Source organism: Anas acuta, chromosome Z, assembly GCF_963932015.1.
Source record: "Anas acuta chromosome Z, bAnaAcu1.1, whole genome shotgun sequence".
Taxonomy (NCBI): domain Eukaryota; kingdom Metazoa; phylum Chordata; class Aves; order Anseriformes; family Anatidae; genus Anas; species Anas acuta.
This window is the reverse complement of record NC_089017.1, coordinates 39,857,173-39,927,835: the sequence shown is the minus strand read 5'-3', so window position 1 is coordinate 39,927,835 and position 70,663 is coordinate 39,857,173. Positions and strand designations below refer to the sequence as shown.

General features: G+C 40.9%; 4 protein-coding genes across 7 annotated transcripts in view; 3 read left to right on the top strand and 1 right to left on the bottom strand.

Annotated features, from left to right (window-relative positions):
• HABP4 (hyaluronan binding protein 4) overlaps nt 1–5,514 on the bottom strand; it is a 22,234-nt gene extending 16,720 nt beyond the window's left edge. For both annotated transcript variants that reach the window (XM_068667917.1, XM_068667918.1), the window contains exon 1: nt 5,144–5,514. In XM_068667917.1, the coding sequence (XP_068524018.1) occupies nt 5,144–5,414 (271 nt within the window). In that variant the 5' untranslated portion in view covers nt 5,415–5,514. The remainder of the gene's footprint in view (nt 1–5,143) is intronic.
• Nucleotides 5,515–14,175: 8,661 nt separating this feature from the next.
• Nucleotides 14,176–20,780, top strand: ZNF367 (zinc finger protein 367). Its single transcript, XM_068667040.1, has 5 exons — nt 14,176–14,912; nt 15,206–15,356; nt 16,858–16,977; nt 17,376–17,514; nt 18,122–20,780. The coding sequence occupies exons 1-5, from the start codon at nt 14,502–14,504 to the stop codon at nt 18,360–18,362; spliced, it is 1,062 nt and encodes a 353-aa protein (XP_068523141.1). The 5' UTR covers nt 14,176–14,501; the 3' UTR covers nt 18,363–20,780.
• Nucleotides 20,781–21,025: 245 nt separating this feature from the next.
• Nucleotides 21,026–44,123, top strand: SLC35D2 (solute carrier family 35 member D2). The gene is made up of 13 exons (XM_068666678.1): nt 21,026–21,302; nt 23,283–23,316; nt 25,267–25,353; nt 28,170–28,237; nt 30,373–30,444; nt 32,027–32,095; nt 33,168–33,270; nt 34,607–34,699; nt 35,739–35,806; nt 36,663–36,741; nt 38,623–38,705; nt 39,355–40,967; nt 42,444–44,123. Exons 1-12 carry the CDS (start codon nt 21,139–21,141, stop codon nt 39,455–39,457), a joined length of 1,023 nt encoding a protein of 340 aa, XP_068522779.1. The 5' UTR covers nt 21,026–21,138; the 3' UTR covers nt 39,458–40,967; nt 42,444–44,123.
• Nucleotides 44,124–44,272: 149 nt separating this feature from the next.
• Nucleotides 44,273–69,008, top strand: HSD17B3 (hydroxysteroid 17-beta dehydrogenase 3). Of its 3 annotated transcripts, none has more exons than XM_068666680.1 (12): nt 44,412–46,368; nt 46,694–46,740; nt 51,776–51,859; nt 52,600–52,675; nt 58,801–58,908; nt 59,630–59,697; nt 60,829–60,864; nt 63,585–63,619; nt 64,644–64,725; nt 66,383–66,448; nt 66,753–66,902; nt 67,273–69,008. In XM_068666680.1, the coding sequence occupies exons 3-12, from the start codon at nt 51,800–51,802 to the stop codon at nt 67,381–67,383; spliced, it is 792 nt and encodes a 263-aa protein (XP_068522781.1). In that variant the 5' UTR covers nt 44,412–46,368; nt 46,694–46,740; nt 51,776–51,799; the 3' UTR covers nt 67,384–69,008. The 3 variants fall into 3 exon arrangements, with proteins under 3 accessions (XP_068522780.1, XP_068522781.1, XP_068522782.1); XM_068666681.1 differs by having other exon boundaries at nt 44,471–44,555; XM_068666679.1 differs by lacking the exon at nt 51,776–51,859 and having other exon boundaries at nt 44,273–44,555.
• Nucleotides 69,009–70,663: the final 1,655 nt, after the last annotated feature.

Sequence of the window (70,663 nt, the reverse complement as noted above, 5' to 3'; positions counted from 1 at the left end):
ACCTCAGTTGCCTGTCACTTTATTTTCTAAATTGATAAAACAGAAGAAAAAAATTCTGATTAAACTGTTTCTAAACCAGGTTTTTTCAGTAAATACACCCAAACCATTATTAGAGGTAAAGACGTCTGTAAATAGTAACATTACCAGGTATAAGACCTAGGCATAGATAAAGAAGAAAAACACACCAAACAACAGTGGGGTTTATAAACTGCAGATTAAGCCAAATAATACAGATCTAACATATTAAACTATCTTTCACTTTGCCACCACAGCTATGAGTATTAGTTTTGCTTATGCAGCAGCATTTACATAGGAAGACTTTCTAGAAAGTGTATTTAATAAACACGTTTCGCAGAACCCTGAACTGGGAAAGCAGAAATTATGTTTTCAGGAACTGCAGCATCTCACTCCCTGCCACTGAACATCGGTGTTAACAGAAGGATTTAAAACAACTCAGAGAAATCTAGCTGCCGTTGCAGTGTTGTGTCTAGCTCCTATCCAAAGTTTCTCTATTCATACATGTATCATCTGCCCTCAAACAAGCAAAACTTTTGCCTGAGAAGAGATGGTTCTCTAGTTTATGAAGGGGCAGGCTCTTCACCGGCCTGTTGCTGATGCAGAACATTCTTACTCTTTTTCCCTTAAAAAATAAAGTAAGCGTTTGGGAGGCAGACCTCGTTTTCCATTTAGACACACACCTTGAATTTCCCAGCTTGCAACCAGATCCAGTCACTGCAGGCGACAGCAGAAATCCTGTCCTGGCCCTGGCACTTCGAGAAGCCAGGCAGCCAAGGGCGGCAGCTGCCACACAGCTCCCGGGCAGAGGGATGGAGGCTGCTGATGCTCAGCTCGCCTTGCATTGCCTTGCATTCAGGCCTAAAATCCGGACCCAAACGCTGCATCGCAGCACTTTATAAATTCTCATAAGGCTGAGACCAACTCATCCCACTAACACAGACGGTGCTCAAACCCACTGAAAAGATGGCATCCATGCTCTGTTTCTGCAAACGTGGCCCAGAGGTCCCAAACAGGAATTACCTATCTTTGGCCCCAGCAGGCACGCACTGGAACAGAACAGAGGGAAAGTGAGAGCTGCTTTCATTCAGGTAGAATAAACATTAGAGCAGCCACTGTAGTTACATGAAAGATTTATGCATCTTACAGCATGTAATTGATGGAAAAAGCAACGACAAAACGCTTTCTGTCTGACAGCCTACACTCAGTTTTCTGAATGAATCAAGGGCAGCAAGCATAAGTAACAAGCAACGAACGTTTTTGCCTTCTCTGTCTCTCACCTTCAGTTCCACATACATTGTATGCTTAGATACCTCTGCTCAGAGCGAAAAAAAAACACTTAGTTTTGGTCTTCCCAATACATAAATTATTCCGTAGGTTTGGCCATGGTTGTCGCTCCTGCTTTTTTTTAGTTTTCCTACCCCCGAGGTGAAGAAAAGAGCAGACACTTTAATAACTGGGAAAGTGAGATTCTTTCAAGAACACAGCAGTTATTTTTCTGGTTTTCTCGCTACTGGTATCTCAGTTATTCCTGACACTGTTTCTCTCAGGCTGCAGCTGGAAAGAAGCCTGCTGTTTTAATAGTATCAGACCTAGTGACCCTCTGCTCTTTCCTAAGCTACAATAGTTTGAATCAGAGAAATCATTCATGATGCAGCACAGCTAGCAATGCTGCCCTCCACCTCTAACCCATGTTCTCCCACGCATACTGCTCCGTGCTTAATGTAAGTGAGCTTCCTTTGTCATTTTGTAGTTCATTTAGAGTATGTATTGCTATTGCTCTGCAACTCTACCGTTTTAATTTAATGGGCTAAATAACCTTGTATCAGCAAACTTGAGCTATTTATCCCTCCCACAGTTCTTCCAGCAGACTTGCCACCCACCTACATACACACAAAATGAAGAAAAACTTTATTCAAAAAATTCTCTTTTGGAGGACTTTTGATTGCCTTGTAAGATGTTAGAACAAAGCTAACAACAGCAGTTACTAGTCCTAAATTTAAATTGCCCTTTCCACTTTTTTTTTTTCCCCCTAAGAGACACTTCTTCCCTCAGCTTTCAGATTAGCAACTCATTTTTGAACAAGAATGTCTGAGCCACAAGACACAATTTAGTGGCAGCTCAGAAAAGATGAAGTGACAAAAAACAAGAAGAATACTGCTCTGATTGGTCTGGAATGAGGGCGAGTGGAGAAGTTATGCTATAATTCAAGGATCTCTGCAATTAATTATGGCTCCATGCAGAGACACTACTTTATTACCATCCCAGTAAAACAGCACCTCACACAAATGGACAGCTGGTCTTCCTTTAAAATAAAGCTGCGTCATTGGAAATACTGAAAGACAGCTCCCACTCTCAGGGACTTATTTTCATATATCTCCGAGTAAAAGCAGAATTAGGAATGCATGAACAACCAAATTTCACTCCTTTGCATACATGTGTGCCCATGTGACTTTAATTCCAAAGCTTCAAGCATTTACTTTTGTGAATTAAAGCAGGACTAACTACATGATCTGCAGAATAACACTCCCAAAGCACAAAAACAGGCTTCAGCTATTGCATGCAACGCTGCAAAGAAAAATAAGCGGAGCTAAGACTCTATTCTGTGATACTTTCTTTTCTTGCGTGCCAGTACCCAATTACAGAATTGCCTACCACAGCTACCCTCTGGACAGTCCTTATGACTTTGTATCTGAAAGAATGATACTGGAATTAATTATTTAAAAATATGAGAGCTACTGCCAGCATAAGATAAAATTCCCCAGAAACATTCCATGACCTATTAGCTTAAATAAGTAGCTAAAAATTCAGACAAATACTAAGTATTCAGGAGCTACATCTAAATGTTACACGGGTCATCAAATGCATACGAAAGAAGAAAACCTTCTGGAGGTATCAGCAACAAAGGTTTAGAGATTTCAATTGAACAGAGCTTATTACTGCATGATCAACAGATTTAATTTGCCTGGACTGCTGAAGAATGCAAGCTCTGCAACAAGGCCTTTTGAATAAAGAGCTGGCAAATGCAGTTTGGCCACTGTGCTAAGAATGAACTGAGTTAACATTAAGTGGTGCAACTGCAGGAGCTGTAATACCTACAAAGAGCCCTTACCCAAAGCCTCAGCACTCTGTTGAAGAATAACAACAAAAAAACAATAATATTAGTTTAAGAAGCCACAACCACATCAGTATAGCCAAAAAAAATATAATAATAATAATAATAATAACGTAGGTTTTGATAGGCTATGAAATAGCAGTTTACTTTCTCTGTAACAAAATAAATAAATAAATAAAGACAGACTCCTTATAATTGTGTCAACTCGTAACAAACAGTTTGGATTCTAAAGATCACTCAATTATCAATCAGGCAAAGACCTCTTACAGGAGGTTGTTTCAAATTGAAAACATCTCCAGAAACTATGTTACAACTCCTCTGGAAAAGGCAGCCAAGAGCTAAGCAAAGCAAAAATGCTGATTTGCAGCAATACCGTGAGTAAACCTTCCACTCTAACATCAAAACCTAACACCAAAAACAGGCTCTCAGGCATATGTAAAACTTTCTATGTATTGCAAGTTTGAAGTCATACAGAAGGACGAGGCTTGCTTCAAGTCTTTCTTAAGATAAAGACTATTTTCAGATTTAAAATTTTCAAGAAATAACACAATAAAACAAGTTGTGAAGCTTAACAACACTTCTTGTAACCCAAACGAGCAATACACTCCAATAAATCGATAAAACTTGTACAGTGAAGACTTAATTTTGTAACTTCAGTCATAATATCAGAACCTGATTCAGCTGTTCACATGGGTCTACAAACTCCTTTATGGTATTTATTTCCTAACCAGTGGAATGAAATTAGAGGGAATTGTTCCCCAAACCTGATAGCTTAAAAATAAATAAATAAATAAGACTGGAAACATTTTTTACATCAATTTTAAGAGAAAAAAAAAAAAACAAAAAACAGAAGTTTAGTCATTAGTTCCATAATTCCGTCATTTTAGCCAGTATTGTGTGTGATTGCTTATTTGCCAAACAAGGGTGTATTCTTCTAGAAACGCAGCCATCATTAGAGGCTTTATGCAAAATTCAGCTGGTAAGAGCAACTTCCCGAGCAGTTACTCATTCTCACCCATTAAGCCAATAGTCCCAACAATCTTCTACAGTGTCCAGAAGTTTTCTGGCTGAATTCTGTATGCCAGATGCACATGTATTTGTAGGGCCCAGATAAAAAGCCTGTGGCAGAAGTGCAAAAGCAGGCCCAAGTCTCACCTCCCTCACTCGTTTTGCATGCTGAGCACTATGCATTTACAGTCCTTGCTCACAACAAGCCCAAGACATGCACATACGAGCATACAAAACCCAGGATACCCACTTGCTTTTACAAAGAAAGTTATGTTTTTTTTCCTGAGAGAAAAACTCTTAAGCTATTCAACTTTCCTAAAGCCTGCTATAAGCCAGCAGTCTTTTCCCATTTTAAATCAGCAGGAAAGTAAAACAAGGCACACGGCTGATGTCTCTACACGGGGAAAGTGGGCTCCCTAGCACCAAGGTAGCAGCAGATACTCGGGCAGCCCACCAGGTCACTGTGCATTGCCACTGCAGTACACGCAGAGCCTGCTGAAGACACCTTACGGGGAAGCAGGATGCTCTTCACCCACTTCACGGTCCTGGTAGACTACTGACAACTACCAGCACTTGTGCACAAACTTTTCCACCAAAATTTGATTTTGCCGTTCAGCGAACAGGGTCCTCCGCCTCCCGTTGATAACCACAGCAACGCACCCGTAAAGCGAAGCCTGGCAGTAACGTGAGCGCTGGTCCTTCGGGCAGGGTTCCCTGACAGCCGCACGCCCACGTCACCCCCGAGGAATCCCAGAAGACAACTTCTGGACAACTCTCTAAAGCGGCAGCCCGTGCCCTCGCCCCCTCCAGAGCCTCCCGCTGACGAGCAGGGACCCGGCACCGGGAGGCTCCCAGCCCCACGAGGGCGCGGAGCTGCGGCCGGGGCGGTGTCAGACGAGCCGGGAGGGGCAGCGGAGGGGCAGGCTGACGGCGCGACGACCCCAGCCCCCTGCCAGGCAGCCCGGCCTCCAGCACCCCCCGGGACGCGCCTCCCCCGCCCCGTACCGGGCTGCGGCGCGGCGCTGCCGAGGCCGCCCTGCTGCTTGCGCTCCTTCTGGGACTCCCTCCTGACGGCGCCCCCGCGGCCGCCAACGCCAACGCCGCCGCCGCCCCTCTTGGCCGCCGCCGCCGCCGCCTCCCCGCGCTGCTTGCGCTGCTGCCGGCGGCGCTCGGCCTCGCGGAGGATGTCGAAGGGGTCGGAGTCGTCGTCCAGCAGCTGGCAGAAGCGGTTGGCCACGGCGCAGCCGAAGCTCTCCTGCATCACGGCGCCCTTCATCGCCGCCACGCCACGACCGCCCAGCCCAGCCCCGCCGACGCCAGGCGCTGCGACGCTGCCGGCGCCGCCGCCGCCACCGCTCCGCTCCGCTCCGCGGGGTGGGCGGGGCCGCGCCTGGCCACGCCCCTCTCTCCCCCCCCCCCGCCCGGCCCCGCCAGCCAATCGCGTGGCGGGGCCGCCGGCGGCGCGCCGGCTCCGCCTATCGGCGCGGCCCGGCCCCGCCCGCCGGCGGCACGCGCGGGCGCGGCGGAACAATGGCACGAGCCGAGCGGCAGGGCGCGGCCACGCCCCCCCCGCCACGCCCCCTGCCGGCAGCGCCCGCAGCGCCGCAGCGCCAGCGGGCAGGGCGGAGACACGCACCCGGGCGGGGCCGGGGCGGGCCGGGGCGGGGCGGGGCGGGGCGGAAACCCCCCAGAAGCTGCGCTGTGTGGGAAACGCTATAAAATAAAGCACGATGAAATAAAGCGCTATAAAATAAAGCATTGCAAAATGAACCATTAGAAAATAAAGCATTATAAAATAAAACATTGGAAAATAAAGCATTATAAAATAAAACATTAGAACATGAAGCATTACAAAATGAACCGTTACAAAATAAGCCATTATAAAATGAACCATTACAAAATAAAGCATTATAAAATAAAACATCATAAAATAAACCGTGACAAAACGAGCCATTACAAAAACAAGCCATTACAAAATAAACCATTTCAAAACAAACCATTACAAAATCGCACAGCCCGAGGTCCCTTTCTGGGGCACAACACCTGTAAAGCCATGCCCTGTACTGGGTCCAGCTGCCGCACACGCGATCAGTGATGTGATCGGACAGAATTCAGCTGAATACACGAAGGTTTATGCTGAGCAGCACGGGGCTGCATCACCAGAGATGGGCCTGCTCGCAGTAGGCGCATTCATCAACTGCAGGGGACGAAATGCCAGTTCATCTGCAGTGTGGGTGTGCTTACCTCATTCTGCTTCCTTCCCCGGGGAACACTCGGTAGCTGGCCTCGAGTAGGCTATAAGAAACTCTACTGTCTTAAAAGCGTATTTGATTTGATATAAAGCAGAACTGGGAAAACACAATCATGAACAGGTAACTAAGAGGTATTACAACTAGTGCTACGTTACTCTGTGAGTCCTTATTACAACGGGCAATAAAGTCACTTGCACTATTGTTAAGTATTTGCTTCTATCTGCCTAAAGACCATCGCTGTCTCCAAGTATTCAGGTCAGAACTTTGGAGTATCACTAGAAATGTTTGAGGCATGCGTTAGACAGGTAAAGTACCTTCTTTCCTCTTCATTTATCATGTATATGCATTCAGTTTCACTATTAGAAGCGCTATAAATGAAGTCTCAACTCAATACGAATTTAGTAATTTTTATAAAAGAAATATTTATAAAAGGTATAAAAGGCAAGTAAACAGCGCTGGGTGTACACGGAGTCTACGCTCCACCAACACACACACACGAACATCAAACTTTCTAAATATACAGAACATTGCTTGACATACTAAACCCAAGTACACCTATACATATGTGCAATCAGAAAAGGTTACTAACAACCCTTTAAGTTCCATGACTTAACAGTCTCCATTTTCCATTCCTTTTGAGCAATATGTCTTGCTTTAAGTTGTCAAGCAACTCGGCCTTCGGGCCTTACGTATCCGGTTCTTCCCAGATGGAAGCAAAGCGTATCCATCTCCTTTTCAAGGCCAATGAGGCCTGGGTCACAAGGCACGTCCAGGTCAGCAGGGGGCGGAACAGCAAAGGCCTGCGATGGCTGTAGCAGCAGAGGGCCCATGGCGTAGCAGTGGGATCAGGAAAGGAGCCCGCAGCTCCCTCACTGCCTGGCAAACCACACGTTTGTGGTTGTGGCCCCACACGGCTCTTTAAGGCCTCAGAGACTGCTCGCCAGGTGCCGAGCAATCCCACTGCAACCTTGTCATTTTTAGTTGCAGAGTCCCACACCTTGACCTCAGTTTGGTCCCATATTTCAGGCTCATAAACTGTCCGATTGTTCATAAGGAGAGTAAGCTGTAAGGTTACCAGGACAGTCTTTGTTCCTAAGGACGTATGATTCCCCATAATGCGCAGCTGCTTACCAGCGAGGGGCAGTTGTGTGCACGGCTCCACTTCTCTCAGCTCGAGCTTCTCTCCAACTCCGGTGCGCCCATTTCCAGCGACTTTCTGTACAAGCTTCTCTGAGCTGTTTGCTGAGTCTGGCCGAGCCTATTTTCATGAGGCAATCAAAGTGCCTGCTCCTGTCCTGGTCTCTGTTCTGCCAGCCTGTTCCTCTTCACTCCTTTTTCCTGCTTCTTTATTGATGACGTAACTTCATCATATTTTGTTGCCTTTATTTTTAATTGAGGGCAGGCTCCCCTCTTATAATACCCTTCACCCCACAGCGGTTCTTTTCAAAACAACTTTTCATTGGTCAAACAACTTTGCATATAACAGCAACAGCAAACACCCAGCAACTTCCATGCCTTAATGGCTGTAGAGCAAGCAACCCAAGACATGCATGGAATCTCCTGAATCACCCTTCTTTGTTCCCTCTAAACTCTTTCACATTCCTGATGGCCTCATCTTTAAGAGTCTAATATTATCACCAACGATGGGGCTTGCCAACCCCCATGGCCACACTCCCACATCTACCCCTTCATTATTAATATCAACCATTTTCTCGACATGAATTACCACTCCATATATAACAGAAGTACATCAGTTACCATCCTAGGGGAGGTAGATGTTTCATTTTTGTTTCTGAGAGAGTTTCACATCCTCACACTCCTGAATCGTGATGCTCTTCTCAAGTCCAACTAGAAGGACAGAACATAGGTACTTTTTATTGTTTTCTTTTGAGTGCTTGCTCCCTATCTTTTCACTGTGTTTCTCTGTTACATTGTAATAAAAGGTATACTTTGTTGTAATGTTAAACAGGATCCGATCTCACAGAATCGCCTAGGTTGGAAGAGACCTTCAAGATCACCTAGTCCAACCTCTGACCTAACACTAACAAGTTTTTCCCATAAACGATATCACTAAGCTCCACATCTAAACGTTTTTAGGGATGGTGACTCCACCACTTCCCTGGGCAGCCCGTTCCAATGCCTAACAACCCTTTCGGTAAAGAAATTCTTCCTAACATCCAACCTAAACCTCACCTGGCGCAACTTTAGCCCATTCCCCCTCGTCCTGTCACCAGGCACGTGGGAGAACAGGCCAACCCCCACCTCGCTACAGCCTCCTTTAAGGTATCTGTAGAGAGCAATAAGGTCACCCCTGAGCCTCCTTTTCTCCAGGCTGAACAAACACAGCTCCCGCAGCCTCTCCTCGTAGGACTTGTTCTCCAGACCCCTCACCAGCTTCGTCGCCCTTCTCTGGACTCACTCGAGCACCTCCATGTCCTTCTTGTAGCGAGGGGCCCAAAACCAAACACAGTACTCGAGGTGCGGCCTCGCCAGAGCCAAGTACAGGGGGACGATCACCTCCCTAGCCCTGCTGGTCACACTGTTTCTGATACAAGCCAGGATGCCGTTGGCCTTCTTGGCCACCTGAGCACACTGCTGGCTCATATTCAGCCGACTGTCCACCATCACTCCCAGGTCCTTCTCTGCCTGGCAGCTCTCCAACCACTCATCTCCCAGCCTGGAGCTCTGCTTGGGGTTGTTGTGCCCCAGGTGCAGGACCCGGCACTTGGCCTTGTTGAACTTCATGCAGTTGACCTCACTCCATCGGTCCAGCCTGTCCAGATCCTCCTGCAGAGCCTTCCTACCCTCGAGCAGATCAACACACGCACCTAACTTGGTGTCATCTGCAAACTTGCTGAGGGTGCACTCGATCCCCTTGTCCAGATCACTGATGAAGATATTAAAGAGGACCGGCCCCAGCACCGAGCCCTTGGGGACACCACTAGTGACCGGCCTCCAACTGGACTTGACTCCATTTACCATGACTCTTTGGGCCCAGCTATCCAGCCAGTTTCTAACCCAACGAAGCGTGCGCCAGTCCAAGCCAAGAGCAGCCAGTTTCTTGAGGAGAATGCTGTGGGAGACGGTGTCAAAAGCCTTGCTGAAGTCAAGGTAGACCACATCCACAGCCTTTCCCTCATCCACCCAGCGCGTCACTTTGTCATAGGAGATCAGGTTCGTCAAGCAGGACCTGCCTTTCATAAACCCATGCTGACTGGGCCTGGTCGCCTGTTTGCCCTGCAAATGCCGCATGATGACTCTCAAGATAATCTGCTCCATGAGCTTCCCTGGCAAAACTAACAGGTCAAAATGACAGGACTATAGTTCCCTGGGTCTGTCCTCCGGCCCTTCTTGTAGATGGGCAGCTAGCCACCAGTCGACTGGGACCTCCCCTGATAGCCAGGACTGTTGATAAATGATGGATAGTGGCTTGGCCAGCTCCTCTGCCAGTTCTCTCAGTACCCTTGGCTGGATCCCATCCTGCCCCCATCGACTTGCACACATCCAAGTGCTGTAGCAGGTCGCCAAACATTTCCTCATGGATAGTGAGGGCCACATTCTGCTCCCCATCCCCTTCTGCCAGCTCAGGGTACTGGGTATCCAGAGAACAACTGGTATTGCCGCTAAAGACTGAGGCAAAGAAGGCATTAAGCACCTCCACCTTTTCCTCATCTCTTGTAACTAAGTTCCCCCTCACATCCAGTAAAGGCTGGAGATTCTCCTTAGTCTTCCATTTTGCACTGATGTATTTGTAAAAATTTTTTTGTCATCTTTAACAGCAGTAGCCAGATTGAGCTCCAGATGAGCTTTGGCCTTTCTAATTTTTTTCCTGCACAGCCTCACAACATCCTCATAGTCCTCCCAAGTGGCCCGCCCTCTTTTCCAAAGATCATAAACCCTCTTTTTTCTCCTGAGCTCAAGCCACAATTCTCTGCTGAGCCAGGCCGGTCTTCTTCCATGTTGGCTCGTCTCTGGGCACGTGGAGACAGACCGCTCCTGTGCCATTAAGATTTCCCTCTTGAAGAGCGCCCAGCCTTCCTGGACTTCTCTGCCCTTCAGAACTGCCTCCCAAGGGACTCTACCAACCAGTGTCCTGAGCAGCTCAAAGTCAGCCCTACGGAAGTCCAAGACTGTGGTTTTACGGATCCCCCTCCTGGCTTCTCCAATAATAGAGAAGTCCACCATTTCGTGGTCACTCTGCCCAAGACAGCTCCCAACCACCACATCTCCCACCAGTCCTTCTCTGTTTGTGAAGAGAAGGTCTAGCGGGGCACCACCCCTGGTAGGCTCACTAACCAGCTGCATCAGGAAGCTATCTTCCACGCTCTCCAGAAACCTCCTAGACTGCTTTCTCTGGGCTGTGTTGTGCTTCCAGGATATGTCTGGGAAGTTGAAGTCCCCCACGAGAGCAAGCGCTGATGATTTTGCAACTTCTGTCCGCTGCCTGTAGAACTCCTCATCCATCTCCTCATCCTGGTTCGGCAGTCTATAACAGACCCCCACTGGGTTGTTTGCCTTGTTGGCCTTCCTGCTGATCCTAATGCATAGGGACTCAACCTTATCATTCCCAGCCTCAAGTCCCACGACATCAAAACTTTCTCTGATATAGAGAGCCACACCACCACCCATTCTGTGCTGCCTGTCCCTTCTGAAGAGCTTATAGCCAGGCATTGCAGCACTCCAGTCACGAGAGTGGTCCCACCACATCTCCGTGATGGCAACCAAGTCGTAGCCTGCCTGCTGCACGATGGCTTCCAGCTCCTCCTGTTTGTTACCCATGCTGTGTGCATTGGTGTAGATGCACTTCAGCTGGGCCATTGCCTTCTCCGCCGGCCTTGTCATTGTTCCCTCTGGCACAGCTCCAACAAGCCTTGTTTCAGCCCCAACCCCCTTCTTACCTAGTTTAAAACCCTCTCAATGAGCCCTGCCAGCTCCTGGCCTAGGATCTGTTTTGCCCTTACAGATAGGGACCCGTCTGTGGCCATCAGGCCAGGTGCCAAGTAAAGCACCCAATGGTGAAAAAAAAAATAAAAATAAATAAAAATAAATAAATAAAATAAAATAAAATAAAATAAAATAAAATAAAATAAAATAAAATAAAATAATCCTGTGTTGGCACCAGCCTCTGAGCCACGTGTTTATCAGGTGGGCTTTCCGTGTCCTCTCTGTACCCCTCCCTGCCACCATAGGGATGGATGAAAACACCACCTGTACTCCTGCTCCATCCACTAATCATCCCAGCCCCCTAAAGTCCCGTTTGGTAGACTTGAGGCTTCTCTCTTCAATGTCATCACTGCCAGCCTGGACTATTTAAAGAGGATAATAGTCAGAGGGGCGAACCAGTTTGGGAAGCTTTCTGGCACTGTCCCTGATCCTGGCCCCAGGGAGGCAGCAGACTTCCCTATGGGTAGGGCCAGGCCAACAAATAGGGCCCTCTGTTCCCCTGAGAAGAGAGTCACTCACAACAATCACCCTTCTTTCTGTCCTGGTGGAGGCAGTCCTGAGCCATGGAGTCACTTCCTCGCCCTAAGCATCCTCCTGGGTGCTTTCTACCTCTTCCTCACCTACCCGTCTCTCAAGCTCCAGGGCCTCAGCTCTGTTGCGTAAGGGCACCTGGGAAAGTGGGGCTGGTAGGGGAGGGCATCTCTTGCGATGTCGAGCAGGGACCTGTCTCCATTCCTCCTCAACTCCCAGGTCCCCTAACTCTGCCTAACGGCGACAGGGCAGGGGGTCCACCCCCATTTGGGGTGACTCACCTGGTACCTCTCCTTGAGGCTCTGCAGGGAGTTGCTCCACCAGTCTATCTCCTGCTTGCACTCCCTGATAGCCCTCAACCTCTCCACCTCCTCCTTGAGCTCTGCCACCAGGTGGACCAGGTCGTCCACCTGCTCGCACCTCACACACACGGTATCTCTGCCGCCCTCTGAGGGCAGCAGCAGGCTCTGACACTCCCTGCATCCAGAAACCTGAACTGCCTCATTTTTGAGCGGGCAGTCAGTCTGGGTGGATACAGACTTCCTAGGGAGAGCTCTCTGTGCAGAGTCTGATGGTAGACTGTGTAATGGCTCATTATTCTGGTAATTTACCTCTGAGAGAGCACACTCTCTTGTTTTTACACTAACTAAACCACTAAAATATCAGTGCTTTTATCTATTAAGTTGATGGAACATCATCAAAATATTACATAAAACAAACACATTTAGTATTGTTCAATTAAGATACTGTAGCTCGGATTATTATTTTTTTTTTAGAACTGTCTTTACACAGTGTGACCTTAACCATTAGTTTTATATGTATGGCTGTGTGTAATGAAAAGCAGTGAGTCCTTTAGGCTGTGCACGCTGTGCATGTGTTTCCCATCGCAGCAGCAGGATCTGGACAATGAAGTCACTTCTCTCCTCTTGGTCATCGTCATTGCACGAAACTTTAATTTTCAGACCAGCTAATATATCAGAAACGGCATCAGTTCACTTTTGCACTTTTTGCACTCTTTTGCACTGCTTCCTAATGAGCATAACAAAGATCTATTATTTCAGACTAGATAAATTAACAAAATATGTGTAAAGAAGTTGATCTGCAGCTAGGGCCTTGGGAATCGTCTCAAAATTTCTCACCTGCCTTGAGTTAGCACAGGATAATTACGGAGATATTTAGTTGCTTGCTTCTATCTTACTGCATGATACCAACTCACAGTATCTACTAATCTATGTACCGAACTGTAACATTAATTCTACCCCTCACTGGAGTTTCTGGGTAGCTACCTGTAACACTTGCAGCATCAGCTACACAGTTCTGGAAAATTGTAAAAGCTATTCACCGTTTGTTTGCAGGACGCAATTACTTTAATACATCACTCTTTATTTATTTATTTATTTATTATTTTTTTTTCCCCAAGCGTACGTTGTTCTCGCACAGGAACTTTCTCCTCCGGGTTATTTTTAGGGCTGAAGTTTCAAGTGGCACAGATCCAAGCGTGTGCAAACCTGTTCACTCATTTTGGAAACGGTGTTTAGTTAAAGGCTGTTGTGTTTTCTTCTCAGAGCTGGTAAGTGCGTGGGCAGGGCTTTGGCTCGTAGCAGCAAGCCTGAGAAGCTGGAGTGTCAGTCGCGTGAAGACGATTTTATTTAAACAAACGCTTGGGAACCTGTTTTCGTTACGTTAGGGAAGGTAGCCGTGACGAGGTGAACCGCAAGGCGTAACGAAGGGGCGCCTGGCATTAACCTCACAAATTAACCAATAATGTACCAATTACTTATTTCACAGCCTCTAATCGGGACAGCAGCGATGGAGCGATAGCGAGGCGGAACTAGCCCGCGAGCTGACCCGCCCTGGCTACTGAGCCGCGCTGGCTCTGACGGGAGGCGCTGACGAGCCCCCGGGCCTGCCAACGGCCGCCGCAACCGCCATAACGGCCGCCCCCCCGCTCAGCGCCGCGCCCCCACGCGGAGGGCACCGTCCCCGCCCCTCCCCCCCCGCCACGCGCCTCTTCCCCGCTCCCACCCGCGGCGGCCCCTTTAAAGGCAGCGCGCGCCGCGCTGCCATTGGCGCGGGGGCCGCGCAACAACAACAGCGTGCGCCTCGCATCCGGCGGCGGGGCCAATCAGCGGCCGAGCTCGGCGCGCGGGGGCCGCGCCCCGTCCAATGGGGAGGCGGGACGGCGGCCTCCTCCCGCCCGGGCCCATCTCCCGGGGAGCGGGGCGGGGCTCCGCCTGCTGCCGGCCCGCCGATTGGCCGCGGGGAGCTGCCACTCCGTGACGTGGCGGGGGCGTTCGCTGATTGGTGACGCCCAGGCGCGAAATGTAACGCGGGAAAACCCAGGGTGCGGATCGCGCTGCGGGCCGGCGGCACCGGGACCGGCAGCGGCACCGGCAGCGGCGCGGGGGCCGCCGGGCAGAGGCGCGCGGGGCGCTATGGCCGCCGCCTGCTGCTGGTGGCGGTGACCTCGCGGCTCCAGCTCCAGCAGCGAGGAGGTCGCGCGCGCGCGGGGCAGGCAGCGGGACCCCCCCCCCCCACCCCCACCCGGGCGATGAGCAGCGGCTGAGGCGCGCCCGGTGCGACCGCAGCAGCCGCCCCCCAGCGCGCCCTCGCCGCCGGTTCCGCCGCCCGCCCCGATGGCGGAGCGCCCTCCTCTCCCTCCTCCTCCTGCAGCAGCAGCGGCGGCCCCGCCGGTGATCTTCTGCCAGGACTCCCCGCAGCGCGTGCTGGTGTCCGTCATCAGGACCGCCCCCGTCAAGCCGTCCCCGCGGCGGGGCGGTGGCGGCGAGGAGCCGGCGCCCGCCCCGCCCGTGCCCACCAGCCCCGGCTTCAGCGACTTCATGGTCTACCCCTGGCGCTGGGGCGAGAACGCGCACAACGTCACCCTCAGCCCCGGCACCGCCACCGACACCACCGCCTGCTCCTCCTCCGCCTCCTCCTCCTCCTCCTCCACCGCAGCCGCCGAGCCCGCGCAGCAGCCCCGCGGCGGGGACGAGGAGGAGGCCGGCAGCACGGACGGGGGGGGCGGCGGCCACCGGCACCTCAAGGTGAGGGGCGGGGGGGGGGGGTGAGGGGGGGCCGCGCCGCCGCCGCCGCCCCCGCGCGGTGAGGTCACTTCCGCGCGCGCCCGCGGAGGGAGGGGGGGGGGGGGAAGGGGGGGGGGGAACGGGTGGGGGGCGCGCCCCCCCCCGCAACGGTCGCGGGTGGCGGTTAACGGCCGCGCTGCTGCCGCCGCCTGGTGACTGCCCGCCGCGGCCCCGGGCAGGGTGAGGGGGGTGTAAGGGGGGTGTGGGGGGTGTGGGGGCGGCTCCCCCTCAGCGCTGTCCCTGCCCCGCCGCAGGACAGGTCCCGTCGCGGGCGGCCCCGCGCGGACACGGTGCGGGACCTGATCAGCGAAGGGGAGCACTCGTCCAGCAGGATCCGCTGCAACGTCTGCAACAGGGTGTTCCCGCGGGAGAAGTCGCTGCAGGCGCACAAGCGGACACACACCGGTAAGCGGGGGGCGTCCCGCGGCCGCCTCACCCCCACCGCCCCTGCTCCTGCCCGTCCTTCCCAGCCGCAGTTAAAGTGTAGCCGTGGGAGGAGAAGGTATCTTGTAAAGCCCTTCCTGGCCCGCACAGCGCGATACTGTGTGGCTGGAGTGCTGGGTGAAAAGTTGAGATGCTCTCCGAGTCGCTGTCCGCCTCTCCCTCCTGCCGGCTGCTTGCTTAGAGTCTGCTTTCTGCCGTGGAGGTGTCACGCTAACTTAGCTCACGCTAACTTAGCGACACGCACACACAAAGCAGCTCCAGAAGTAACATACAGTGAAACGGAGATCCAGCGCCAACTCATTCAATACCCTTGTGAACTAGAAATTAAAGGGAAATGCTGTTTTTCATTCCAATCAAATACATTTTCCTTCAAGCTTGTGTGTTTTGTTGTTTTGTTTTGTTTTTTTAATATGCTGTGAGCTATCGTGGTTCACAATACCACACAACAAAGTGAAAAGCTGGCTCCCACAGTCTCTTTTTCTGACTCTAAGGCAAATCTTGTTACTAACACTAAGCACAAGTTTCCTCATGCTCTTTGGTCAAAAGATGTTTTCATTTCACTTGCTTATGTTAGGTGTCAAACTTCCATGTTAGATATGGATTGCTTAGTTGAGCAGAACTTAGCCTGATGTTACTCCAGTAAGTCATGGTTACCCTCACTTTGTCATCCTTTCTGAGCGGTGGTGGCGTGGCACACCTGTGATTCTCTTGAGACAGAGAGAAGATATCTGAATTCTTCAGATTCTTCATCTGAATTCTTCACATTGAAGTTTGCATGGAGCAGTCGTTTTTGAAAGCTGGTTGGAGAATGCTTTTTTGGCTGGCATAAGCTTATTTTGATACTTTCACTTTTCCAACTTTTTCCAAATAATTTACTGAAACTATAGTGAGATAACCTGCAACTTCATACATTGCTACATTGTTGACCTTGGTTATTTTACTCCAATGTAACCTATGGTAATGATAATATATATACATATATATAATGATATCATAATATTATATCATTTATATCCATTATGCTATATCATAATATTAGATATATCATATATACTATGATATAATATTATTTTATGTATAATATATATATATATGGTTACAACCTGAATTACATTACTTTAATTATTTCACTTTGTATGTTTCCTGCTCTGTAGGTGCATAGTTTCATGGGACAAAGGTTGTGTAGTACTCTGCAAGGGTCTTAAAAAAAAAAGCACATGGAAAACATATAACTTCATTTCTATGGAGGAAAAAGAGTTATCCAGTAGCATTGAATATCTCTGTGGGGTGAGAGTGGATCTTGGCTGTCTGGTACACTAATGCTTTCTGAGTAGACAAGAGTGCCTGAGTGGGTAAATGAAGAGCTTGCTTGTGCAAATATCAAGCCAAGGATGACTAGTGGATACTATGACTCCTCTTTTATACACAGCTTTCACAAATCTGTTCTGTTATTATTTTTAAGGTGAAAGGCCTTATTTGTGTGACTACCCAGACTGCGGGAAAGCCTTTGTTCAGAGTGGGCAGCTCAAAACTCACCAGCGTCTTCACACAGGGGAGAAGCCTTTCATCTGCTCAGAGAATGGTGAGCCAGAGAATGACCCGCGGCTTTCAGAGTTAGGGTCAGCCTACTGCTGTAAATGTGTGCGCATCAGCAATCTATCAAAGCTTTGGCTCTTAACTTTGGAAGAGCTGCTAGAGATGAGAGTAGCTAGACAATCTGCATCAGCATCCAAGTGTGAATTGAAGGTCTGCATATGTTACTATATAATGTCACTAGTGATGTCTGTTGATACTGATGTATAAAATGACTGGGCGTGTTACAAACCTTGCCAAGTAGAACTTGTTTTCAACTGTATCTAGGCTCTTCTAGAGTGAGGAAAGGCTGGATTTGGCAGCCTCTTCATCCCACAGATATTATGGTTGCTCAGCAGTTGACTGCTTTCCTTACCGTGTCTTTCATTGGCATTTTCTGTTTTTAAGGCTGTCTGAGCAGATTCACTCATGCAAACCGTCACTGCCCCAACCATCCATATGCCCGCCTGAAGAGGGAAGAACTCACTGACAGCCTGAGTAAAAACCAAACAGCTGACAATAAAGACGTGGCTGAGTGGCTAGCAAAGTAAGTTCCCATACGGTGTGATCTTTGTCTAGATAGTCATAAAAGTGGCCTGAGAAAACGCTTTATTCTTAGGAGGAGAAAAACAAAAGAAAACAAACCAGAATCAGCTGTGCCTCTAGCATTACTTGTTCCAGCCTTGCCTGTCCTTTAAGAACTATTGACTCTAAGTTATGACAAAGTTCCTCATGAGAAATGTCTTCTTTTTTTTTTAAATTTTATTTTCTCTGCTTAAATGTGTGTTTTTGCTTGAATAACACTTGATAATAACTTGTTAGTACTGCAGCCTTCCATCTGAATTTGCATTTATATGAGGGACATGGATTGTGTGTGCACACAGGTAGACTGTTGGGGGATACCATGGAGCAGAATGGTCTGTCACAGATGTTTGCTTGGGCACTTCCCTTTTTGGCATTTTAAATGTAGGTTTCTGACAGCTTAAATACTACCATATAAGGGCTGAAAGATAAAACAAAGTGCAGTGCTCAGTCGTGTGCCAAGTTTAAAAAAAAAAAAAAAAAAAGCCCTTGAGTCTTTCTTGCTAGCTTTGAATGGGTTGGCACATGAGTTGTATGTATTTCAAAAACGTTCATCACGTTTGATTTTCTAGATACTGGGAGACTAGAGAACAGCGTGCTCCTGCTTTGAAAAGTAAAGTAATCCAGAAAACCGATCAGGAACAGCAGGACCCAATGGAATATTTTCAGTCTGATGAAGAGGATGGCGAAGAGAAAAATAGTGCTCGCTCAGCTGCTCGCCGCCGCCGCCTCCAGGAACAGCGTGAACGTATGCATGGTGCTTTGGCTCTCATTGAGCTTGCAAACCTAGCTGTGGCACCACTCCGGCAGTAGATAGGGAAGAAGTTTGCCTATACAAATTACTTCCTGGTGGTACTTAACCAGTTAGATCCTGGGCATAAGCTAAGCACCTTATTTGCTTATCACAGGCTGCTATTCTGTAGAATTTATGAAGAATGTTGTTACCCCATAACATGGGGTGAGAGAATTGCACTTTTTGTAAGGGTAAAGATAGATGTAAAGTTTCTAAGTATTTTGTAAATATAGGGCTGCATAATGCAGGGTTAACAAAATACATGTGGGAAGCTAGATTTTGCAAGGTTAACTCATTTATTTGAAGCAGTTTTCACAGGAAGCACTAATCACAGTGTTTTCACTAATCAGTGTTTGTGATTAGCAGAATGGTACACGTGGCCAAAGAAGGCTGACAAAAAGAAAAGTATTTATCTGAACTATTTAAGCAAATTTATATAAAGTGGTAGGTCTGAAGATACTGTAAGCAGCAATGAAACCACGTTTTTCTAAATGTCAGTTTTACCTAGTATCACTGAGGTGTAGAGGGCAAAGCTTAGTTATTAAAACTTGTAGAGGGGAAGAAGCTGCTTCATGCAGGTGAATTATAGAATAGTTCAGGATCTTCGCTGTGACTGCTCCAGGTATGAGGATGACTTTGCTCTTTTACGTGTTCTGGTTTGATCTCTGGTTTGAATTTATTGGTAGCACTTGTTATTCCTAGCATATGATGTTAGGAACTTTTGCACATTGTTGTGTTTATCTGAAAATGATTAGTCTTGCAAAGTCTAGACAAAGTTAAACAATTGGTGATATTTTTGTCTGATATTTTTTGGCCCCGTAATGATTTGGCACTTGTTTTCCTTAATAAGGGGGTGTTTACAGGGTGGTAAGGATTTGTAGTAAACTATTCTAGATCTCCTATTAGCAAACACTAAGTTTTAAAGTCTTGCTTTTACATGGTTACTAGCAAATAGAAGCCTCCGTATTTTCTGTGCATAAAGCCACCTTATTGCTTTACTTACGGATAACATGCCCATTTTGTGTTCACTAACTTTAGCACAGCTATCAATTAAACACTGCAGGAAAATATTCACTATACAACTAGAAAATAGGCTTCCAAAGATAGTTACAAGTGTGTTAACAGTGTGATTTCTTGTACGTCCCAAATAAATGAAGTTACAGAACGCTGCTTAGTAATATCAGATGCTGATACAAGATGTTTAGTGGGATATTTTGTTACTTCATGAATGTTGTATACTTTTTGAATACCGTCGTCTTATGGTAATCTTGTTCTGTATTTTGCTTGGAAGGCAACCAGAGATTTGTAATATGCTAACAAGATGTTATCTTCAAATTGAACTTTTTTCTTTTTTTTTATTTTTGCAGTTGAGCTACTGCTTGAGGGGATATTAATAATTCATTTACTGACCTGCTTGCTTTTAACTCTTCCTTCTCATTGAAGGTCAGGAAATTCAAATGAGAAGGGAAGCCACTTTCCCTCTTGTTTAAGCAAGAGGAAAATAGCATTTTATTAATCACTTGATACAGACTGACTAGATGCCTACAGCTGTTCCAGAATAGTAAGTCTATTTTTCCACCAGAAACTGCAAGTGTTGTATTATGTTCTTTGATGGTTGATAACCTGTTGTGGTAGAAAATTGTATTAACTGTGTTTGTTTAACATCATATGTTCGTGATGCACTTGACTAAGGAGTCATTGAATATTTAAACAAAAACCACCAACAACAAAACAAACAACAAAGATCATGTTTGTGGAATGTAATTAATTTTGTACCAGTTATACGGTTTAACTTCTGTTTTCAGCTGGCATCAGGCTCATTTATTTGTTTTAAGTCTTTTTGGGCTTAAAAGTTTGAAACACTTTGGAGTCATTGTGGGCTCCTTAGTCTATGTAAAACTGGTAATTCAGGGTATAGATTTAGAATGTGACAAATTGGTTTTGACTGTTCAGTTGGCTACATGCAAAGACTCTGATCTCAAAATGAGTCCTGAGTGTAAATCTGTTGTATTACCAAGTTGTAACTTAGAATTGTTTGAGTAGTATTTCACTGGGCTCAAAATCTTCAGCCCTGTTGTAATCACCAGCTGGTTGCAGGCTGAAGTCATAACTTCACTGGTTGATTTTGTTTTCTTCAATCAGCTGTAAGGTTTTGGACAACTTGCAGAATATTTCTTTCAGTATGACAAGCATGCTGAATTCTACTTAGCTGTAGAGCAGATTCAGACAGCTCTAGCTGTTTTGTGTAGTGACAGGTTTGGGTTAAGAAACCAAGTTAAAAAATTAAGGTGTGGAAGATTGCTTTTTGTATTATAAAGAAGTGATTACACACAAGAATCTTGAAGGCTAAATTGTTGTTTGGCATGACAACAGCAGAAGAGTGAATGTGCCGTTATTTCAATAGATGCTTTAAATAAAGAGTTGGTTTAATTTTCAAATCCTGTGTATGTGCGTGCTGTTTATAGTAATTCTTAGTATTTCCATCCCTCCTTGTTCTTATAACCCCATCTGCCCGACCTGTGGCAGAACAAAGAGGACCCGTGTCCCTCCTCTTTTCCGAGGAGACGGCTCTAAAACAAAGCAAGCCGGTGGCTCGCAGCTCGGGGCTGGCGGCGGCTCCGGGGGAGGGCTTCCCGCGCCCGGCGCCTCCTCAGCCGGCTCCGCCAGGGGACGCCCTGCGGCCGCCGCCGCTGCTCGGGCCGGGCGGGCGGGCGGCCCTTCCCCGCGGGCCGTGCCGGGCCGTGCCGTGCCGGGCCGGCTGCCCCGAGCTGCCCGGGGCGGGGCCGTGCCCGCCGCATGCCCGCCATGAGCAGCGGGCAGAGCCCCGGGCAGGCCGCGGAGGGGGCCCCCGCCGCCGCCCCCGCGGTCTCGGCGGTGCCCAGGGTGCTGTCTGCACTCTTCTACGGGACGTGCTCCTTCCTCATCGTGCTGGTCAACAAGGCCCTGCTCAGCGCATACAGGTGAGCGCCCCGCGGCTCGGCACTGCCCAGCGGGGAAGGTCGGGGCTGAGCGGCTCTCGGGGGCGGCTGCCAGCTGAGAGCCTGCTGCTGGTGCTGGCAGGCACGCTGCCGTCCTGGAAGCACCTCTGCTTTATAAGGTAGACAAAGATAAAAAGCAGAGCCCGAGAAGGTCTCCGAATTGTAAAAGTGCCTCTGACATGGTCAGGAGGTAGCCCCTTGCAGAATTAGAGACCTGCAGCTGTGAGCTGTGCACCGTTCATGTTCTTCGCATAGTTTGCTTCGTTTTTGCTGTCTTTTAGTTCACAGTGGGCTAAGAACAGACACAGAACTGAACACACACAAAAAATAAATCTAGCAGTTACTTTCTAACATGTAAAAGCCATATATTGCGTCTCCCAAAAATGATCTATGAGGCAATTTATGGTTTTGTTTCCTAGTGGTTTTCATCCCACAGTCTGCAGCTCCCTGTAAATCCCAGGTGTACATCTGGCACGTCCACGAAAGATAATCAAAGACAGCATGGCCATCAATAAACCTGAGTTTTGTACTACGAGCTTACAGCATTGCTGGGAACTTCTAGGGCTCTGCAAGACCAACAAGATTTGGAGAAATCTGTGTAGTACGTGTGAATGAAGTCTTCACACTTAAGTGTTGCAGCTATAAGTACAAACTAAAATACAGTTTAGATGTCACATGATTATCAAGTCCTGTTTCTTCTGCTTTTTTTTTTTTTTTTTTTTTTTTTTTTCTGGTGCTGCTAATACCTGTTTCCTGGAACCTCTTTCACTGCTGGCAGTTCTTGTCCTTTATTTGTGTTATGACTCCAGTGTCCCCAAGAACTTCCTGCTGTGCCTCAGGGTATTTCTTTCTTCTGTTAATGCCATGTTCCTGTCCCAGTGGTGCTCACTGGAGAAATACAGTGCACCAAGCAGCTCTTGGTGGCCTCTGTTAAATCACTGCAATCTCAAGGAATTTGTGATAAGGGAAAATTACAGAGCTTATTGAGAAGGTACGCCCCATATTGGGCATTTGTTTGTACAGGTGTGCACAGAGAATGAAACAGATTTTATTTCAGATTCCCTAGATGCAGATTTGTGCATGACCATTCCTGACAATGCAGTCCAGCAAAATGCTGCATGGCTCCTTGGAGGAAGCAACTGTTTGTTAGGTTTGGGGAGCAACTTGGCACCTGAGGATTCCGGTCAGAGAGGCTCCAAACACATTGCTGGTTAAAACATAAAGCAGACAACCATACTAAATAATTTATTTGCTTGAATTTCATTATGTGTACAAAAAATTAGCTGTTGCTACTGCATCTTTTTTTTGTCTTTTTTTTTGTCTTTTTTTTTGAAGTAGGTTTAGGGGGAAAAATGGAGACTCTCAAATTCTTGGGGTGTCCTAAAGTTTCTGCTTTCTTACTGGTCAAGAATCTGTGCTTTGAGCAGGAGCCAACTGAAAGGAATTTAGCCATTTTAGCAGACAATAGATGTTTCTACAACATTTACATAGGATTTTTTTTTTTCAAGTACATATTGTTAGTGTGTTTGGACTGTGGAGATAAGCTTTCAGGTTAGGGCAAGTACAACAGGTTTAGTTTACTGCACAGTGTATGTGAGGCCACTCAAAACCTTATGCTTTGTTAGAGTTCTCCAAGTATGTAATCTTCGCTCAAAATACACCAGAACTAATTAGCTCTTTAGAACTGATCAGCAATGTCTGTGAGGTATCATTTGTACCTGGCTTGTATTTTGCTGCACAAATAGGATATTAAGACTCCAGTAAGTGTTGCAGGTCCTGAGCTCTTCTGAAAGACTGGTCAGTCATCCACATGTACTAAATTCAAACACCTCTTTTACGGTTGTTGGATTTGGCTTTATTGGTGGTGTGGTGTTTTTTTTTTGGTTTTGGTTTTTGGTTTTGGTTTTGGTTTGGTTTTGGTTTTGCTTTCCTCAGTATTAAATGTCTGTTTGTGCTTTTCAGGTTCCCATCACCAATATTTCTTGGAATTGGACAGGTATGTTCACATATAAAACATTCTACATGTACTTACTATTTTGTAAGTTCAACTGTTGTTAACATAGAGATATATTTTAGGGGGGAAATCTCTCTTACAGTGCACTGCTTCTTTTGTTAGATGCACTGTAAGAGTACTTTGTTTTAGTGAGATGGAGGAAGTTTCAGTCCAAGTCAAAAACATTGACTAGGAAGAGTCACATAAAGAACTGGAAATGACGTTTATTTTCTCCCATAGAACTCAGCAGTTAAGAGATACAGCCTCCCAAACTGTCAAGATTGCTACCAATGGCCTAGGTGCTTTTAGAGTCCTGAAGCATTTGTGGAATATGTGTAGAAACACTGCTTCCCTCATCTGTAGACAAACAGTGTTTCCTCATAAATTTCTTCCACTTTCTCCATCAGTTTTCTGGTAGGACTACCATACGCTTTTGGTTCTTAGCTACCTTATTAGCTCGTGGGCAATTTGCAGTGCCTCAGCAGAAATACTTGGTGTTGTAGTTAGGCATCGTAGTAAAACCAAAGTTCAAGTATTCATGTACGTGGCCCATAAAGAGGAAGTGTGTGACCCTGCAAAGGGGTGGCTTGGAAAGATGGAGATTTATCTCAAACATCGTTTAGGCAGATACATTTAAAAGAGAGGATTTATTTTCTGCCAAGGTTACAAGCTAAGAATTAGTGAGGAAGAGGGGAAAACAGGTCTGACATCTCTGCTGCGTAGTGCTGAAGTGAGTAAAAGGTCTTGTAAAATTTGCTATATGAGAGGGCGGAGAAAAAGGGGGTTTGGTACTTTCAGACTGCTAAAACAACTGCACGTCTTTGGAAAGCTCATGTTTCCGTGGAAGCCAAAGAATAGAAGTCCTTCATATTAAGGGCAATGGTATGGGCAATGGGCAATGGGGCAATGGCCTTTCTTTGCAGAACCTAAGACTCAAGGCCGTTCCTTTGTTTTATTTACCAGTTCTTCCAAGAGTTCCCTAAATGCTTTGAAAAGAGCATGTAAGATGATATAATACTTCAGTCACTAAAACATAACTCCACCCTGTCCTTGTAGGTAGCCAATTATTTTATTTTTATTTATTTTTTATTATATTTTTGTATATAACATTTAGTCTAACATTTTTTCCTCCCTGTGGCCAGCATTAAAGGCTTGTGAATGCTCAAATATTCTCCCTCATTCTCAACATACCTTTATTACTTATTGTTCACTTTGTCAATAGACAGATCAATGCATGCTCCCCCCCCCAAAAAAAAAAAAAAAAAAAAGAAAACCTGTAGGAGTTATTCATCAGACTAAACAACACTCTGTGTGAAAATAGCATGATAATGCTGGGATCATCTTCTTAATTTTCTTGGCTCCTTAATATACACTTTTTTTTTTCACAAGGTACAACTTTTTTTTGAGCCATAAAACTTATATATATTGTACTTTAAATAAATAACAAGCAAAATCAATGAGAATAAAAAGTTACTCCTGTTTATTCACTACATTCTGTGCTGTTGAAAAATGTACATAATACATAACATCTCTCTATTGCTCTGCAGTTACCTTAAAGGAGTTATAGCCAGCTGAGGATCAGCCTCTTATCCCAAGCACAAGAGGAAATGGCCTTAAGTTGTGCCAGGGGGGTGTAAGGTGGTTATTGGGAAAAGTTTCTTCAGTGAAAGCGTTGTGAGGCATTGGAACAGGCTGCCCAGGGAAGTGGTAGTGTCACTGTCCTCAGAGGTCCTCAAGAAACGTGTAGATGTGGTGCTTAGGGACATAGTTAACTGGTGGACTTGGCAGAGCTAGATTAAAGGTTGGACTAGGTGATCTTGGAGTCTTTCCCAGCCTGAATGATTCTATAATTTTGTCAAATGCATAGATTTTGTCTTTAAAGCAGTTCTTCCATCACGCATTATGGTTTTGTTCTTACATGACTTCTTATTTATTTTTTTTCTCTTTGTTTAGATGGCAGCCACTATACTTATCTTGTATATATCAAAACTAAATAAGATTATCCACTTTCCTGACTTTGACAAAAGTATACCTGTGAAGGTAAGCATTACCTAGCGTGTGATAGTAGTAAGAAAATGTTACCTTCTGTAATGGATGTCTTTCTGCAGGACCTGAAAACTGTTTTCAGGTAGGAGACAAGACAGGAAAGAAGAACAGAAAACAATTTTGTATTTTTAAATCAAATGTGATTTTCTGTATCTTTGTTTCATTCAATGTTGGATTAGATGATTTCCATTTCATTGCAGTATTCTTGACTTCAGTCTGAAGAGAAATGTAATTTGGTATGCAATACATGGGAAAGGATGTTGTGCTTCATACAGCTGGATAAACTTTGTCAGGTTCCTGAAGTACTTTGTTGGATGTGTACAGCTCCCTGCAGAATCAGTGAGAGATCTGTGTCTATAAGAGCAAATCTAGTACACAACATGAAGAGAGAAATGCTGCTTGGAAATTTGAATGGGGCATGTAATATAGCAAGAGAAAAAGAATATATCAGAGACCAAAAGCCCAAACAACAGTACTCTCCAAATGTAAGATTTCAGCTTATCAGAAGGTGTTAAAATAATACTCATCAAAAACAGTGTAGGTAGGTGCTAGCTGCATGATGCAGCCCTTAAGTGTGTGTGGTCCAAAGAGGCAGGATAGAGAGAATATGAAGGAGTATCTTATATTATCTCAAATTGGGAGCTAGGATCTGAAATGACTACAGAAGTGATCCTTCTAGATTTTTTACAACCATGTTCAAGATTGCTAGAGCTTTTATTTTTATTTTTATTTTTTTTTTAGTGCAAAGGTCTGCATATTTATGTCTTGTTGCAGAATACTGGTCAGCATTTGCTCAGAGAGAGAATTAGTTCCCAGGCCTGCTGCAGAGCTCAGCTATCCTAGCTTCCTAGCTTTTCAAGCCAGCATCTCCATTGCAGAATCTTGTTTTGCTAGCAGGGTGCAGTTTACTACAATGCTGTGTGTTCTTAATGCATGTTGAAATTATTGGGGTTTCTGCACTTAGAAATCTTGAAGGAATATCTGTGCTGTTGATTATAAGATGGATGATCCTTTTTTTTTTTCTTAATATGAATGAAGAAGGTTTCCCAGTGAGTAGCTCTGAATTCCACTTATCAAAAACTTTTTGAGACCTTGAGAAATTTATTTCCTCTGCATCCTCTATCAGTCCCACTACTGTCCCCATAACCTTTACAGTAATGTCAGTACAAAGGCACTAAAAAAGTACAGCATCCTTTTCACTTTGTCCTAATAATATCTATCCTTTGAAGACTTTCCTGGATATGCTGGGAGTGGTAAACACTGCAGCATCCAAGACTTACACTTTGCTTTTAGTGCTGGATATGACAGGTCACAGTGAGTGAAATAGACCTGTCTTGTTGATTTTTTTACTTTTTAAAACACTGTTTGACTGACCTCTTAGTCTTTGACAGCTTTTGGTTTCACTAAGACACTAAGATCATTGTGGCTTTTGACTCCTGAATGGTCTCAGTGATTTCAGCTAGAGTTTTAAAGTAGCAAAGTGCTTACTTTTGCAGTAAAACTTCAGAGTTCTTGAAAAGCTTGTTAAAGTAAATATTTCACTGATCCTTGATGCTATGAAGTTGATTGCAATTTTTCCTTCACAACCGATGACTTCAGAGGAAAGAAAATGTAATGTCAGCTGTTTTCATCCTATATAGAGACAGATTTCTACGTAAAAGCCTGCTGAAGAGGTAGTATATAACAAAATTTTTGCGAGTTCATGTTGACAGGGGGAATATTTATTATGTTACTGATACTCCTTTAACTTTGAACTCTCAACTTTAGATAACTATGGCTAACTTCGACTGTACTTTACTCCTCTTTGAGGTAAAGAAGGGCAGAATTTTCAACATAGGTAAAATGCAGCCCATTCCTGTATGTTTTCCTAGCACACACAGCTTTGAGAAGACGTACCCTGTGACAAACACAGTGTCTACCAGCACACGTGTATAGGCACACCAACACCAGCTATTGCACACATGCGGACCAGGGATGTGCTTTGTCTTTCTGGCATTTCAGCTCCACTTGACTGATAGCAAACGGGACTAGACGTGCACACTACCTTTGTCCCCACTGATTACTTTGGCTGCTTTTAATCTTCTGCAATTTTTCTGCAGTGGGCAAATGACAGCTTTGAACTGCAGCTGACTATTGCGTAGAGATCCGTGACTTCTTGTATGTTTTCTCAAGGCCCTGAAATTCTATTATTGTTTCTCTGTATTGAGTTATGGCCCATATATTTCTGTGAGAGTCAGTCTCATTATGCTAGAAGCCAGAAATGGTAGAGCTTGATTTACACCTAAATATTTATCTTTCACTTCCAGTGTCTCACATAGCGTAATTCATTAGGTAGATCTAAAATAATGTATCTTCCAGAGATACTAATTTATGCGGGGTACCTAGAGAAACATGAAATATTTATAGCTTCTTTTTAATTTTTATTCCACTTGCTCTCTTGCTTATTTTGTTACAGCTATTAATATTACTTCTATATGTAAAATCCAAACATTAGGTATTAATCTGAGAGTGATAGTAATTAAAATAAAATTGATTAAAAGTGACTCTAAATGGAGTCTGAGTCTCGTTAGAGATAAATTGCTACTGTTCCAGTGAAGTCAGTGAAGCAGTGCAGGACTCAAATGGTCACATGAAGAGCTGTAGATCAGTTTGCAGCAGTTACGTTTTTTTCCCCTTAATACCAAACCACCTTCTTTATTGCTAAAACTTGCTAAACGACATCTAATATTACAGTTCTCAAATTTTATCAAAGTTTCTCAACAGTGCTTCAAAACATAATAATCTGAGTTGTGCTTTTAATTTTATCACAGTTGTTTCCTCTGCCTCTGATTTATGTTGGAAACCACATAAGTGGATTATCAAGTACCAGCAAACTCAGGTATAGTAAATAGAAGTTATAATACACTGGCTTTTACCCTTTATTTTGTGGGGGTTAAAAGCACTGAAGAAAAGCGTTGCATAGGGACTTTAATGCAAATGATGTCTGTCTGTCTAAATACCAGATACTACTATCGTATCTTATAGCACTATAGTAACTTACCCAAGCATTTGACCTGTTTACAAGTTGTATGCTTCTTTTAAATTCTTGTAATGCTTCTTTTCTTTCTTGCTTAAAAAAAATAAATCACAATACTCCTCTGTGACAATGAAAGTGCTTTTATATTATTTTCAGGGTCCTTTCCCCTCATAACTCCAGTGTCATTTTTCCTGGGTGATCTATCGACAGGGCTCGAAAGCTCTAAGACTTCTTTGAAGGAAGAGGGATGTAGGGAAGATTTGTATCATGATGTTGTTGCAGGTTATTTAGGACATACCACGAGATGGAAAAAATACTGTGGAGTGGAGTGGTAGCGGTGGTGTTCCCCTGCTGAGCACAAAGAGCTGGCTGTGGTTTGGGTTGGAAGGGACCTTAACGACCACCCAGTTCCACCCCCTGCCACGGGCAGGGACACCTCCCACCAGACCAGGCTGCCCAAAGCCCTCCAGGGATGGGGCATCCACAGCTTCTCTGGGCAGCCTGTGCCAGTGCCTCACCACCCTCTGCGTGAAGAATTTCTTCTGAGTCTCTATCTAAATCATTTAGTTTAGTGTCCTATCACTACCTTCCCTGATAAAGAATCCCTCCCCAGCTTTCCTGTAGGCTCCCTGATCCATGAGAGGTACTGCCATGCTAGTGCTATAGAAGCATAAACTATGTAGAGGACCTGCAGTAGGAGACTGAACGACAGAGTTTTCTGTGGAAGAGGAGTGCAGAATCATAATGGCTGTTGCGGAATTTGAGATCACTGCAATGCCATTGCAGCTGTTTCTTGTATGTTATTACAGGCTACTGAGGATTTGACAGTAAGTTAAAACAAAACTGAGAATTTTGTAGATTTTAAGCATATCATAACTCTGAGATGCTGGGAGAGAGAGTACATACCTTTTTGTCTAAAGAATTAATTTTCTTCCACTAGCAACATTGGACACCTGATTCTGCAACATTTTTTTGTGCACACGCTGAAATTGTTCCTCTGAAGTGTCTGTTCAGGCAAACATAATGCCTTTGGCTGCACTGTTCCTAGGAGTGTTTAAGCTGGTGTGAATACAGAAGTAGTTTCAATTCTGTGGAAGTTAAGTTTGTGGGTTGTTCTTCCCCTAACCATAATTTTTAATTTTAAAAACCTGCAACCTGCAGGTGATCCTATGCATAATCTCAAAAGGTCTCTTTGAAAGCGTCCAAAGTCAGTGTTAGGATTTGTAGTGTTTATTAATGCAGTTGCCAGCGCTTATCTTAAACAGAGGATTAATTGGTCCAGATGGCCATGCTGTCAGACTCCTGAAGTGTCATATGTAAATGTTTTCTCAAATTAGTCAGAAATGTTTCCAACTGTATCACTTCATGCAGACCAACAATATGTTGTTCCAAAGTAGTAATTTGTTTGATAGTTTGTTTGATAGGATCCACCTTTCATGATTCTTGTACACTCTGTTTTCTTCTTATGGATTTATTTTACTTTTTTTTTTTGAAAGTGCAGCTTGTTTACCAAGCTTGTTCACTTTGTGTTTTATCTTTGTTATGTGTTTTCAGAGACAGCTTTATTTCTTGTCTTTTATATTTACAATAGAAATGATTGTTACTTACCCTGCCTGTGATTTCTGTAGAAAGATTTATTTCACAGGGACTACGTTAAGCAGGAAATAGCCCTTATGTTCCATTTCACTGGTGTGGAGGGACTTTTTAGAAGGTAGCCAGTTGCAAGCTATTTTACAAACTGGCAAACCTTGTTATTTTCAATGATTTGGTTATCTAATCTGCCTCTAGTGTCAGACTGACATTTTTATGTATGGTAAGTGGTTGGGAATTTGTTTTGCTTGCCTATTGCTGGGGTAGTTGTTTCATCCTCTGGTTTCTAAAACTACATAACAATTAGAACATAAAAATGCTGTTAATTTGAAACTGTGCTTGTTTTTTTATTAATTTATTATTTAATTATATTAGTTTATTTATTATTTATTTATTTATTTTGACAGTTTGCCGATGTTTACAGTGCTCAGGAAGTTTACCATTCCACTTACATTACTGCTGGAAATCATCATACTTGGGTGATTTTATTTTATTTTTTTTCATTTTAAGATACCTTTATTTGAGATCATATCAAACAGATTACTTGTGACATCTCATCAGGGTACTGAACGAGTGATTTTTACTGTCAGACAGAGAGAAACAAAGAAAGTGGTTTTATGTAGCTTTTATCTGAAGACATAGATACACTGTAGTGAATACGAGAGAAAAAGTGTGCACTTTTCACAACTCATTCTCTTGACTGTTGCACAGGAATCAAGTAAGTGATCCGTGACTCAGATGCTTTTTTTAGCGAAGACAAATCCTTATGTCTCAAAACAGTGATGATAGTATGGTACTTCGCTTATGCAGAATAGCTTGATGAGTCAAATCTTAAAATATGCCAGTTTAGTGAAGCAAAATATGTGCTGTTAGGTCAGCAAACTCTATAATTACAACAAGTTATCTTAAATGGGAAATTAAGAACTTTATGCTATTGCAGCTTGGGATTGCTAGTTTCGAGTGTACTGCCTTGGAAGAATAGGAATATAAATCTGTAATAATTTTTCTTACCTCTAAAGTTTTACCCAGAAGGCTTGTGTTTGGGTGAAACTAGGTTAAAAGGGGAAAAACAGCTTGCTGAAGCAGTATCCAAGCAGCATGGTTGGGGAAGAGCTTTTCAAAAAGCCCCCAGTTAAATAGACATCTCCTTTTGGTTGAAGTATCGCCTTTTGGTGATCAAAATCAGTTTGAGTCATATTTGGGGGAACACCTAGATTCTTTTCTAATTACATATTCTCACAGGAAAAGCAGCATAAGTTTCTATCTTCTGTCAGCCTGAGGATTCTCTCAAGCAAGTGAGGAAAGAAAGTGTGAGTCAGTGAGATTGCAGGATTTCTCTGGGAGCATTATGCTTTTTTTTTTTTTTTTTGATGTATCTTTTCTCAGAGGCCTGCTCAGAGCTGGGGACTGGCCTAAGAGACATGGGAAGGTCTGCAAGACGCATTGCAGCATGTGTTTTACAAAAATATTTGAGACATTTCTAAATAAAGGAATGTACCTATAAGAAGTAAGGTAGCTTTATGGTATGCTTTGCCCTACTCTGTGTCAGCACTGATGTAGGCACACTGAAGAGTATTAGAAGCTTCTGTGCTTTCCACTCCAGATGAAAATCTTGTTTGATTTCAAAAATAACCCAGATAGTCTGCTTTATAGCATTTTCCCCATGAAAGGTGAGATGACAAATTGCACAAGAGATGTGTAGTGATTTTTATTTTTTAAATGACTTGAAGACACTTAGGTATGTCCCGTATGAACACCAGTACAGGATAGGTTACAGTGTACTCTAGTACTGATACTTTAAACCCTTAATCTTTACTATAAAAAATATCTAGTAGCAGAGTACTCATGATGCTTTTACGATCTCTGTTCTCAGTGCCAAAATCTGACAGTTTGGGCCATAACTTCCCATCGTCAACCACGTTGCTTCTGTAAGGTTTTCAGGACTGTGCCCTCCTGTTAAATATTTCGTGATTACTAGTTGCTTTGGAACATTTCAGTCAGAGAGACATTTAATCTCCTCTTCAACTAATGAAAACGTGAACTGTCTAATTTTGTCTACAGGAAACGGTACCCGCTGAGCATTTTTATCAGTGTGTTTGCCATCGTTCTTGGGGCTTTCATAGCAGCTGGGTAAGGTTTTCATTTGTGAAATGTGCTTTCGTTTTGTTTCATAACATAACAGAAGTCATGTTATGAGAGGAGGGACAACAGGAAGAGTTTCTTCCTTGTTAAGTGCCAAATGACCCTAAGTCGATCCACTTACTCTGAATGAAATTGACTTGGATAATCTCTCTACTGACATCATTGTGAGGTGCAGGAGTACAAAGGGAAAGATTGAACTCCATCTGGAAGTATTTGGGTGCTTCTTTTTCCACTCCTAGCTTTTCTGTGTTTGCAGAAACATAGCAGGTTAAACTGTTTAAAAAGCACTGGCTTCCTTTCATAATATCATTGTATTTTAATAGTTTCAAAAGAATATATTTGTTCTGGGTAGAAACAATGTTCTTTTGGTTGTCAAATTTTGTTTTGAGTTAGACAATGTCTACTTTTTTATCACTTTGAGCAAGTTCAAATACGAGATATGTTCACAAAGTACTTATCTGTTAGTCTCCCGTGTTTTCTTCTTGTTCAAAAATTCATTTACTTAAATGGAAACGTAATATATTTATTTATTTATTTATTTATTTTCCTAATTTTTGGCTTTACTGTGTACAAAGGTAAATAATTTCCATGTGGTGTGACTTGGATAGAGCCATGTCCTATTAAATAAATCTCACTATATCCATGAGGTAACTAGTCAAAACAGAAAGGATGACAATATGTCTGGTCTGACTATAAAAAAAAATAGATTTTATTCCATAGCTACATTTTTGTGTTAAAAGAAGTAGATAAATATGCTCAGAAATAATCGAACAGGTTGTCATGTTTGAGACAGACGGAATTTTTCACAAACTGAAAGCTGAACTTTTCCTTCTACTTCCATACTGAGTTCTGGGAACTCTCTGATGACTCATTTGTGATCGTCCTGTGACTGGAGAAATAGAAAGTACCTTGACATGCAAAGGAGATTTAAAGCAAAGCCTGTGACTTGAATGATTTCTCAGGATTTACATTTCTTCATTTATGGTAGTACTCTGGTTAAGCAAGGTAGTATTACACAGTATAGTATTTATTTATTTACAATATAATATATCTTTTCCAGGTCTGATCTGTCTTTTAATCTAGAGGGCTACACCTTTGTATTACTAAATGATATCTTCACAGCTGCAAATGGAGTTTACACGAAGCAGAAAATGGATCCAAAGGTAACTGAACGGTGATTAGGTTGAATTTAACATTTTGACAATAAGGTTAATTAGTATATGACTTTATGAACATTCTGTATGCACTAATAAATAGTTTTATTGCTTTCATATTTCAGTTGATAGGTGAATATACACATCATTAATACAGAACAGCCTGGGAAAAAACTCATAATGAGTGTCAGAACAGGCCTAAATAAGCAGCAAGTTTTATTTTCTCTCAGGTCTTTTAGGAAAACTTTGTGGTGACTTTATAATGTTGCTTTTGTTTAAAAAAAAATCCAAGACAAAAGCAAACTATGTACCAGTAAGCTTGATTTATATCTAAGGATATAATCATTTGACTAGAAACACACTTTTAAGTGACATTTATGTAAAATAAACCTGTGGGGAGGAACAGAGACCTGTCTAGTTTAAGTCAACAGCCATCACAACTGATATCTTTGTAGGCTATCCAAAAGCAAGTCTAAACTCAGCACCAGTATGCCAAAGCATTAAGTGATACCTTGATAGATTATATGCTATATAAACGCTGAGCAGGCTACTTGGTGACACGAAAACATACCAAGTCATAGCAAAAAGCAGTTTTGGAGATGTTGAATTCAGGTTTTGTCACTGACTTTTATGGGTTATTCTGTACAGTGGAAATCTGTGTCTTTTAATAATCTCAGAAGTTGCACTGAACACAGACCCTGCATTTTTCTTTGAGAGCAGCACTTACTGGCCTCACAGGTTTCTGCAAAATACAGTGTTTCATTTTAAAGCAACACCTAAACTGCAGAGATTTGCTGAGTAGTATAACTGAATCTGGAAGAAAGGAAGGCTGCTTTTTCATTACCCTGATCCTCTTCTGCCTTTCTGTCAAGCAAATTAACCTACAGGATGTATGGCACCCCTCAAGCTGCTTGAAGTTACAGCAGGTAGCAGTGGCTGCAGGTGCTACATCTAGGAGTCAGGCTTAATTTTCACTGTTACACTGGCCCCAAGAAGCCACCTTACGCTGTGCATTCGGGGTGAATCTGCACTAGCTGAATGCAGTCTAATGCAAAGCATCTCTGGACTGATGCCTCAGGAAGTTTATGGCTAGCTACCGCTGTACAGACACTTTTCCAGGTGTAGCAGAACAGTAGTATTTTTCTGAGTATTCTGTGACGGAAATGGAAGCACATCTTAGCCCTAAACACCGAAACCAATGATCACAAACTTGTGTTTTAAATTGTAGTACATTACCTTCTAGCTGCTCGTTTATGATAGCGTCAGAAGAATTGCCAGAGCAGTGTTTATTTTTTTTGCTCTCAGTTGTCTTGTATTTTGAAACACCATGTTTCATTTTTCACAGGAGTTGGGAAAATATGGTGTCCTTTTCTATAATGCTTGTTTTATGGTGGTTCCAACGGCTATTATTAGCTTTTCTACTGGAGACTTTCAGCAGGTAAGCAGCAATATTCCATATATCAAATTGATAACAGTATTTTATTGTGTTTTTGTTTGTTTGTTTGTTTGTTTGGTGTGTTCTTTTTTTTTTGAGGTTATGAATTTTTATTTGTTTATTTATTTATTTATTGAGAAGTAATCCTACCTCCATGTTAGTAAGGCTAGCATTTGGAACTATGTCACTTGGACTTACCCTTTACAGATAAGAAAATGCAATTATTCACTCTAAGAAGAATCTGAAGCTGAAGTATAGCTCTTATAGAATTACCATTTCAAAGTAATACAGGACAGGGTCCCACAGCTAGAGCAAGTGGTTGAGAATCCAGCTGTACCATGTGGTTTGCCATGTTCTCTGGAAAGAGGCTGCAAATACGAACACCAGATGATTTCCAGTTTTTCTCTCATTCAGAAGAGAATCTTGTTTAGTCTCAGTCTGGTTTAGTAACCTGCATGCTACAGTCTCACCAGACTATAGCGTAACTCTCCATAGGTAATTATAGGACACCAATACTGTAGGCAGTATGTCCTGGCAAGTAGTGTAGCAGACCAGAAGATTTGTGTTCTTTTTCTGGCATCCTCACAGTTTTGCTGAGTCACTTTTTTCTTACCTATAAAAAGAGTCTGAAGATTTGTATTCCCTTTTGGAATTCCTTGAGATTTGCCCCTGAAAATTGCTACAGAGCTTGTGGGTATCATAAATTGTTCCAGCATCCTTTTATTGCAAGTTGTTGTGCCCTGAGCACTCATGATTTTGTCTTTGTGTTCTTATAAGTCTTCTTTCACTGGAAAAATTGTCATTCCCTGAAAAATGATGTGATTTATATCTATTCTATGTGAAATGCCTTCTTGTCATCTTAGTCAGTTGTCTCTGAAGTTAAATATATCAAACTGTTTCAAAAGTTACATAAACGTTTTGTTATTATATTGTAAATCTGTTTTGTGATTTTTCACATTTTCACGTTAACTACATTTTATATCTGTTTACAGTTATATAGCACACAATTCTCTCTATCTCTCTTTTTTCTTTGTTTAAATAGGCAACGCATTTCCAGCACTGGACAAATTTTTTATTTGTCTTCCAATTTCTTCTTTCCTGCTTGTTGGGGTAAGGACAAAGGGCAATCAAGTAAGACATTTTAATGGCAGTGTTGTGCAGTGTTTATTGCTCCTTAATAAAGTTGAGGAGCACTTCATGATTCAGTGTTTCAAATTGCAAATCTCCATTGTAAAACTTATGAATAAGTTATGTTAAAATTCAAAGAAAATGCATTTTTCCCCCAGGTTTCTTTCTTGCTTTTAAAATATTTCTAATACTGTAAATAACCATTTCAGTACTACCTGTGTTGTTGTCCTCACAAGTACTGTGGTCAACAAGATAACATTTAGGTTTTTAGTTTCTGTACTCAGTATCCCTCTGCTAGCCATCTGTTCTGATTATCTGACTAAATCTATGCAGTTAATAGAATGTAAACACTTTAGTATAGGAACTGCTTCAGTACATTTGTTCTTTAAAGTATCTGGAAGAATATGGGGCACTCAGAAGTAAGAAACAATGCTTTTTTTCTCTTGGAATTGCAGAATAGAAAAGTAAGAATAGAATAGGAAGAATAGAAAAGTAAGTTGGGTCCTATTCTACTCTTTCACATAGAACCATCCGAAGGGTCAAAATACTTTTACATATTGACATTTAAGAAGTACAGAGAATGGAAGCGACTTTGCTAAAGCTCAAGCAGCATAAAGAAAGACTTAATTTTTTTAGATTATATTTTGAGTAATTTGTATATGCACCTAGTTGACTTAAAGTACAGATCCACATGTCTTTTGGGGGAGATAGAACAAGTTGGGATGAAGATCTCAGCAGAATACTAGTCCCTGAAAAATGTTGAACATTTTAAAGTATTGCTGAGATTCTGAGCTCCCTGGAAGGAACTTAAAACATTTTTTTCTTTTATTTTCTGTAGGTTTCTTTTGATGTATTCTACTGTCCTATGCAGTCATTACAATTCTGCACTTACGACAACAGTAGTTGGTGCCATCAAGGTGAGTAAGGGATTAGAAGAGAATGCTGAAATAGAGCATTGCATCAACACTGATCCTGATTATGCTTTGAGCTGGAAACTCAAAGCAAGGGCTAACACTGAGACACTGCTTGTGTCATAGCTGTATTTTTACATTTTGGAGATCCACACTAGAAAGTCACCTTGTTTTCTTCCATTGAAAGAATGTATAGATATACTCTAGAAAGCAATATGAGTATTGCTTTGGTTTAATTTTTCCTATAAGAGAAACTTGAATCGGTTTTAGTTAAAAGATGTAAAAAAAAAAAAAATGTAAAAGATGTGCATTTAATCACATTTCAACAGGCACTGTCACCTGCTAGTGTTTTTTTTCAAATTGCTATGAGTTTGTCAGGATAGCCCTAAGCAAATCCATTGCAAACTGATACAGACTAATCTATGTTCATTTGGGGTTGAACTTATTTTAATTGCTCCTGATAATAGGGCGCTCATAGATGAAAAATAATGGCTAAGCCATAGTAACAACTGTAGTACGGAGCTTATTGCATTATGTTAACTGTTCCATCCTCTGTGTGGGAACTTGTATTCTAGCTGAACGGACTACTTCATTTTGATTTATATAACTTCTGGTCAATTTGATTAACATTAAAATGAGCTTGTCTTAAAAACTGAACTTGGTGTCCTCATAGTCTATTTTCTCTAACCGAGATTAAATTGAAACCAGTGCAACTTTCTTTGTGTTGATGAGACCACAGTGTCTGATTTGTGAAGACTACACAAACACCAGTAGTTTTGTAGGTCAGTTTGGAAAGGAGCATAAAGCTTAACCCAGAAGAGTTTTAGTAAAAGATGAATTTCATGTGGTTGTGGGCCAAATAACTACCAATATCCAAACTAGCTGAGGCACAGGAATAACAGTCATCAAGGTGCTCTCTTGAGTGGGTGACTAAGGAAAACACTAATTCCAGTATAGCAAAATCCGCAAAAAGAAGATGGTAGTTCTCTTTCTACAGATGTTTGTTCATTTGCTATTTTGCTTTTGGAAAGCTGGTAAGAATAATCTAGTAGTTTTTCCTTCAGGTCCTGAAAGCTTTCTTTCAAATTTTATATATCAGCTTTGAACCATTAAGGTAGAGCAATGCTATGTCTATTTTCTGAAGTATAATTAACTAACTTTGAAATGCCTTGGTTTGCTTTAAAGTTGAGAAGCACTTCATGATTCAGTAGTCCCCAGTAGAAATCTGTAGAAATGATGTCATTGTTCAGGTTAGCTGCTAAAACATTTGAAACCAGCAAAGCACTGGTAAAATGATCACACAGTTCTACAGCTTTCCTTCTTTCTGTAGAGGGCAATTTCAGATTCCCAAAACTTGATGGGGCTGGTACTGGACTCTTTAGCTTTAAACTGTGCCTGACTTGAATTTGAGCCAAGTGCTTTCAATGAGCTTTTAGTTGGCAAAGTAAGGAGGTAACCCTTTTACAGCAATAATAAAAAGCTTTTATTATAACTTTAAAGCATACTTTTTTAAGCTTGAGAATCTGAAACCTGCTATTAAGAAGTGGGATTTGAAATGAGCCTTCCAAAGATTAAAAGGAAGTACAATTTCAGAAAGTAGCCTTAGCTCCATTTTGCCTAATGTCAGATAACTAATTTTCATATTCTGTTTGTCTCTTCAGAAAGTCACTCTCAGTGCCTTGCCTCACATTTAGAAGATACACTAGTTTTATTTTCTGTTAAATTATCCATAATGATGACATCCCAGGAAACTAATTTAAGCACTAATTTTAGAGTGGCCAGCAACAGAGCATAGCTACATGTATTTCTTTAGTAAAGTAAATTAATCTGTGTTCTTGGAGATATCAATTGATTTCAACAAATTCATAGCTTTTGTTTTCTTTTCAGAATATATCCATCGCTTACATCGGAATGTTGATTGGTGGAGATTACATATTCTCTATGTTGAACTTTATAGGCCTAAATATTTGGTGAGTAGAACTTGAATAGCCATTGTTTGTTAAAGCTGAAGATTTCTCAGTGAGATACGGTTTTATGTTTTGTTTGGTTTGGCCCACTTGGGTAATGCAGTTTGGAAACAGCCTGCCTGAGGAAGCAATGCCTCAGGATGTGAAATTCATTACAATTAGTTATGTTTTTTCATATTTGTTTGCAGATACTGAATCTTATCACGGTAGGATCTTTACTATAGAAACATGCCTGAAGATTTACTTTTTTTTTTTTTTAACTATCCTTTTTTATGAGTAGTTTTGGACCTGATCAGTTCTGTGCTGTGAGTCTTCCAAGGGAAAAAAAAAAAAAAAAGTGGTGTGGGAAACAAGAACACTGACTGAATGAGTTGTGTTCATTGAACATGAGTTACGATTCAGAGTTGTGATGGTTTGTGTTTTGATGAACTCTTGCACCTGCTTCTATGGATGTGTTGAAGCAGATGATAACTGATCTTTGTAGTGTCGGGGCTAGTTTCTGACATGGCTTACATAGTTCTCAGGCACTCCTAATTTATGGTAGCTGGCATTCCTTAATCATTCGGAAGGGCAAGTAAATACCTATAAAGTGACCGTGTGTGCATACTTTATCAAGAATCTCTGACACCTGTGTTCATTCTCTTTTCTTTAGTATGGCAGGAGGACTGAGATACTCATTTTTAACTTTAAGAGGAAAAAGCAAGTCTACGCAATCTGGGGATGAAGAGAATGCACTTCTCGAGTCAAAGTGTTAGTCAAAATACCTGCTTTGAAAAAGATTGAGGACTTAAACAAGTATGTGCTGGAACATATTTGGAATGAGGAAAAAAAAATCTACCTCAGTTACCACAGATCTGCACACATCCCATTGGTTCAGAAATATTTTTGCACACCATATTTTTTACACATGGACAAGTTTAATTTTTAGCTTATTAAAAAAAAATAAATAATGTGATTATTTATAAGAACAAATGCCATACATGAGCAAATCTCAAGTTATGAAGTTTTTAATTCACCTGGACTTTGGTGCTACTTGTACCCAACAAAATCTGTTAGTTCTGCCTCAGTTTCTGTCTTCTCTTTGAGGAAAAACTCCCTGCAAGGATCACAAGGCTTGATTCACCATTGCCTTGTGCCATATATAATCTCTGAAATCAGTGAAGAGACAAAAGATGCTTGTGGCTCAGAATGATTTCACCTATGCACTTACTACTCACTTGTATAAGTGACTGTAGAACATATGGATCAAAGGAGAGATGTGCCCCGAGATTGTTCTGTGTGTACGTGTTGACTGAAGAACTCAGGATATGGCCTAGTGTGTTTGGTATGCACTGTGTAGACATTCTCTCTCAGTCTTTTCCTCATTCTCTGTAACATCACAGCATTCTGCTGCTGTTGTCACTGTTGTTACAAGTGAATCGTCATAACTTTGCTGCAGCATTGAGGAAAGAAGGAAACTTGGAGAGGCTCTTTTAATAATTAAAGAGATTTTTTTTTTTTGACAGAGCCAGTACCAAGCAGGTAATTTAGAGAGATAACAAAGGTAACTCTATTTTTGTGCAGGTACAGTCATCATTTTATATCACAGTCCTCTTCTCCAATGTTTTGTCTGTAATTACTAATTAATGCTGCACAGAAGTGATGTTACAAACTACAAGTGGTATAACTAATTGATATATGGAAATCTAACTGTTGTGTTTCAATGGGAAGAAAGAATCTGCATCTTACATATGCAGTGAAAGTTTTTTTGGTACTAATTTATGCTCAAAATTCAGAGCAGGTGATCATGGCAAACCTGAGAGTTTGCTATATCCGGCAAGGTGAGTCCAGCGGTTCAAAAAAAAGTCTGGACTCTGATGGTTTCTGTTATTACTTAGGACAATAAAAGCATTGCTCTGTATTCTCACTTCCTTCTCTGAAAATACAGCAGATAATGTTTACTTGCATTTCTGAGGTTGTAGTGTTTAGCCTTTGAAGCTAACCTTAGAAGCACTGCAGCACTGGAGGACAGCAGGTTTTCAATTCCATACAAACATGAGCCAAGATTTTTTTTTTAAATAGTCAAATCAAAAGAAGTTTTTGGAAGACTTTGACATGGAACCAGGATGATGTCATGACTTGTATCCCAGTTTGAATTAAAATACAGAAAAACATGAAAGGCATTATGTGATGTGTTACACTTGAATGACCAGACTGGATTAAATCTAACAAACCAGAAGCTTCAGGGACTGCCTCCGCTGCCCACTACCTGCATGGATTCGAATGGTAAGAGGAAGAGTGACTGCTGATATTAAAAGTGTTTATTAGTAATTAGCAAACACAGTCAAAGTGGAAACAGAAATCTGGGCTATAAAGTTTCTCACGGCAGGCTGTGAGATTGACTGGGGCTTTGGGCAGTCTGATCTAGTGAAAAATGTCCCTGCCTATGGAATGGGATTATCTTTAAAGGACCCTTCCAATTCAAACTTTTCTGTGATTGTGTGAGATGTGACTTATATTGTCTACCCATTGAGGAGCTGTGCAAGGGATGGGTTACTACATATGTTTGAGAGATCTTGTGTTTTAAAGGATTTCCTATGTACTTAAAAAGCGTTCACTATTTTGACTATAATACTAATGAATACATAATGGCACCTACTAAATAAGTTTCCACAAAGGAATAACTGTGTACATTTCATTGATTAATATTTTGCTGTACATTTATAAACAAATACAGAGTGTAGTTTCAATTGGTTTTTCATTTCTGTGTAAATGGACAGTTGTAATGATTTCAAGTACACGTGTAGGACATAAATATTTGCTTTCTATAGGATCAACTTCTGGACTATAGTTGAAGAATTTTTCAGAAGTTCATTCCATACTGTAGTGGAAATAATTTTATTTATTTTTTTATCTGTATCTTGATTTTGAATTCCTTCAGGCTTGGACTTACCTAACATACGGACCTGGCTCTCAGTCTTTTTGACAGTATTATTCAAATGGTTAAAAAGATTAGGAATAATCAAAATTAGGTATTATGTAGAAGAGCGTGCAAGTGATTGCATCCTTTCACAGATCAATTCAGCTTCAGTCACTTACTATTTTTCTTCTGTATCTGCAGAGATAATATTGTTCCAGTAAATGTACTGGTTGAAACTCTGGGAATATGGATTGAACCAGACACGGTTTTTCATGTTAGAATTTAGCCAATTACTGAAATGGCTATTCAGAACCTCCAGCTAAGCAATTTAAGCTCTCAGTTAATAAAGCAGTAATTTAAAACTGATTTCTCATACGATACATCTGTAGATAATCCTGCTCTTTTCTACAGATTTCATGTTAGCTTAATGTAATATTACAACAGTTGTGAAACTATCACTTCTTTGCTGTGTGAAACTTCAGTTTCTTTCTTTTGGAACAATTGAAAAATGGTTACAGAAAACTTAAGTCTACAGAACACATATTTAAGCACTAGTAGGTGACCTAGTTTTAAGAAATAATTGAGTGACTTCTGAAAGTCACATTCCCTTAAAAAAGTGCCTTATGGTCACATAATGCTAGCTACAAAGCTTGATTTTCAGAAGTCACTTCCATACTTCTAAAATTTAAGTTTTACAGGTGACAACGTGTGTCTACAAGGAACTTAAGTATGGTAACAGAAGAAGATTAAAAAACTTCTGAAAGCAAATTTAAATTAAGCAGTAACTGGATTGGAAAGGAACTTTGGACTGTACATTAACCTGTTCACTCTTGGTTTTATAGGATTGCTTAGCAGCAGACTAACTGTAATGGAGTGAAATGAAGAGAGAGAAAGTACAGTGGCTGTCACAAGAAGCTTTCTAGCCATGCACTGTGTAACATCCTTGCAGTGATTCCTGTGAAAAGATAAAAGGAATACCTCGGGGGAAAAAAAAGTAGACTGGGCTGGATGAACAATTCCTTGAATTCAAAAGGACTGTTTTGTTGTTGTTGTTGTTGTTTTTCTTCTTGGATCTCAGCCTGATTTACAAGTATTAGGCCCAGCACAACATGTGTTTCAGACTTGTAACCAGTCTCTGGAAAAGAAGTAAAATTGCAAGGGAGTGTGGGCAGAGCTGGAAGTGCAAAAGTGAAGACCTATAGCTGTGGACTTTGTGATTCTGTAGTCAAAAATGGTGTTTTGTTTTGTTTTATTTTAAATTTATTTAAAGGAGGTATTCAGCAGCATTGTTGCATATGAAAAGGCATAGCACAGCTTGTTCAGATTTAAAGTTTTCCTTGAGTAGTGAATGACTCTTCGGGGAATTTGTGATTGTATGTAAATATTTAGGAGAAATATAGTATTCAGACCATTTTTAAGACTGGCCTTACCTGTGGAGTAAAATGAGGTGTTAAGATATAGAAAACAGTATGAATTTTTAAGGGAGATTAAATATCAAGAAACTGGCTTGTTGTTAAGATAGTAGTGTTTTTTATATCATTTTGTTACAGTTAATGTTACATTCCTTGTGATTCAGACATCATCTCTTCTCTTTAATTCATCTGTGTACGTTGGTTTTCTGACCAAAGGTGTCAGTAATGTGACACTTGATATACATTGCTGCTCTTCAGTTGAAGATTTCTGGGTGTCAGAGATTCAGATTAAATTTTAAAGATGCTTCATCTTAAATGTGAAAGAATATCATTGAAGTATATACACAATTTTTATTTTGCCTTATTGTAAGTGCATGTATAACCATCAGTGTTCCTCTTCTCCAGTTTAAGTTGGTCTTTGAAGAATGCGTATTTCAAACTGCCACTGCAAAGAAGAGTAAATGTTTCTGTGCCTTCCCTGAGATTTTCCATGTTAACATTAAAACAAACAAACAATCAAACAAACAAACAAACAAAAAAACTATTTGTGTGAATTTAATTAATTGCATTTTAATATTACTTTGTATTTTCAGCTTTCCAAAAATTTCATGTTGCATTAAGGTACTGTTCTTGACACTGCTTTTTAGCATTATGTTTTTGATCCATGTCCTCAGCTTTAACACTAGTTCCAATGTATTTTGGTCAGAAAACTGGAAGTCCTGTTGCCTTGTTAATATCTTACTGTAGTAGTTTGTGCCATAATTTCACCATCTGTAAAATGGGTATTAATCTCTTACCGGAAAGCTTTTTTGAAGGTAATATAATATTGCTCCTTCTATTAAATAGGAAGAATTAGATGTCTTTATTACCCATTTATTATTTTGTCTTCAAATGTATTTTTCTTGCCTAAGCACAAGTTCAGTGTGAACTTGCCCTGGAAGTCTCTGGACTGGGGCTTAACTCTTCACCACTGTATGAAGTAGTGCTGTTGTGTTATCCTCAAGGTCCGGAGTATTCTTATCCAGGGTTTTGGTTTAGACCCATCTTCAGTCTCTATGATTCCTAAGCAACTACAATAAAAATATTTTTATTCTTTTTGTTCTTGTGTAACCTCCAGAAAAGGAATGAAACCTTGCTACTAAAGCAAGCACCAGAAGTCATTGTTTCATTTTGATAGTTTTTTTTCAGTCGTTTGCAAATCTGTGTGTAATGCAGAGACGTTATTCTAGTCTAAACTCCGGGCATTCCTTGGAGAAAACAGGTCACGTGCCCTGATTAGAATTCTCCCTTCTCTGCCGGTGCCCGGAGACTGGCAGCGTGCTGGGAAGAGGCATTTCCCAGGAGAGCGTTACCCTTGCATACATGCTAGCTTGCTGCCTTCTCTCACCATGGAAGACTATCAGCATCAGCTGCTGACAGTTATTGGGGGACTGATCTGTTTCTGTGCTCTGGTAAAATGCATCAGATTTATGAAATACGTTTTCCCACATACCTGGAGTGCTTTGCCTCAGGCTTTCTTTCCGTCGCTGGGAGAATGGGCAGGTAATGCAAACTTTCTTACCTTCTTCTTGTAGCTGAGTGATGAATTGTTACGTTACTAACTGGGAGAGGTTTTCCTTTCATTCTTGCCCTGTCCCTTCAGAACAGAACATGATTTCCACTAACTGAGTCTTGCTTCATTTCTTTTTTGTTGCCTTGTAGTAGCTTCAGGTTTATGAGCCTGAAGATTTTGCCTCCTTGGTGAGAAAAGAAAAATAAACTGTTAACAACTTGCACCCATGGTGTATAGATGTGAATTTTCTCCCCATTCCTACTTGTGATGTTTTTTTTCTCCACTGGAAATGCTTTATTTTTGATAGCATTGCCTATATCCTCAATTTCCTTCTAGTATCCTAGTATATAGCCTCCATTCTTCAAAGCAACTTGTCTTTGTTTCTTGTGACTTTGCTCCAGACAATTTTCTGTTTTTTTTTTTTTTTTTTTTTTTTTTTTTTTTTTTTTTTTTTCCAGAACTGATGACTTATCCTTAATGGTAGCATTAAGGACAAACCAAATCTACTTTTGCCTAAAAACTACAAAAGCTGCAACTTGGCAGTGCTTTTTTAAAAGACATTACATATTCTCATAAAAATAACAGAAATGTTTAATAAACACGTTCTTCCTACTGAACACTGATGTTTTTCTTAGTCTTGATAAATTACTGGTATGAGTATGAAGAAAGAATGAAAAGGTATTACAGTCTCTGAGTTCCTGGGCTACACATGTCACTGATGGTGGCCTCTTGGTAAGAGGTGACCCCAAAAGTGCTCTTGTGCTTTCTTTCTTGCCGCCATGCTAGCAACTTGATGTCACTGCATAGAGTATATGCTTAACAAGCACTTTCACAGTGGATTAAGAAGAGATTAAATCCACCCCTTTACTGAAGACCTGTCTAAACACCAAGTGCTTCTGAAATAATGCACAGGCATTGTGTTAATGCTAGTCAGGTACAGACCTCACTTGTGTGTGTGTGGTGAGGAGCACTGTCTGGAACCCTCTCTGTAAAATCCTGTTTCTGTTGAAGGCTGAGAGACTCTCATTTCCTTTGGTGGACCTTGCGTGCTCTGTCCTTCTACAAACACTAAGGTTTCTCAGCCTAGTAACGTTAATTAGACCTGACTGATTTGCTGCATCACATGGCACATGAGCTCCTGAGAACTGTGAGAATGAAAGTTGGAAGCTTCTTTTCCAGTGGGTGCTTGCTTTTTACCTGCAGGCTTACTAGGATGGTAAAAATCCACTGCCTCCTCACCTCTGTTCTTTGTGAAATAAGAAGGTAATAGCTCTTCTGTTGGCAGTGATCTCAGCTGTTCAAATTCACCTTGCACTCCCGGTTTCTTTTGCAATTTAGAAGTTCTTAATCCAAGTTTTTGTAGACACTGACCCATTTTTAATTTTGCTTTGAAAACTTATGAGGTGTATGTCAGAATTGCTTTAGTGCTTGCCTACTTTACTTATTTCTTTCTTGATAAGAAAGGTGATAAACTTTTTCTTTCTATAGTTCCTCTTTTTACTTGCTTGCATAATATTTAAAGATCAGGATGCTTTACAAAAGCCAAGGCTTGTTTACTTTCCCAGTGACACTAAATCCAAAGGTAAACAGTGAGTCAGAAAGCTCTGGGAGAAGAGTATTTTATAGATGGTGGTTAGGTTTTTCCTTGCAGACAGAGTTCTTGCATGAGAGAACTAGTATCTTCAGCCACTAGTATCAGCTTCAGCCACTAGTATCAGCTTCAGTCACTAGTTACTCCTTATCTTCTGCTGTACTGCCACAGACATACAAGCTAAAAAGCTGCAAAACAGAACACGTAAAAATGTGTGTACTCTACCATCTCATAGGAAATGGACTTGTTGCTGAGTGTTTCCTCATTGAATAATAGCTAGCTACTGCATATGTTACTCTGAGGAGGGATTTGCTCTGAAGACAAAAAATGCTAAGTGAAGTAACAAAAAGATGAAAAAGTCAAGTCACAAGGGATTAAGTGGGGGAGGGGTGAAGGGGGAGAGAATTGATTCTGTGCTTTGCTAGAAGTATTTTGGTAATGTTCAAGAAATGCAGAACAGTAAGTTTAACAAATTCAAGAAAGAAAAACCTACAGTAGAGCAACAAATATAATCCCTCTTCTTTTTACTTCCTCCAGTGGTCACAGGAGCAGGAGATGGGCTTGGAAAAGCGTATTCATTTGAGGTAAGATAGATTACACACACTTAATTTTATTTTAACAAAATGGCAATTGCTACCCTTTACCAGTCTCCACAAGTTACTAACAAAATTCTAGGATTCAAAGCCAGTGTGACAAACATAGTACTAATCCTTCCCCTCTGTATGTGCAGAATAACATTAATCAAGTTCTGCAAGGAAACTGGTGTTGCATTTCAGAGGAAAGTCATTCATGCCTTACTGGTCTCATCAGTCCAAAGAAATAAAATGGAAACACTGAATAATCCAAAAGATTTTGTGTAGTCTATCCAGAGTGGGAAGTCTCCTAGGTTATCCCTTTTTAATCCCAGGTTCACAGCTAATGTGCTTTTAGTCTTTCACTGAGGTTGTCCAGCATTAAAAATAAAAATAAAAAATGTATTTTGTTAGTTGCAAAGTTGCAAAGAAAAGTCTGAGAGTCATATCTGAAATAATAAAGGATAACTCTATGCAAATGAAAACGAACTACAAATTATGGAAAATATAATGAAATATATATGGTTTGATTAAGCATTGGTAGCTTCATGAGTCTGTAGGAGGAGGAAGGAGAGAGCCACAATCAGCTCTGCACTGTTGTGCAGCCTCTACATTTCACTTCACTGATATCACACATAACTGGTGACAAGGCAACCTTGAAGTTGAAATATCCAGAAGTTACTGTCTTCAGAGCTGAGACAACAGGGTGAAAATTAGCAGCCTTTAATATGTGAGAGCTTAGATTAGATGTGCTGCCTTCTGATGTGATACATTATATAAAAAAAATCTTTCATGGGAAAACACATTTGCCTTTGATTTAGTAGGTTGGATTTTTCAAAGCCAGCTTTCATAAGCATATGCGTTATTTACTTTAATCACCTGATTTTGATTACTGGGGGTGGCAATACAATAAGTACTTTTGAAAGGGTGTTGAATGTAGGAAGCACAAAGATACCAGGTGTTGTGTATATATCTATGTATAGTTTAATATTTGTAGTTTAATATCTGTCATAGTTGTGATAAAGATCACATGCTCTCCTGTGGAAGTGAAGGGAAAATGCTACCTTCTGTCTATTGACTGAGCTGCTGTAATGCTGAGCAAATGGCAAGGGTCTGCAGATGCAGCTTACTGAACTAACCCCGTATGGGAGCACCTGGTGATATTTCAACCATGTGAAGTTTGCAGGCACCTGAGAGTGTCTAGATCGGATTCTCTGTTTTTGTTCTGCCTTCTTCGTGTCATATGGGTTATACAACAGTAAATCCCATTTAAAAGGCCATTCACGGCATGCGAATCATGAGAAAGTATAAAATAACTACTGTCTTTTCTTGAAAAAACAGTTCTTGGCTGGAACTGGCAAGATTTTGTGGAACATTTGTTCATTATTTTTGGCTTTTGTGTGATGACTGAAAGCCATCTTGATCCTCGCTGAGACGTACCTTCCTCCCCAGGTGGTCTCTTTGATTGAAGCTGTGGTCAGCTACTGCGCTGTGGGGCAGATCCCAAGCCCACACCACATGAGCTCATAGTTTGGCACGTCATCTCGCTGGCTGAGGTCAAAGCACACGCTTGTGTGTGGCTTGTGGATAAATAAACCCAAACCTGCTGTTTTAATGTCTCTGTGCCTTTGGAGTTCCTGGCTCAGCGCTGCTGTCTGCTGATCTGATGTCGGAGTACAAAGTTCTCTGATGTTCTGCTGGAACAGGTCCCGCTGGTATCGTGGGCCGATGGAGAGGCAACACACATCTTGTCTGTGGGCCCCGGGGCCACAGCGTCTCTTCCTCTGAGTTTGTGCTGCAGCAACAAGTGATGAATTTCCTTGAGACGTGGGCTGATAACAAGTTACAAACTAATATAGGGGCTCAGGCTCCTGTGGTACAGGCAGCTGAGGAGAGCAGTCTTCACGTTTTGGAAGACTAGTGTGATGTGGCTTTCTCTGCTCAGTGTTTCCTGTGGAAACTTGAGTTGGTGCTCGTGAGTACAGCCTAGGAGATAGAGGTTCAGGCAATGATTACAGTATTTACTGGGTCAGAACCCTTGTTTCCAAGGTTTATAGACAGATACAGGCCTCTGCAAAATCCATTAAGCTCAAGAGCTGTCTGGATCTGTGTGAGCAGCCAGGCAGCTGTGAGGTCTCAGAATACTGCTTTGTTAATGCCAGGACACAGATTTTTCAGAGCAAATTATTGTCCCTTTTAGGTTCCTAAGCTTGTGTTGGCAGGCAGGCACACCTTGAGCTTATCCTCTCCTGCATGAAATTCCAGGCTTCTGAGAAGGCTCTGACTGTACTTCTGACATGTCAGGGTGATTTTGAAGGACTGGCCTTTGTGAACATACGGACCCCATCCCTTAAACTAACTACTGTGATGTCAAAGAGCTGGCTTTTGGATCTAGTTTGCTATAATTTTTCCAAAAGCCAGGTTTCTGTCTCAGGCTGTCATGTCTGAGAGATCCTTGACATCTCCACTCACTTGTTAGCACTTCAGGTACTGGTACAGGCTTGTTAGCTCTGTTTTCCTGATGTAACAGCAACAGAAGTGCTTTAGGATCTCCTCCTGGCTTAGCACCTCAAATATCCTGTTTGTATAGCCAAGGCCATTCCATATTCTGACATTTACAGTTTTACCTCTGCACACTTATTTTATGGCAGAACACAAGAAGGGTTTGGGGGACTGATGTGGTCACCTTTTACTTTTTTTTTTTTTTTTTTTTTTTTTTTGTGGTAATTATTAATATTTAATAACATGTTTATAAATCTAAAGGTATCTAAATCAATGTTTTAGCACACCACTTCAACCCAGGCCATTCTATGGTTCTATGATTTTGAGAAAGGCCTTGCATTCATTTATTAATGCAGCCTTTTTTGAAATCTCAAACCTTTGTCCTATTTCCTGAAATCCTATGCAATATTACCAACAGTATAATAAAAGCTAAATATGATGTGAGTTTTTCTGTTCCAGTTGAATATGCAGTCTAATTTCTCAAGTCGATCCTGGATTTATTCCTTGAAATACTGCTGATCCAGTTGTGTTGTACAGGTGCAGAACTAGCGGAAAGCTTTCAGAATCATCTGCCCTGTCTCGGCCTGCTGGACCAAAATGGGTTGAAGGATTTGAATCATAGGGATCCTTCAGGCCTGATTCCTAAGCAAGGGAAGAAAATAGGTGTGGTCCTGGGGAAGAGAGAAAATCTTTTAAGATTAGTAGAAAGTTATGGTAGGTGTGCACAGAATTATTATGAAGGATTTAAAATTATTATGTCTAATGATCCGTGTAGAGTATAACCAATCTGTCAGTATAGCTGCAGATACAGTTTGAATCTAAAACACTGTCGTGCCTCGCACGAAGCTTTATTGTCTGAAAATTTCATTTGCTGGAAGATTTACTTCAGACTGTAGCTGCAAAAACGTGCTGGAAAATACAGGGTGACTTCACGTGAATTAGTGTGGGTTTAAGCTTTTTAACAGTGTTTTTGTGCGATTCCAGAACGCAGATCCCACCAGATCTCCCTTTAACATTAATCCCACTTCCAAAGGCTGAGATACCACACGTCTGTGGCTGCAGGCTGCAATACTGCTCCCGCATGTCGGCAGCCTCAGGGGCCCGGGAGCATTTCGTCCCTTTGCCACTGGGAGTCAGAGTTTCCTCACCCAGCAGGTCTGCGTGGTGCGGCGCCGGGAAGATGCTTCGCGCTAAGGAAGTCTGCGCTAGAAGTTACTTTTCGTTTGCAATGTGGCTGTGTTAAAACTGCCGTGGGTGGCCAAGAAATTCCTCTTTTTTTTTTCTTTTTTTTTTTTTTTTCTTTTTCCTAAATACAATTCATTTTGTTTGCCTCGGGGGTGTTTTTGAATCACGTATGGTCATTAAAATGTCCCATGAAACTGATTTCTGAAGAGAATGTGTGCTTTCTATGTGGGTCAGGGGGCAAAAATAAAAGACTAGGCAGGTGTGCAAACATTTTTGTCTTGAGAAATGGCTGCCACAACCTTTTGCTTCTGGTTAGTCTGGTATACAAAAGCAGAGGTGAGTCCTCTCACCTGCCAGTTTGTGATTTTGTTTGCCACAAGTATATATGCTTTTGGCTAAAATACAACAGTCTTAGCAGTGGGTATCATTATTTATTTATTTATTTATTTATTTATTTATTTATTTATTTATTTATTTATTAGGAGGGATTTTTCCTCCAAACAAAGCACAGAGAGATATAGCTGAGATGACATTGAGAAGCCCAGTGAGACAGCTTTAATTTTATTTTATGTATGACATGTCTGTTATTTGGTCTTGAATCTAAATGCTCAAAAAATCAAAACAATCCCCACCCAAACACCCCCAAGTGACAGGTAGGAATAAGTGACCACAGAAGCAGGGACCATGTCTCCGTTGCTTTCAAGTGGATAGGAAACAGCTTGAGCAAAGCTCATGTGGACAAAGGGAAATTCGCCAGTGCAAAGACAATTAACGTTCTCTTCCTGAGTACCTCAAATAGAGCCCTTAAAATAAGCTTTCGAAACTCCAGAGTGTCTGAGCCTCTGCATGTCTCCTTGGAGCACAGGACAATTATGTGAGAGGGTCTCCGAAAGCTCAGGATTGTGCGTGGTCTTTGTGCTGAAAATGCAAATGGTTGTGGCTTATACATTTAATAGACAGTCTGCCCCTCGTACTCTCAATGTAGTGAATTTTTAAACAAAGGTCCTTATTCCTTAACATTCTTTTCATTGTTTCAGAAGAGCTCAGTAGGACAATCTGCTTCCCTCAAATAGGTTTAAGGAGAGTGCATTGCAGGGAGTCAGCGACAGAAATGAATGGGTCTTCAGTGTGTGGGCTTTGCCAGTTCGTTTCTTGGTCTAAGCAAACATGGTACTTTCAGATGAAGTTGGCTTTATCTTTTGTGCTGACTGATTTAACTCTCTTCTCCTTGCTCCCATGGCTATTTTTTTTTTTTTTCTGGTTTCAGCTCTATCTTTCGTTTCTTTGTGCACACAACTCTCTTCAACTGATGCTTGTTAATACTTTAGTTTTACAAGCTGAGGGCATATTTTTCTCTCAGGTTCTGCCTAGAACTCTTTAGCTGATGGGAATGGGAGGCCTAGGGAAAATGGGAGAATACCCTTCTCTATTTGTTCTGCACATGGTAAGACCAAACTGACTATGGACTACTGTGTTATGTGCTGTTCACAGCTGTAAACTTCAACTCTTGCCAATATCTTTGTGGAAGTACCTTTGTGTGACTGTATTTTCAATTTTTATGCATGGACTTACTGGACTTTTTCACTTTTGCTTGTTTGTTTGTTTGTTTTTTAAGTTTGTATCTAATGAAAGAAACAAAATTTATCCATCTGTCCTGTGTGAGATTTTATTTCTATTAAGTACATATGAATAAATCCATATCCCTGCAAACTCTTGATTCTTCAGTTCAATGTGCTCAGTGCACTTCCTCAAGATTAAAAGCAAAATGTGAGGGTCAAAGATAGTGTCATCAACATATTTGTTTTCTAATGTTTTTCTGGGAAATATCATGTTGTCTTCATTCCCTGTGAATATTCAGTCACTTGAAACAGGCTAGGGTTGTTTATTTTTTTTTGGTATGTATTGAGTTTTCATTACTGTCCAGTGTGTTTTTCTCATAATGGTCCAAGATAATACAGGAGACTATTAGTATCCAAATCACAGACTATTAGAATCCAAATTAATGTTTGACCTGTTTTCAGTATCCGTTGCTTAACATTGGGCAGGTGATAAGTGACTGAAAACAATTAAGTAAATCTGTAATTTTTTTTTGTTGTAAAACTAGAAAAAATATCTTCTAAAAAAAATCTTGTCAATATTGACAAGTCTGAAAAGTCTGACAACTTTTATATTCTCCTCTTGCAGCTGGCAAAACGTGGATTAAATGTGGTTATGATAAGCAGAACTCTTGAAAAACTGCAGAGAGTAGCTGCTGATATCGGTAAGCGTTCATCTCAAACTTACTTTCCTGTTTAGTAGGCTGGCTTGGCAGGAACCTGGAGGTCTGTTTCCCTGGTACTGCATCTACTATGAGTGGGCCCCTGGTATTGCTACAGACTGAGCCCCAAGTATTGATGCAATATAACAGATACTTTGTTTGATGTCACTTTGTTTTTTGAACCCTTCCAGTCATGGACTACGTTAAATGTACATGCTCTAATTCAAACATTGCAATGGATTAGACACATTAAAAAACAAACAAACAAACAAAAAACCACGACTGTAGGTTCTGTACTGGCTTAAAACCTTTATTCACCTGAGTTTAAATTCTATAAGTACAGGCAAAGCAGATGTAGTGCTAGACTTGTCTGAATCATCTATGAACCAGTTTTTGCTCAGGAAAGATTGCCTGTAGACTAGTTCTTGGAATACAGTGAAGGAGGAGCAGAAATGAAATCATTGTAGCTGTTGTCTTTTTTTTTTTTCCTTTTAAGATTTACAAGTTCCATTTGGCTTTTGATAATGCAGTTAAATAGTTCATCTTTAGAATTAATGTTCCCTTTCTTTCCTGCAAAGTGGATAAGCCATTTGCCCTGGGGAATGGCTTGTTTAAATACATTAAGATTGACAGTTAGGATTTCTATAGGAGTCAAGTGAGTTTATATCCTCCATTAACTTTAGAGATTGTGTTAATCAGGGTTATTTTTCCCACAGTCTCTTCTTCTATACATGGCTTCCATCCACCGTGCTCCTTGATTTGCAGGCTCCTGTGCTAAGCATGTGTCACTTGGAGGTTTACAGCCCTGCCTTTAGGCAGGCGGGGCACCTGGCTGCAGCAGCACATCAGGTTTGGGGCGCTCATCTGCCGAGCATGCAGTGCATCTCCTAGGGAAGCTTCGGGAGCTCCTCCTACTGAAGCAAGGGATTGATTGGGCTTCTAATTCTAATTGGGCTTCTAATTTATTTGTCCATTATCCCCCTGTCTGCCTTCCTGGCAAGGCTGCGCAGTGCTGAACCCTGCAGCAGCACCCAGCCAAAGACCTACCCTGTCCTGGAAGGCACCAGTGTGGCAGCCCACCCTGTGCCAGTGGGCACCACAAAGTTTTGTTTTCCATAAAGTTTGCTGAAATTAGTGGCAGCTCTCCGTGAGATCTTTCCATTGTTTTCAGTGGGTTTTGGCTCATGCCCAGAGTGACTCATGTCTTATTGTGTCAGGCTGGAAATGGGTGCGTAACAACTAGTAGATGTCACAAACAAAAGGAAGAAGAGGAAGATATGGTGATGACAAGCAGAGAGCATCTGATCTAATGCATGGATAAAAAAAAAATAATCAGCAGGGAGCTCTGGATGTGTACTTAGGTTAAAGCTTTGGAATGGCTCCTCTGATTTCAATTTTCAGACTCAGGCTTTACTGTAATTAAACTAAACAGTTATTGGAAAGGAAGAAGAGTTAAATTTACTGTGATTTTATGTAAGTAAGTAAACAATACAAACCAAAAATGAAGCAGAAACTTAACAGAATGCTTTTACTGTTTTCTAAATTCTATAACTCTCACTGGCTTTTTTTTTTTTTTTTTTTTTTCCCGAGCATCTTAAATAAGCAGAGTCTTACTTCAAGCAGTTATCTCTACCCTGAACTAACATGCAAGGAGATTAAGGCACAGAGAGATAGAGACACAAAAATTATCTCAGGCTACGTAAATATGTCGTAGGACTGTGCACATTGCTCATGTTTCCTTTTGCTTAACAGCGAGACTGTGTATCTTTTTCCGATGAGTTGGACACAGTAACTAGACGACTTGACTCGCTTCTCAACCTGATGACATTATTTGCGTAATTGTACTGTAGAATTCCATTCAGACACTGAATAATATAAACGAAAGGATGTTAACAAGGGTAATTCCAGAGGTCTCACTAGCTGGCTTTCAAACAGCCCTGTGGATTGTAGGGATGTCTGAGAGCAGCTCTCAGAAATGGAGCTTGCAGCAGACAGAAATCCACAAGCAGAAAAACCATTCTGCACTGGAACCAAAAGCCAGATTTCCACCTCAGTGTACCGGATGGCTTTTCCAGAACATGAGATAAAAGATAAAAAGTAAGTCTTGTGAGTGCAGATGGAGATATCCACTGCACCAGGTATACTGCTTATTTAATATGTTTACTGTTGTGGTTGTAAAGCCATTGACCAGGAGATTAGATATGATGGAATGCTATTGGATGTACTCCTTCTTATTTGTCTTCTTACACTTCCTAAGCAAGCTGTACAAAGAGAGCTAGATCCTGATAGAGAAGTTATAACCCTAGAATTGGTTTATAAGACCAGGGCCTGTACTTGTTCAGCTGTTAAATCACGCCAAACAACAACTACAAAAAGACACCTCTGTAACACATTAATATATTAGCCACAAAAAGATATCTATCTATCTATCTATCTATCTATCTATCTATCTATCTATACATGTAGATATACATATATATATATATTTATATATATGAAGAAACAAGTTTGCATTTAAAGAAAGAAAGTGCTTGATCCTCAGAATGCAGTTGGAAGTACAGCTACATCATCTTAGACTACTGAACATACAGGTCATGAATTTGGATTTAGTGATTAGGTGAGTAGTTTATCAGAGTTTCCCTGCAGAAATCACATCCGCTGCTGTAGAATAAAGCAGCAAATACAAAAATCACTCCACTGAATGGCCAAGAACCAAATGTGTCTCACTCCCACTAAGTCTGGTAAAGGTACTAGCTGTGTCTAGCTGTCCCCAGTACTACACTGTGTCCTTCACTTCTCCTTCCAGAGCTGGCTCCAATAGCTAAGCAGGTAATAAGCTGAGATCACTGAGGGTTTTTATTAGCAAAAAAAAACAAAACTCCCTTGGCACATCCTTCCTTTTCCATTAAAGGTGGTTCAGCATACGTGTTTTGTCTTGCTGATCACTTGGGTTAAAGCGTGACTGCTTAAGGCTGATTTCCCAATGCACACTACTACTGCTACATAACAGAGCACCTCAGGGCCTTGACCAATATTTCTGATTGCTCTACTGACTAATAGTAATTCCCAAGGCTTTTTTTCTTTGTTGCTCACTGAGTTCATGTTCTCTTGTATCTTCTATCATCTATTGCAGTTCTATTTTTATCTTCATTCTCTTTGTTTCTTCTCTGTTTTCCTTTTATTTTTGAAACTGAGGTTTATTATATTTCTGAGGAGATACATTTCTTTAAAAGACAATCAAAATGTAGCCAGAAATGTAGCCAGAGCTTGAAATTTATAATTTTACAGAACTTTTAATATTTCTCCTGTCATATTTTTTTAGCTTCTTTTTGTTGTTTAATTAACATCTTGTTTTGCTCTTCTCTCTGCAAATTTCTGCTGAACATGAAGCCTGAATGCTTCTATTGCATGTTCAGATTTTGTAATAGCACTTCAAATGTGTCTCCTATTGCTACACAGATCAATTCTTGTGTAACTCAGATATTCATTTTGCTACCTCAGGTTTCCTGAAGATTTCCTGAAGATCTTCCTAACTCTCCAAACAGAAAGGGAGAGTTTCTGGCAGCCTTCATGTTCTAACCAACTTCATGCTTCTGCCAGATTTATTCTCTTCTTAGTAAATTTCAAGAGGCAGCATGTTATCCTATCTGATAAGTAGGATTCCCAAATGGTCTGAGGTCAGAAGGAGTTAGATGATGTTTAGTTAGTTTAATGATACATTTTGTAACACATCAGATGAAACAATACAGCTCAGGTTTTTAATTTTCTTTTTTTTTTTTTTCTCTTTTCTCTCTCTCTCTCTTTTTTTTTTTTTTTTTTTTTTTTTTTTTTTTTTTTTTTTTTTTATAAGGGAATAACCTATTCCGATGTTTAAAAACCTAGGTTCTTTGCTTCTGGCACATTTAGGACTTTGAAAAAGAGTTGGAGTAGTTTTGGTCTTCAAAGACGAATGTAAATCTTTGTCACAGAGAGGGAGAGACAGAAGATACTTGGAAAATATTTTTCGTCTTTCTCCTATATAGACTTGTTATCATTTTCTAAAGAGCTATCCCTGGATAATTCATTTATGAGCATGATAGATTTATTTTATTTATTTATTTTATATATATATATGTGCTGCTTTATTCTTAAATGAGACAGAGTAAAGCCATCTGGAGTACTTTGTTTGTTGGCTGCGAGTGCTGGTTGCAGCAGCGCATTTGTGTGCAGACAAGGGGATGCAGAGAAAGGCCAAATGGTTTGTTTGATCCTAATTTTTATGCTGCTGTAGTTTTGGCTGCCCTTCTTGTTGCCCGCAAGAAAGATGGCCACAGCATCACTACACTTCTGAAGACCATCTTGTTTTGTTTATAGAGCTCTTCAATCATCAGGTCACCGTAGGTGTCTTCTCCAGCTGTTGCTCTGTTCTTTCTCTTCACTCCGTTTACACTCACAATGTCCTTATTCTTTGTAGCTGCACTGTTCCCCCAGTTTGGGTCTGCTAGGGGGTCATTTGCCACTATAGTTGCTTTTATAGGTTGAAGGTTCAAAGGGTGTTTCATCCTTTTCATGCACACAACTGCAGCTTGGAAAGAAGGCAAGAGAAAGGGCACTGCGTCCTCCTTGCCCCTGTCATGGAGACAGATGTCCTTGAAAATCACACAGAAGACGCAGCCCGCTTTTCACATCTGGAGTCGGAGCATCTGCTGTTTCCTCAGACTGATTCTGTTGCTTTGGTAGTGTGAGGTGTTTGAGACTTGCAGTACATTGAGGGGCAAGGAGGGATCAGCCTGGGAATGGCATCCCTTTAATCCATCCTCTAAAGCAAGCCCAGTGTGGCTGCAAACTGGCTTGCGGGACTCAAAGCCCAAACAGGCTTCCTGCCAGGCTTGCTGGCCCAAGGTGTTCTGAGGCCTTTTCCTAAATCTGAACAGACACAGAGAGGTGAGGCACGACTTGAGAGTAAAAATCGGTGAGCAATTCCTATTCAAAGCAGCGCTCTCTGTTGCCTATATGACAAAACAAAGCTCCAAGCAAGTTCGGGCAGTTTCCCAAACAAGACTCAAAGCAGATTTTCTGCCATCCATGTGCACCTGAATTCCTCCTGGTGCTTGAAGTGAGTCTGCAACCCGATCATCTATTGACGTTTCCAAGATTCACTTGTCACTTTTTTCAGCAAACTTCATCTGGATTTCAGGTTGCCCATAAAACTTGAAAGCAGGTTTAGTAGCAAGAATTTACAATGTGAACAACTAGTTAGAAAAGACCTTACTGGGCCCCTTTGAAGGAGAACCTTGCCTTTAAAAATGAGTAAATAAGAGCCTCTACCTCTTTTCCTCATGAAACTTCGTTGAAAATATGGACAGTAATAAATCAACTGCTGAGAAAAATGGTAATGTACAGCTGGGCTCCACTCCTGCATAGCAATGATACTGGAAAAATCATACACATTTCCCTTTCCCTTCTGTGTAAATTGACCTTGCAAAATTTAAGCTCCAACTTCCTTTAAATGTCTTTTAGTTCAGCAACATCCTAAGATTCAGTCCACAAAGGTGCAAAAGTAGAAACAGGAGAGGAATTGGGAGAAAAAGATGCAGAAAATATGGCATCACAACAAGTCCTGTTCTCCCCTCCTCCTACAAGACAAAAATGAGTGTTGCTTGTTAAAATGTTCATCTCATATATGAAAACACTTTAAAACAATTCTGCAAAACTGTGCTTATGTCAAGGATCTGGCACCCACATTCACTTGTCTAATGTATGCTGACAGTGTTCTTTTATAAATATTATGACAACCAGGGGAAGAAGTTCTATATTGTTTATTTCCTCCCCACCATCCCGCCTTTTTTTTTCTCTTGCTGAAGGACTAAATGCTGTTTAGATTTTGTGAGGGAATTTCCATTGATTTCAGGGCATAAATTCATCCTATTTCCCAGGATATTTCCCCAAAAACAACAGTAACCAGTGAGAGTGTTTTGCTTGTGTTGCAATTCTTTTAAAAACCAGAAAGTTGAAAAAAAAATCTAATTTTACAGTGGGCATTATTAAATGATATATCTCATTATCGCTCTTATTAATGAATTACAGTTCTCCCTCTCTCTGGGTAAATGCAAAGGAATGTTCTTTTTTTTTTTTCTTCTTAATTTCAGAGCAGGCCACAGGTCAAAAGGTGAAGGTTATACAAGCTGATTTCACTAAAAATTCAGTATACGAGAACATTGAAAAAGGTCTGCAAGGCTTGGAAATTGGTGTTTTGGGTGAGTCACTAAGGTCTGTTAATTAAAGAGTGTTTTATGGCTGCAGTGCATTAAGCAAAGAATTGTATAAATGATGTGTGTCATAACAACTTGTTGGCCAACATGTGAAACCAAGCACACAACTGCCTAACGCATTTAGCATTAATTATCTCCAACAAGTTTTAAAAGTGAATTAAGATTCTCCAAGCATTTCCCATTTCTCTGTATAGTGGCTTCTTTTACTGTGAAACCTTTTCTGCCACTTCATGAGCAACATCCAGCTTGTGGGGTGACTGCTTCCCTCTTTGGCCTCAAGGAATCCATTTTCTCTATGGGTTGTTTTACAGCTGTGTGCAATTCTCATATTCAATCTGAAACAAGCCTGTGGCTAATGCTAATTGGTATGATCCACATAGAAAAAAAAAAGAAATATATATATATAGGTTAACAAAATTATCCTTTTAGTAGTGAAACAAACAAACAGAACAACAACAGAAGAAACAAACAACCCCCCTAAACTGTACAGCAGATTGTTTTTTTGTTCCCTGTAGTCTATACCAACCAGTGCTGATGACTTCATTAAGAGTAAGACTTGATGCTTGCTGAACGAACACTGATGAAGCAGCATTTCTGTTCATGTACAGCTTAAAAACTCAGTCTTGAGGAGAAGCCATTTGTTTAACTATCTGAACTGCACACTTTATCCAGATGTGGTTCTTATCATTATGTTTCCTTTGATTAGTTAACAATGTTGGAATGCTTCATAATCCTCTCCCGTGCCGTTTCCTTAATGCACCAGACGTAGACGAGGTAGGATTACTCCATGGTTTTCTATTTCCAATATAACAATTATGCACCGTAATTCTTCTTAACAAGGGACAGATTCTGTCCCTACTACAATCAGTGAATATTTAAGTGTTCAGTTGTGTGGGAAAACTACTAGGCCTGATGGAGCATCTCCTGATGTGTTTTTAACGTTCAGAAAAGCTTGCACAAGAAAAAGAATGGTATAGTTTAACTAAATTGCTGCAGACACTAGCAATATAAGAGCTGGCCTGGCCACAGCAGAGATCAGCAGCCTCTCTGTCTCACTGCTCTCACGTAGTGTCATGGGGGCCAGCCAGAGCATTCCTGTTATTAGTATAAAAAATTATTTCTTTGAGACACTGTTGATTTGATCTGTGGGAAAATAAAAAATAAACCTTGCTTAAACATGGTTTACTTTGGGGGGAGGGATTTATTTACACACTTAGAATAGTTTGACGGAATTGTGGACTTGATTCTTTGCCTTATTGTTGTTTACCCGTACAGTATTAACCACGAAATAAACAGCTTCCAAGTGTATTTCTTGCTAAACCTTGCCCCAGGATCCATTCAGTCAAATTGTCAACAACTGCTACAAACCAGAGATCCCCAAGCTGTCTCTTCCCGCAGTGTCACAGCGATGTGATGGCACCTCTGCTGCTGCTACAGCTTGTGTTTGTCTGCTGGTTGTGGGATGATACCTCTACACGGCAGTGCTTATGCTGTGTAGATGGCTTGTTAAAATGGTGCTATTTCTGCCAATGGGAGCCTGGCATCTTTGTAATTTGGGTGTCCTTTGGTATGCATCTAGCTAGGTTTGCTGGTACAGCCACTGCTGGGACACCACGATCCCAGGTATTGCCATGTCCAAAGACTTGTCTGCTTGTCTGGGCAAAACAGAATGCACTTAATCAAAGGGATGCAAGGCAGATTTGGATGTCATGATTAGTAAAAATAAATAAACAAATAAATAAATTCACTCCTCACCTGCCTTTGGGTATCTTACATAATAGGCATAGTGAAAAGCCAAGGCAACCCTGCTTTGTAAGGAACTTGGAATTGCTAGCTTTGCTATCTAGATAAGCCACACACTCTCTGACGTTATCTATAAACTTTATGTTTTCTTGTTTCCTGTAGAACCTTGTCAACTGCAACATTATTTCTGCTACAAAGGTATGTGCCACACACATGGCAAGTCTGTAACTTATTTCATTAGAAAAAAATTAGTCCCACAGAAGAGTGACTGATTAATTTTCCTGATTAATTTCATTCAGTTTATCCAGAGAGGTATTTTTTTTTCGGCTGTAAAGTCAGCAATATTTTAAGGACCCTTTTGGATTCTACTGCCTACAAAATATTTTGATCAGTTGATTGGGAATGTTTTAACACTGTTTCTTGGTTGACGCACATCATTAAAATGTAGCTGAAACATTTTGTAAAAACATGATAATTTTGGTAAAGAGAAGATTTGTTTCAAAACCAACATCTACAAGGCAGGAAGGTTTATAGTACTGTACTTTTTGTACTGTACATGAGTTTTTGACAGACAAAAAACATTTTTCTATCAATGTAGGAGAGAAACTTCAGGAGTTGACTCCCAATTCAGGATTGTTACCTCTTGGAGTTAATTTTGGTTGGCTACTTCCCTTACAAGAACAGTTAATATTTCATGCTTTGAAATTCCTATTGCTCTACTGTTTGCAAGCAGCATGTTAACATGAACAAGAGCAGAGCAAGAGCTTTGTAGTTCATCTCAACCTTGGCAAATATCTTTCTAAACATGACATGAAAATTATCAACAGATGTTCCCCTTTCTTTGACTAGTAAACTTTACCTCCCAGATTTGTAGTGCTGCTTGATGACTTCAGATAATAGATCATGTAATATCAATCAGTTTAAACAAATTATTTTATAAACTAGTTTGGTGGACTTTCCACTCCTAAGTTTTATTCCATTTATTTGGTGAAAGAAGATTGCAGTATCTGAATATTGAGTATATATGCCTCACAAACCCAGCCAAAAGTTTTGTACCTTTGCAGTCTGTATCCAAGGTGTCCTCCACTTACCACTTCAAGCCTTATACATGCCACAAAATCAATATCTTCCACTTCCCCAAGGCTTGGTGATACAGCTACAACCTTAGTGTTACAACCACTTGGTGATTCCATTCCCTTAGTGTTCCAACCACTCCCTTTTCACTTCTTCACAAAAATTCACCTTCCACCAAAACACAAAGAAGAAATCATGCTCCTCACCACTGTTGCTCATGGCTTGGTCCCAATCATGATTAATTTCACACCCACTGCCTTATCCCTGACTTGACTGCTGGTAGGGTGCTGCTCGTCTCTTCTTGCAGTAGGATGCCTGAGCTCCAGATACTCCTGTATCCCACAGATATCAGCAGGATTTTCAGCACTGAGAAAAGGCAGGAACTTTTCCTGTGTTTTCCACTTTAATTGGAAATTCTTCTTCACTCAATTTAATGTGACCCATGCTGTCACCCTTTCTGAAAATGAAGCTCGCAAAACCAGCCCTGCTTCTACAGTCCTGTTGTGCATGACGACACTACTGGGGAAAAAAAAAAGTGAATCAACAAGGACTGAATTAAGTTGCATCATTCAAGAACTGAACTAAATGATATCTTTCATTTTCTTTTTGTTATAGCCCTTGACAAGTTAGGTCACAGTCTTATCCTGTGAAGATTCATACATCACGTATGTTTATAAAGAATCAATAGTATGAGTATGAATTCCCTAGGGAGTTAGGCTTAATATCAAGAATAATCTTCAAATTAACAGGCAGCAGGTAATTTCTTACCTAAAAATGGACTTAATTGCACTTCAAAAATTGAAAGAATTATTCTAACTCTTGTTAAAATTGAAATGCATGTTTAAATAATTATAATCAAAAATGGTCCTAGAGCTTTTCTGGTAGGAGGAGAGGAGAGGAGAGGAGAGGAGAGGAGAGGAGAGGAGAGGAGAGGAGAGGAGAGGAGAGGAGAGGAGAGGAGAGGAGAGGAGAGGAGAGGAGAGGAGAGGAGAGGAGAGGAGAGGAGAGGAGAGGAGAGGAGAGGAGAGGAGAGGAGAGGAGAGGAGAGGAGAGGAGAGGAGAGGAGAGGAGAGGAGAGGAGAGGAGAGGAGAGGAGAGGAGAGGAGAGGAGAGGAGAGGAGAGGAGAGGAGAGGAGAGGAGAGGAGAGGAGAGGAGAGGAGAGGAGAGGAGAGGAGAGGAGAGGAGAGGAGAGGAGAGGAGAGGAGAGGAGAGGAGAGGAGAGGAGAGGAGAGGAGAGGAGAGGAGAGGAGAGGAGAGGAGAGGAGAGGAGAGGAGAGGAGAGGAGAGGAGAGGAGAGGAGAGGAGAGGAGAGGAGAGGAGAGGAGAGGAGAGGAGAGGAGAGGAGAGGAGAGGAGAGGAGAGGAGAGGAGAGGAGAGGAGAGGAGAGGAGAGGAGAGGAGAGGAGAGGAGAGGAGAGGAGAGGAGAGGAGAGGAGAGGAGAGGAGAGGAGATTTTCATGATTTTCTGCTATTTCTAATCCAGGTAGAGAGAGAAGCAAAAAATCAAAAAAAAAGTATGGGGTTTACTTTTTCCTTACAGTTATGATTCAATACCGAAGACTTATAAAATTCAGATACTGTTAAAAAACTGTAGATAAGCATAAAGTTTTCATTGCCTAAGAGACTAACCTTTGAAATTTTTGACAGTTCAACTGATTGACAGTCCATTAGCTTTTCAAAAATATTTTCCAAAACTTTGAATGTTCCACATTTTAGCTGTTTGAACTGTACATGAATGTCTGAGGCTTAAGCAAATAGGAAACTGTGAATAAAACAAGATGAATGAAAAAACGTAATTGGAATGAGGGAGATTTATTATAATTCTTAACATACTTGTCTTACAGATGACACAAATAATTTTGAAACAAATGGAACCAAGGTAATTTTTTTTTTTTTTCAGAACTTTCACTTTGTTTTAGTTGCTGCCTCCACTTTATGCAGTGTTAGTTGTGTTTTTTCATTATCAACTTCTGCACTTTATGGTATGACAATCAGTAAGATTTACTTCTGGTGCTGTTAGTTCTGTGCGAATGAATGACAGGAAGTGCTACAAGTTTTCAGTCAATTGTAGAATGAGACAGAGAATATAAAATTTTGGTCTGTTTGTAGCAAAAACATGCAGGTGTTGCAGAAATAAAATGGCATGTGATGAGTCTAATTAGGCAAGCAACTATATTTGAATATATTGTCATATTTTTCCAGAAGAGGTAGCCATGCTTGGAATATTACTTTTAAAGCCCTGGAAATACCTGTATTTCCTCCAAGAGGTTAATTCCGCTCTGTAATCCCTTTTGTCCTTTTAACAAAATGTGATTGTAGACACATCCTTAAACCAGAAGTTAATGTTTTAAAATGAAATTTCTAGAAAACATTAACTACTACATTTTAGAGGACAGTACATGCTTTTTGTTTTGGCAACAAAATAAGCTCTCACTGTTTAATTGTTTTGTTTTGTTTTGTTTTTCCTGGTTGTTTTGGAATAAATTGGTTTTAGTGATTTTTTTACAGGGAGTTGTGAATAGGGAAACTAAAACAACAGATGCATGGAACAGGAAAAAGAATGTGCTGGCTAATGAGCAAAGGGGACCTACCAATTACTTAGGAGCATAAAATCTTTCCTCTGATGGCAAATTTTGCTCTGTTAGATGTACAATAGCATATAAAACATTCCCATGGTTCTGACTGCACTAGGCATTTAAGTTTCACTTATGCCATTATTCTTAGCTGCATTAGACTTAATTGCACCTAAAAAAAATAATAATAACAAAAAAAAAAAAAAGGGTCTTTTGAGAGTGTAGTCTGCAGTATTAGAGAGAGCTCTGCCTTTTGGGGGAAAATGGTGAATTCCACTTATGCAGATTTTTACTCTAATGCTGTATGTAACTATTTAAATTCAATTTCAGACAGAAGGGTCTTATTCTAAATCTGTCCTCTGGTCTGGGTACTTTTCCCTGTCCATTATACACAATGTACTCAGCTTCTAAGGTAAGTCTTTCATATTGCTTTATGAAGAACTCTTCTTCAAGTGTTTCCCCAAAAATTTATATCAGCAATACAGGGCTGGGTTTTCAGTTGACATAAATGTATTGTTCCACTGAAATAAGGGAGTGATGTGAATTAGCACTAGCTGAGAACCAAGAGTAGGTATGCAAATGAAATCCAGCTGAAGGTATGTCTCATCTTAGGCACATTTTTGCTGTTAATTAAATTGTGTTATACCAGTGCTCACAGTCTGTCCTCACTGAGGGAAGTGGTGACTTTTACTGGACTAGCTTAGCTAGCTTGCTTGAAACTGTAGATACATAGCAGTGTTAGATTTTGCTTATGGAGTCAAGAATAAAAACCCTAGTAGCTGGCTGGTGAGTTTCCTCACTTCCTAGATTTCACTTTAAAATACTACTTTGAGTTGAAACCCCAGACCTTATCAGAGTGAAAAGTTCCTGATTTTCACTGAAACTCCAAAAAATGATCTACTCAGATCAGGTTTATTTCAAATGAAAAATTCTAACAATATTTGCTTGAACATAGCTGAAGTTCAGCTTGGTAAGAAAAGCTAGTTTTTCTTGGTAAGAAATTCTAGTTTTCCATTTCCTCTTTCTCATTTTAACATAAGTTTCTCATTACTCTAAACTTGAACTACATTCAAGCCAGTCAATTTTTGTTCCTTAGAAAAATTTAGTTAATATTATTTCTAAGTGATATGGTATATTGCTTGTTCTATTTGGACTTTTTTTTTTTTTTTTGAGTATTTGCTACCTTTATTTCTGAGTACTTTTTAAATTGACTAATTCTGTCAGTGCCCTGAAAGGAAGCTATTTTACTTGTCAGCATATTGTTGTATCATGCAATATCATGAAGCTATTAGTGTTTAAATTGCAAGGCCTCAGCCTCAGCCTGAGGAAACAGCCTCAGTTTTTCTGCTTAATATAGCTTTTATACTTGTAATTACAAAGGAGGGATTCAATGTTGTCAAGTTTCAGAATATTTCTAAAATCAATCCTTATATAAGAAAGTCATCTTATACAATATAAGTTAGTATATGTGTAATCTTCGTAATGTGAAGAAAAATTTAGAAAGATAAACCCTGAAGGCTGAAGCTGAAAATAGACAAAAAAAACAAACAAACTGCTCAAATATTATTTTGCAAATTATATTTATAGGCTATGATCATAGGTATACCTTGAAGGCATGAGTTGTATTTCACTCCCATTTTTACTGCAAGAAAAACTGCCTTGTAAACCTTGGAGTAGGAGGGTAGATATCAGCCAGAGATGACAGCCACATGCAAGAGAGCTAATATTATAGGACTCAGGTATTTTTATCTCTTGCATTTTCATAAATATGACAAATATTTCAATCCGGTCTGCAGTAGTACTTACCTGTTTGATGTCTGGCTTGGGCCCATGCCATACTCTATCTTCCCTCATGCAGGTAGTCAGTCTATTTGCTAATCTATAGCTAATGTGGAACAGCAAAATATGTGTCTTGAAAAGATAATTTCTAGGTTTTTCAACACTCTCTGTGCTTGGTTGCACGATTCTTGTTCATTTTTTGTTAAGGACTCTGTATGAACATATTTGCAGGAGTATGTGAAAGTGCATAGTTTCCTATGCTAATGTTATTTCATTTTATTTTATTCTAGGCTTTTATATGCACTTTCTCCAAAGCACTACAAGCAGAGTACAGGGCAAAGGGAATTATCATACAGGTGGTACTATATCTCGCCACACTTGTCTTCGTTTCAACTACTTTTTCAAAAATTGTCTGGGGTGCCTAAACTTGTGTCTTGCAGGCTTTCTTGGTGAAGTGCTGAGTGACCCTATCAAAGCTTTATCTTCTCTCTATATGCAGCTATAAACATTTTTCCTTATTTCAGTACAGTGCCTTTATGCATTCCATATAGTTCCTTAATCCATAGGAACTATTTGTCCAATGCAGTGAAATTCCTCAATGTAAATGGCCTTATGTGAATATTCGATGACATTGCACTGCTATTATGTTTCTTATTTTAGGTAGTGGCTCCTTATGGTGTTTCTACTCCAATGACCATGCACCAAAAACCTGGTCTTATTACAAAGACGGCAGAAGAGTTTGTTAGTGAATCTCTGGATTATGTTACTTTTGGAGATGAGATTTTTGGATGTTTGGCCCATGAAATACTGGTAATTGAATTTGACAGTTTGTAAATGGGTCCCCAAAACTGATTCAAGGCTGTCTGGACTCAGTAGGTTCTTCTGACTGATTCTGGAATCCTCAAAGTTGGATTTCCTTAGGATAACATGCTAATAAAATAAATATGTATGTATGGCAGCTGTTAATGATGAGCATAAAAGTACAGGGAAGAGAACAGATCTACTGATAACTGGGAGGAATGAGCATTTCTCTCTAAGAGAAACATTCATACTAAAAGTATAAAGGAAAAGTTTTTGCATTTAATGTTTTCTATGACCTTTCTAAACACTTGGTTAATTTCTTTCAAGAGGTGTCTGTAACCCATTGTCTTCCTATTGTTTTTGTTTGATTATTCTAAAGGCCTGTGTCCTGCGGCTGATTCCGTTATGGGTATTCCACAGTGACCACCTTCAAGAAGCAGTCCTGCATCTGTTCACCAGTTATCTGAAGAAACGGTGGAGGAAGCCCTGATATCATTTTTTTTTTTTTTTTTTTTTTTTTTTAAGATGTGCAATGGAAAACCCCAACAGGATACATTTTACTGTGGCTCTGTGTGTGAATGTGGAAGGAATCAAATCAGTTGGAGGCATAACTCCACCCAAATCACCAATCCAGTGATCAGTGACTGGATCCAATGTATCTATTAAGCAAAATAATTACTGTCCCTTTCCAGCAATTTCTGGCCTTTAGATAGGTTCTAAGAAATGCTGCTGCTATTTTGATATAAGCTTGGTGGCCACAGATATTTATGCTTATTTGTTGTTCACAAATAAAACAATAATTTGCTTTATTCCCAAATTTATTCAGAATGTGTTTTGATGTTTTCAGGGAATGTTTTGTGCCTTTGGTTTCTTCTGAAAAGACAAGGAAATTTTTAGGAGGGAGGGGAAAAAAAAAAAAAAAAAAGAAAAAAGGAGAAACTTTCTAGATATAAAGTAGACACCGGAACTTTGGAAATCTGCAGTCATATAAAATGTGCTTCTGAACAGAGGCTATGAATGACTTAGTCCTCTGCAACATCTGATATGGGCTGCAAATGCAGAAGCATAGGCAAAAAGACAGGCAGTAATTCTACGTTCCTGGATGGATCCAGAAGGCAAATCTTTTGATTGCAAATACCTACTCATTCAGATGTACTTCTGTTTGTAATAAATCAGGAGTTTTTATGCATCTTCTCATTTTGAAGGTTTATTTTACTTCTGCTTTCCAAGGAACTTTTCCCCTAAACCTGCATTTAGATAGCAAAGGCTTTGCTAATAAAAATAAGTATATTTTGGTGTTTGATCAAATTATGAGGATGAGTCTTCGTAATCTTTGACAAACAGGGTGGAGAGGAATCACTAAATGTATCCTACTGGGTCCAGAAATTTCTGTATGCTGCATTCAGCCTAGTAACAAATCTAGGCAACACCACATAGACTTATGATACAATATCATATGGTCCTAACTTTCTGCACGTGCCTCCTATGATTGTTGCTGTAATTTTCACAAAGAATGACTAAGGATTACACTGAAATATTTGAACTAAGATAATGAAAATAATGATATATAAAATGATAAATACTTTTCCTGCAGTACAAACAGATTTGATCATAAAAAATCACCTTCTTCAAACGGGTGAAGGAAAGGGGGACCCTTGCCAAGTCTTTCCATTGAGTTCAATTAAACTTCTCATATATTTGTGTTCTTTCATGTAAAAATTGAGAATGAAAGGAGAAGGTCACTTGCAGACCAGTCCTAAACACAGCATTAAAAAAGACATGTTTATCCCCTAAAATTGTGAAATTTTAATATATTGCAAATATTCTATATTTTTGCTGTTGTTGTTTTGAAACTTTGAAAATAACATGTTAAATGCTTTTTCTATGGCCCCCAAATAAAAGAAAACAAAGCATTTGAGATATTTAAGATATATATAAGATTATATAAGATAAAATGTTTAAGATATTTAAGAGGATAAGCTCCAATTTGTACATAATGACATGAATCTAGAGTTCAGTACTTTAATGAAGACAGAAGTAAATGTATATCTTGATAAAACTATGTCAGTGTCAACATTATCATCTTGAGATGAGATTTTGAATGAGCTTTTTGACTGTGCTGCAAATGAAATCCTGTCTTTGAGCCAGACTCTTGAAGGACAGTAGAAAATGTGTCAAGATGGGGGAGCACTGTAATGTCATGGTAGCAATGTGTGCCTGGGAGGTCATCCCTGTTAGAAACCTTTATTTATAGTTCCCCTGAGACAAAATACCTGCAGTTATATCTGCAGGAGATAAAGCTTAATAAATGTCATCTCTAAATATCATGTTCCAAGAAGATGTTTTGCCTAATAGTTTTAATGGTCTGTAAGTGGAAGCTTTAGCTTCTACTTTCTGCATGTGGAAGTGTATATATCAAGATTGTTTTGCTGGTTTTTAAGACAGGAGTGAAAGAGACATTCCTTTTGGTATTGTTAATCATCATTAGAAATAAAAGCAGAGGACAAAGTTTTTAAAAAAACAGTTCTGTGGTTCAGGAGTAAGAGTTTCACTGATTCTTAGAGTATGAAATTAATTCAGCCTTTTCAAAATGTTTTTTACTTTATTTCTCATAGGTTGTGTCTAGTCTTAAAATGACAATATTCTGTTCTTTGGAAAAGGAAGTAATTTCTTTCTATGATAGTAGAATTATTATTATTATTATTTTTGAAAACACCTTTTGTGTTTTATGTCCACTGTATCTCATACCCTTTTTTAATTAAACAGGCTCTTATTTCTGTATGGTCTCTTGTATTTTCTGGCTTTGTATAAAATACTTCTTCAAATAAAAATACTACTGAATAGTACCACCCAAAGTAGAAAACATCAGGAAGTGAAAGTGGGACATCTGTTCTAGACATTTCATCATTGCTGATTTGAAAAAGAAGGAATAGGAATGGTTTGTTCATCACTTCATAAAGACTGTGTTTTCCAGTGATTAAACTGTATCCTCCTAAGTGTGATATTTGTGCAGCTGTTCGGCAAATAAGTATTGACTATAATGTATGATAAATATTACATATGGGCCAAAAGCTGAAGTCCCTGAGAGAAATGTTGATTCAATAAGAGGCCTGAGTGTGGAATGCAGGGGCTGTGCTTACCATTGGTATAAGTGCTCTGTCCCTATGGATAAATATAGCATGAAATGCACCACACCTATTCTCTCCTTGCCTCTACATTCTAAATATTCATGAGGCAATGCCTATGGGCAGCTCTTCACATGTTTGCTTTATGCATGTGAGTAGTCCCATAGGGGTGAAGGGACTCCTGCAGATAAGTGGCTGTGTCTGCTCTGCTCACATCAGTGGCAGTCATTTTACAAATTTCATGGCAGCAGTGACAATTCCTGAAGACTCTCCTGCGTGCAGCTTGGCCTGATAGCACCTAGTAGAGCTACACGCTCCCTCATTTTATCTTGGGTTTTTGCCTTAGTTACCTAACCCAGGTTGAAGAATACCTTTTTACCCTCTACACAATGATAAAAAATCTGTATGTTTGCCATGAGAAACAAATAACAGCTTATCTGATATACAGGGAGACTCATAATATATTGTAGCATTGGCACAGTCAGAGGTTAGTAATCAACACAGACTCAGTTTCCAAGGCTTAAAAGTCTTGTAATCCATGACAAGTGACATTTCCATATTTCTTGTCTCAGTTTTGTTTATGCTTGTGCATGCCATGTGAGTCATGCAGGCTGTTGCTGAAGTTGAGCAATCGGCTCAGCACAG

Bases quoted from the DNA above. Each gene is read 5' to 3' on its own strand.
- SLC35D2 (XM_068666678.1), top strand. From the start codon at position 21,139: ATGCCCGCCATGAGCAGCGGGCAGAGCCCCGGGCAGGCCGCGGAGGGG. The intron at 32,096-33,167 runs GTAAGGTTTTCA...TATCTTTTCCAG, and splicing joins GGGGCTTTCATAGCAGCTGG to GTCTGATCTGTCTTTTAATC. The intron at 33,271-34,606 runs GTAACTGAACGG...CATTTTTCACAG, and splicing joins AGCAGAAAATGGATCCAAAG to GAGTTGGGAAAATATGGTGT.
- ZNF367 (XM_068667040.1), top strand. From the start codon at position 14,502: ATGGCGGAGCGCCCTCCTCTCCCTCCTCCTCCTGCAGCAGCAGCGGCG. The intron at 16,978-17,375 runs GTGAGCCAGAGA...TCTGTTTTTAAG, and splicing joins TTTCATCTGCTCAGAGAATG to GCTGTCTGAGCAGATTCACT. The intron at 17,515-18,121 runs GTAAGTTCCCAT...TTGATTTTCTAG, and splicing joins GTGGCTGAGTGGCTAGCAAA to ATACTGGGAGACTAGAGAAC.
- HSD17B3 (XM_068666679.1), top strand. From the start codon at position 44,402: ATGGAAGACTATCAGCATCAGCTGCTGACAGTTATTGGGGGACTGATC. The intron at 46,741-52,599 runs GTAAGATAGATT...CTCCTCTTGCAG, and splicing joins GAAAAGCGTATTCATTTGAG to CTGGCAAAACGTGGATTAAA. The intron at 60,865-63,584 runs GTATGTGCCACA...CTTGTCTTACAG, and splicing joins ACATTATTTCTGCTACAAAG to ATGACACAAATAATTTTGAA.